This window comes from Sarcophilus harrisii, chromosome 4 (genome assembly GCF_902635505.1).
Source record: "Sarcophilus harrisii chromosome 4, mSarHar1.11, whole genome shotgun sequence".
Classification (NCBI taxonomy): Eukaryota; Metazoa; Chordata; class Mammalia; order Dasyuromorphia; family Dasyuridae; genus Sarcophilus; species Sarcophilus harrisii.
In genome coordinates this window covers 117782607-117852299 of record NC_045429.1, presented here as the reverse complement: position 1 = coordinate 117852299, position 69693 = coordinate 117782607, and the positions used below count along the sequence as shown (strand labels likewise).

General features: G+C 46.1%; 4 protein-coding genes across 9 annotated transcripts; all 4 read right to left on the bottom strand.

Moving 5' to 3' along the window:
- Positions 1-11141: 11141 nt before the first annotated feature.
- On the bottom strand, positions 11142-12738 carry TSTD1 (thiosulfate sulfurtransferase like domain containing 1). The gene is made up of 4 exons (XM_003769627.4): positions 12533-12738; positions 12303-12431; positions 11414-11576; positions 11142-11303 (listed from the first exon to the last, which is right to left on the bottom strand). Exons 1-4 carry the CDS (start codon positions 12627-12629, stop codon positions 11255-11257), a joined length of 438 nt encoding a protein of 145 aa, XP_003769675.1. The 5' UTR covers positions 12630-12738; the 3' UTR covers positions 11142-11254.
- Positions 12739-13160: 422 nt separating this feature from the next.
- On the bottom strand, positions 13161-19885 carry USF1 (upstream transcription factor 1). Of its 2 annotated transcripts, XM_031937433.1 has the most exons (11): positions 19756-19885; positions 16623-16715; positions 16386-16435; positions 16144-16259; positions 15759-15860; positions 15304-15499; positions 14954-15041; positions 14738-14796; positions 14518-14612; positions 14120-14248; positions 13161-13884 (listed from the first exon to the last, which is right to left on the bottom strand). In XM_031937433.1, exons 2-11 carry the CDS (start codon positions 16628-16630, stop codon positions 13795-13797), a joined length of 933 nt encoding a protein of 310 aa, XP_031793293.1. In that variant the 5' UTR covers positions 16631-16715; positions 19756-19885; the 3' UTR covers positions 13161-13794. The 2 variants fall into 2 exon arrangements, with proteins under 2 accessions (XP_031793293.1, XP_031793294.1); XM_031937434.1 differs by lacking the exons at positions 16386-16435; positions 16623-16715; positions 19756-19885 and having other exon boundaries at positions 16175-16261.
- A 1405-nt stretch (positions 19886-21290) lies between these two features.
- On the bottom strand, positions 21291-47553 carry ARHGAP30 (Rho GTPase activating protein 30). Its single transcript, XM_012549505.3, has 12 exons — positions 47184-47553; positions 36482-36584; positions 35829-35973; positions 28764-28846; positions 28549-28656; positions 28155-28282; positions 26641-26812; positions 26337-26440; positions 26181-26258; positions 25213-25593; positions 23995-24266; positions 21291-23879 (listed from the first exon to the last, which is right to left on the bottom strand). Exons 1-12 carry the CDS (start codon positions 47278-47280, stop codon positions 22164-22166), a joined length of 3387 nt encoding a protein of 1128 aa, XP_012404959.1. The 5' UTR covers positions 47281-47553; the 3' UTR covers positions 21291-22163.
- A 563-nt stretch (positions 47554-48116) lies between these two features.
- On the bottom strand, positions 48117-67443 carry NECTIN4 (nectin cell adhesion molecule 4). 5 transcript variants are annotated; one of them, XM_031937430.1, is made up of 10 exons: positions 67100-67442; positions 56406-56529; positions 55847-56206; positions 54326-54616; positions 53894-54014; positions 53095-53243; positions 52356-52512; positions 51076-51151; positions 50307-50381; positions 48117-49886 (listed from the first exon to the last, which is right to left on the bottom strand). In XM_031937430.1, exons 2-10 carry the CDS (start codon positions 56413-56415, stop codon positions 49662-49664), a joined length of 1464 nt encoding a protein of 487 aa, XP_031793290.1. In that variant the 5' UTR covers positions 56416-56529; positions 67100-67442; the 3' UTR covers positions 48117-49661. The 5 variants fall into 5 exon arrangements, with proteins under 5 accessions (XP_031793290.1, XP_031793288.1, XP_031793289.1 ...); XM_031937428.1 differs by lacking the exon at positions 56406-56529; XM_031937429.1 differs by lacking the exon at positions 56406-56529 and having other exon boundaries at positions 52356-52509.
- Between the last annotated feature and the right edge of the window lie 2250 nt (positions 67444-69693).

Below are 69693 nucleotides of genomic sequence, written 5' to 3'. Positions count from 1 at the left end.
TGTAGTATTCACATATTGCTCTCCTACCAGCTTCCAATTATCTAGCCCTATATCTTCTTCCTTTAAGAACCAATGGGACATGCATTTTAATTCTTTTCCCTTGATCAGCTTAAGCATGCTTTCTATAGCACCAGCTGGGGGTGGGGTTGGGTGGGGGGGCTGGGGTTGAGGCTGGGCTGGGGGGGTGGATCTTTTCCCAATATCTGCCCCATTGTACTAGAAAAGGATACTAGTTTAGCCCTTAATTTAACAAAGTTCCCTGTTTGTCTATTTAAATACTCACCCAATTTCCTGGTCACCAGAAACTTCTTCAGTGAAGTTAGGGTCCTCGGTTCCCATGCTTGGGCGCCAAATGTGATGACCGTGTAGTACCCAGGACACCCCAGAATCAGCCGGAGTCAGGATAAGCAAAAGTCCTTAATCTTTATTCTCAGTCCCCAGAGGCAGGATTGAACAGGATGGAAGCAGAATCTCCATGACCACCTTCCCTAGTCTACCGCCAAGAGAGTGTCCCTGGCTAGCTTTTCTCCACCCCCTAGTCCCTCCTACAATCCTCTATACACCAATCATTGAGCCAGTACGGACAGTGGAAAGGACCATTTTCCAAGCATATGCCCAGAGTATTCTCCAATCAGTAATTAGCCTCAAGTGCTCAGCAGTCCCCATCTCAGTGCATTGATTCCATCATTTCAGCCCTGTACACAATTCTTCCTGTGCAACAAGAGAACTATTCGGTTCTGCACACATATATTGTATCTAGGATACACTTTGACATATATAACTTGTATAAGATTGCTTGCCATCTGGGGAAGGGGGTGAAGGGAGGGAGGGGAAAAGTTGGAACAGAAGTGAGTGCAAGGGATAATGTAAAAAAACTACCCAGGCATGGGCTCTGTTAATAAAAAAGTTATAATAAAAAAAAAAAAATAAGAAATGCATGAGTTGAACAAAGAAAGCTTTCCTTTTTTAAAGTCTAAACAATCCTGATTATTAGAGATCTTTTCTTTCTAGGGTAATAATGAATAGTTCTATCATAATGTCATGCAGAGTGGAATATTCCACACACATTCTGAAATTGTACATTACTGTTCACCAATTAGGGGGTTTTCTTCAAGACTGATATACAAAGTCATCATTAAAGATATTCCTAGAGATTAAAAAAAAGAGTTGTCTATCTTGTTTGTGCAGCCCTTTTTGTAGTAGCCAGAAACTGGAAATTGAATGGATGCCCATCAGTTGGAGAATGGCTGAATAAATTGTGGTACATGAATGTTATGGAATGTTATTGTTCTGTAGGAAATGACCAGCAGGATGATTTCAGAAAGGCCTGGAGAGACTTACATGAACTGATGCTGAGTGAAATGAGCAGAACCAGGAGATCATTGTACCCGGCAACAACAAGACTGTATGATGATCAATTCTGATGGACGTGGCCCTCTTCAACAATGAGATGATTTAAACCAATTCCAATTGTTTAGTGATGAAGAGAGCCATCTACACCCAGAGAGAGGACTATGGGAATTGAATGTGGACCACAACATAGCATTCTCACTCTCTCTGTTGTTGTTTGTTTGAATTTTATTTTCATTCTCAGGTTGTTCTTTTTTTTTTTTTTCTAGATCCAATTTTTCTTGTGCAGCAAGATAACTATGAATATGTATACATATATTGGATGTAACATATATTTTTAACATATTTAACATGTATTGGACTACCTGCCATCTAAGGGAGGGAGTAAGGGGAAGGAGGGGGAAATTTGGAACAGAAGGTTTTGCAAGGTTCAGTGTTGAAAAATGAAAAACATGTATATGCTTTGTAAATAAAAAGCTTTAATTTAAAAAAAAATTGCCTATCTTCAAGAGAGTCATCTACATCCAGAAAGAAGACTTTCAGAACTGAATGTGAATCATAACATAATTTTTTCACCTTTTTTTGTTGTTTGCTTTTTTTTCCTTATTTTTTCCTTTTTGATCTGATTTTTCTTGTGTAGCCTGATAAATATGGAAATATATATAGAAGAATTGTAAATGTTCTTATATATATATAGAATTTGTGTCTAAGGGAGGGGTGGGGGAAAGGAAGGAAAAAAATTTGCAACACAAAAGTTTTCAAAAGTGAATGTTGGAAACTTATCATGTATTTTGAAAATAAAAAGCTATCTATTTTTAAAAAAGAGTTGCCCATCTCCATCCTTGGTTTCTTGGGTATTATCTGAAATTTGAGACTTAGTTGGGGAGGTAAATGTTCAAGAAACCCATTGAAGAATCTGGAGTTTCTTGTGGTAGTCCTGTGCCCATTCCATAAAGGAATTATAGTTCCTTAACCCATCCCCATCCTTAACCTCTGGGAAGTTGGAGGAGTGATGGTAACCTCTCAGGTCTCCTGTCTCTGGAAAATCTTCCTTCCTTATAGCCCCATTATAGGAAGGGGAGAGGGGGAGGGAATGGAGTTATTCTGACCATAGGCCCCTTGTTTCCTATCATGAAGAAAAGGTCTCTCCAGTTTGGAGAGACTATGTCTGTGGTTATAGGGGGTGATTTGAAATTAAAAAAATGTAATTTTTTTCATGTACATGAGACTGGAATGATTCCTCTTTACTCAAACAGCTGAGGTAAGAGCTGTTTTGGCCAGCTAATGATTTTCTTGTGCATATTCTCTTGGCTCAGCAGACAATTAAAAGGCAGTAATCAGACCACAAACAGTCTGTGCATGTTCTGAAGTGGAGATTCAGGCTTCTGTGTTCTACCTCATCAGATACTTCCAGAAACAAGCTTAATTAATATCCCCTTGGGTCTCCTGCACATGCTCCAAGGATTGGATCCTCAATGGCCAGTCTCCAAATACATAAGGATATAATTATTTACATATCTCCCTCATCAGAATGTGAGCAACAGGCAGGGGCCATTTTTAAATCTTCTTTGAGTCACTGTTGGCAGGTAGTACAGTACCTGGCATGTAGTAAGTGCTTAATTGGAAAGCAGATCCAAGATGGAGTAAAGGCAGGGACTCGACCTAGCTCTTGCCCACACCCCTCCAAGTAATGACTCAAAGCAAATTTTAGAACATCAGAACCCACAAAAAGAAGAATGAAACAAATTTTCTGTTGCAGACCATTTTTACAGGGGTCAAACTACGGCCCGTGGGCCAGATGCAGCAGCTGAGGACGATTATCCCCCTCACCCAGGACTATGAAGTTTATTTAAAGGCTCACAAAACAAAGTTTTTGTTTTTACTATAGTCTGGCCCTCCGACAGTCTGAGGGACAATGAACTGGCCCCTATTTTAAAAGTTTGAGGACCCCTGAGAAGGTCAGCAGGAAAATTCTGTTGCACTAGGGTGGGAAAACAGCACAGCCACAGCTCCAAGAGCAGATATTGGGGCCTCTTGGAAATTGGAGCAGGTATTGGGGCCTAGGAACGGCATTGGTGATTTCCAGACCTCCAAGCCCACAAACACCAAAAACAACTTGGAAGGTTAATAGAAAAGGTTTGTCTTACTAAAGTGAGAGGGTCTTGGGAAACTAGGAAACCAGGGATGAACTTTGGGAGCCACTGAATTGGTATGGGCGGCAACAGTAGCTTTTGCAGGTCTTGGGGCAGTTGGGGAGTGGGGGGAGAGGGTTGAGCAGCTGGTCAGAAGGAGGTCTCTTTTCTAGCACTGAGGTAGGAGTCCCTTGCTTTGCCCATACTCAAAGCCAGGACATCGTTCTGGCTCACAGTCACAGGGTGAGGGAGAGCACTAACCCATTAGAATTTATAGCCAAGATGATTTCAGAAAGGCCTGGAGAGACTTACATGAACTGATGCTGAGGGAAATGAGCAGGACCAGAAGATCATTATATACTTCAACAACAATACTGTATGATGATCAATTCTGATGGACGTGACCATCCTCAGTAATGAGATCAACCAAATCATTTCCAATGGAACAGTAATGAATTGAACCAGCTACGCCCAGCGAAAGAACTCTGGGAGGTGACTATGAATCACTACATAGAATTCCCAATCCCTATATTTTTGTCCGCCTGCATTTTTGATTTCCTTCACAGGCTAATTGTACACTATTTCAAAGTCTTTCTGTACAGCAAAATAACTATTAAGACATGTATACATATATTGTATTTAACTCACACTTTAACATATTTAACATGTATTGGTCAACCTGCCATCAGAGGGAGGGAATGGGGGGAATAAGGGGGAAAAGTGGAACAAAAGGTTTGGCAATTGTCAATGCTGTAAAATTACCCATGCATATAACTTGTAAATAAAAAGCTATTTAAAAAAAAAAAGAAGAAGAAGAATTTATAGCCAATCATGGACCCTCCACAATTGCAGAGAGGAGTGCTTGAGGTCAGGAGAGTAGTAAACACCCTTCTTGGATCATACCTCCTTGGAAGAACTGAAAACTTAAAGGTCTCTAGAAGGACCTCTGCCTGGGACATTGAACCAACCCTCCACTCTGGAAACAGAGTCCTACTTTAAGAAACAGCTAAAAGCCAAGTAATAGGCTTGGAAAATGGAGCAAACAACAGAAAAATATTCTGCCCATAGAAAATTACTTATTGTTTGTCCTTTATTCTCAAAAAGGACCATGGCATCAGGATACACAAATGAATTGGATTTAAACGAGGGAGGCTGCGTAAGATCACCTGTCTCACTTTCACTGCTAGAGCCATCAGGGTCTGGTGGTCAGATATAGATCAGGATGACTGGATATGGCCTTCCAAGCAGTGGGAGACCTGGGCTTTTTAAACTAAGGTCTTCTACAAGTCTCAATCCACGCCTATCCAGTGATTTCCATGAATAGGCAGCAACTGAGGCAAGGAATGGTCTCTTTCAACCTAGTCAAGGCAGAACAAAATATATACTCAGAAGACAACAAAGACAAAGCTACATTCAAAACTTCCAAGAAAAATAAGAATAGGTCTCAGGTCTTGGAAGAACTCAAAAAAGATTCTGAAAATCAAGTAAGAAAGGGAAAGGAAAAATTGGGAAGAGAAATGAGTGATGCAAAAGGAAATAGAAAAAGCCAATGAGAAGAATGCCTTAAGAAGCAAAATTGGACAAATGGAAAAAGTACAAAAAGCTCAATGAGGAAAATAATTCCTTAAAAATTAGTTTTGAGCAAATGGAAACTAATGATTTTTCATAAAATCAAGAAACAAAAAACCCAAAAGAATGAAAAATAGAAAACAATGTGACATATAGGAGAGGTAATTTTTAAATTGGTCTACCTGAAAGCCATGATCCAAAAAAAAAAAAAAAAAAAAAATACACATCTTTTTTTTTAAGCTTTTTATTTTCAAAACATATGTATAGTTTTCAGCATTCCCCCTTGCAAAACCTTGTGTTCCAAAAATTTTCCTTCTCCCCATTTCCTCCCCTACATGGCAAATAATCCAAAATATGTTAAAAATGTGCAATTCCACAATTATCTTGCTGCACAAGAAAAATCAGATCAAAATGGAAAAAAATGAGAAAGAAAACAAAATGCAAGCAAACAACAACAAAAAGGGTGAAAATGCTATGTTGTGATCCACACTCACTTCCCATAATCCTCTTTTTGGGTACAGTTGGTTCTCTCTTATCATAAGACCATTAAAACTGTTCTGAATCATCTCATTGTTGAAAAGAGCCTCGTCCATCAGAGTTGATCATCATAATAATCTTACTGTTTCCAAACACAATGATTTCTTGGTTCTGCTCATTTCACTTAACATTAGTTCATGTAAGTTTCTCCAGGCCTCTTGGAAATCATACTGCTGATCGTTTCTTACAGAACAATAATATTCCATAACATTCATATACCATAACTTATTCAGCCATTCTCCAACTGCTAGGCTTCTGCTCACTTTCTAGTTCCTTGCCATTATAAAAAAGGTGGTTACAAACATTTTGCACCTGTGGGTCCTTTCCCCTTTTTTATGATTTCTCTGTAATATGGGCCCAGTAGAGACACTGCTAAAACAAAGGGTATGCACAGTTTGATAGCCCTTTGGGCATAATTCCAAATTGCTCTCCAGAATGGTTGGATCAGTTCACAACTCCACCTACGTCCCCTACAGCATTATTATCTTTTCCTGTCATCTTTGCCAATCTGAGAGGTATGTAGTGGTACCTCAGAGTTGTTTTAATTTGCATTTCTCTGATCATTAATAACTTAGAGCATTTTTTCATACGACTAGAAATAGTTTTAATTTCTTCATCTGAAAATTGTCTGTTCATGTCCTTTGACCATTTATCAGTTGAATAATGGCTTGAATTCTTCTCAATTTGAGTCAGTTCTCTATATATTTTAGAAATGAGGTCTTTATCAGAATCCTTAGATGTAATTTTCCCCCTAGTTTACTGCTTCCCTTCTAATTTATCTGCATTGGTTTTGTTTGTACAAAAACTTTTTTTTTTTTTTTAATTTAATAGCCTTTTATTTACAGGATATATACATGGGTAACTTTACAGCATTAACAATTGCCAAACCTCTTGTTCCAATTTTTCACCTCTTACCCCCCCCACCCCCTCCCCTAAATGGCAGGATGACCAGTAGATGTTAAATATATTAAAATATAACTTAGATACACAATAAGTATACATGACCAAAACATTATTTTGCTGTACAAAAACTTTTTAACTTAATATAATCAAAATTATCTATTTTGCCTTTCATAATGTTTTCTAGTTCTTTGGCCACAAATTCCTTCTTTCTCCATAGATCTGAGAGGTAGACTATTCTTTGTTCTTCTAATTTAGTTATAATATAGACAGAACTCTTTTATGTCTAAATCATGAACCCATTTTGTGAGTGTGGATCTATAGCTAGTTTCTTCCATACTAATTTCTAATTTTCCCAGCAATTTTTGTCAGATAGTGAGTTCTTCTCCCAGAAACTGAGGTCTTTGGGTTTATAAAACCCTAGATTACTACTATAGTCATTGACTTATGTTTTTTGAACCTAACCTATTCCACTGATCAATTACTGTTTCTTAGCCAATACCAAATGGTTTTGATGACCACTGCTTTATAATATAGTTTTAGATTTGGTACAGTTAGGCCACCTTCATTTGCACTTTTTCTCATTAATTTCCTTGAAATCCTTGACATTCAAATTCCTGGAGTCAGGAAGACACATGAATTCAAATCTTACTTCAGATACTTATTAGCTATGTGACTAGGCAAATCACTTGATTCTGCTTGCCTCAGTTTACTAAACTATAAAATAAACCAAGGAAAGAAATGGCAAATCATTCTAGTATCTTTGCCAAGAAAGCCCCAAATGGAGTCATTGGACACAACTGAACACTAATAAATCATTTGGTAAATGCTATTTTCATTCCTTCAGTCATTCACACTTTATTATCAAATAGCATAATATTTGTTAGGTACTTAGCACAGTACCTGGCACATCTTAGATTTTTTTTCTTTCTCTTTCCTTCCCTTCATACCTAAGTCAAATTTATCTCATTGCATTGAGGTACAGGTCACTACTGTCTATACTTAATGCATTTGTATGTACACGTCTGAAGCTAGGAGTTTGATTGCTACCATTTTTCTTAGTTGTATTAATTGCTGTTAATTATTGATCTTCATTGACAGTCTTCTTTCTTGGTTGTACAATCACATCTCTGAAATTTAGAATGGAGAAATTATGTGAGCAGTTTTATCCCAGCCCTTCATTTTAAATATCAAGTCTTGTTAAGAATCAAGATCCAATTCCATGATCATTTGCCGAGCTGCAAAGACAACAGAGAATTTGGGGTGCTGGAGGCTGGAAGTATTCCAAAGAAAGGAAACAGTATGTATAAAGACAGAAAGATAAAGTGGGTGGTGAATTGGGAAAGGAAATCTGCAACAATGGCATAGAGAGTTGATGTTGAGGAGTAGTGGGAGATGTTTGAATAAAGAAGTTGGAGCCAAATCATCTATTTGGCTTTGAATAATAGGCTAAGAAATTTAGATGTTGAGAGGCAATGGTATAATACACAGTTTTGGACATGGAACCTGGGATCAAATCCCAGCATGGACATTTACTATTAAGAGTATGACCATGTCAAGTCACTTATTCCTAATGTATCTGTTTTCTCATGTTGTTAAAAAAAAAAAAAAAAAAAGGTTACCAATTCCCATAGCGTCTACCTCATACCTTTATTGTGAAACTCGAATAGTATGTTTGCAAAACATTAAAATGATGTACAAAATCAGCTATTATTTGAAACAATAGGCAATATGGAAGCTGTACTTTTTTTCCTTTTCTGTATACTAGCTGCTACATCAAAGGATTGTTGTTAGGAACAAGTGAGGTATTTGTAAAAAGCATTTGGCACAGTTCCTGGTACATGGTGGGCATTATATAAATGCTATTTCCTTCCCTCACTGTAGTGACAGGAAAGGGATGTTGCAGGAAAATTAGTCTGGCAATGATATCAATGAGAAATGAGATGGGAAGATCCTGAAGACAAAAAAAAAGTTCAGAAGCTGGTACAAAAAATTCAGGAATAAGTTGATATGGTTCTAATCTGGAAAGTATGAAGGAGGGAAATCTCAAGAAACTTTGGGGTGATAAGGCTAGATGGAGAAGTAGAGAGCTAGAGTACATTATATTTGCAAAGCTCAGAGCTGATGTTTTTCATTTTCCCATAAGGGAGGTAAAGCACTAACTGAATAGGTTTAATGTTTTCAACAGCCAAAGGGGCTTGTTTGGCAAGACAGGGAAGAATAACATTATCTACATGGCAAGAATATAATTGTAACTAGGGAATATGAGCATTTTGGCCCAATCACTTGGTTCTTGGACTGTCTCCAACCATGTTCAAAATGCACAGGTAATTAAAAAAGGGATTGCAAGTATTTGCAGGTCATAAATGAAGAAAGTAAGAAAATATGCTAGGATTTAAACAAGAGATGGTATTAAGGATCCAAAAGAACATTACAAGAAATGAAAGAAAACCATGTTTTCATCTCTGGGATTTTCAAGACTAAAATTAGGCTATACTTAGGGCAGGTTAGGAGCTGTCTTTCTTAAGAGTAGGGAATACAGACCAGGCCATCCTCAGCAACGAGATCAACCAAATCATTTCTAATGGAGCAGTAATGAACTGAACTATATATGCCCAGAAAAAAGAACTCTGGGAGATGACTAAAAACCATTACATTGAATTCCCAATCCCTATATTTATGCACACCTGCATTTTTGATTTCCTTCACAAGCTAATTGTACAATATTTCAGAGTCTGATTCTTTTTGTACAGCAAAATAACGTTTTGGTCATGTATACTTATTGTGTATCTAATTTATATTTTAATATATTTAACATCTACTGGTCATCCTGCCATCTAGGGAGGGTGGGGGTAAGAGGTGAAAAATTGGAACAAGAGGTTTGGCAATTGTTAATGCTGTAAAGTTACCCATGCATATATCCTGTAAATAAAAGGCTATTAAATTAAAAAAAAGAAAAAAAAAAAAAGAGTAGGGAATACAGAGCAAAGTGTGTTGGATGGTGAGTTAGAAAATTTGGGCTCAAATTATCCCTTAAGGTTATGACTATATAAGTCAATTATCCTGAAACTCTTATCTTTAAAATGAGGGTGCTGGACACAAGCCTCTAAAGTCTCTTTCAGTTTTAAATTTGTAATCTTATGATATAATGTAATTAGTCAGAGGCAAGAGAGTTATGTGACAAGGAGAATGAGGTCCACAGAAGTAGAATTCCCTTCTTCCTTAGTATAGGAAAGCTTCTAAAAGACAGTGGATTTTAAAATGAATCAAGGAAAAAGAAGATGACCCAGAATAAAGGAGTCTGGTGTGGTGAAAAAGGCATCAGATTATATTGTAATTTTGAGATCTACATTCAGGTCCCAGACTTGCACTTAATTACCCGTGTTATCTTGAGCAAAGCACTCCAACTCTCTGGAATCTGTTTTATCACTCATAAAATGGGGACAATGATACTTAAAATCTTTCACAGGGTTTTTGTGAGGAGAACACTGTATAAATCTTAAAATTCCACATACATGTGATTATTATGCAAGGGAGAAGAGATAAAAGGGGCACAAGACTAAGGAGGGGCTTAGGAAATCAATGATTAGATCTCACTAGTCATCCAGCCTTCACTTTTACAAGGAAAAGGAGGAAATGTTTAGACAAAATAAAAACAAACAAATCTCAATGAGAGTTTGGGGATTGGGTTATATATGAGATACCTAATTACTAGGGCCCCAAGGCCGATTTTGGTACCACAGGAATCCAGTTCTAAGAATAGAACCTGTTGCCTATGAGACATGTATACATACATACACACATGTATAAAACTTTGTTGTTATTCATTCATGTCCAACTCTGTGACGCATTTGGGGTTATTTTGGCAAAGACATTCAAGTAGCTTGCCATTTTATTCTCCAGCTCTTTTTACAGATAAAGAATCTATTAAGTGACATGCTCAGGATTACACAGCTGATATGACTAAGGCTGGACTTGAACTCAGGAAGAGGAATTTTCCTGACTGCTGGTTTAGCACTCTATTCACTATGTCATCTAATTATCTTAGACATACATATGTGTGTGTGTTGTGGAGGGAAGGGGTTTAAAGGGAGGCAAGTAGGTCACACAGTGGCTGGAGCACTGAACCTGAAATCAGGAAACATTCCAGTATTTTAACAAGAAAATCCTAAAATGGGACTACAAAGAGCTGACACAACTGACACACCTGAAACAACTCCATCTCTACACACACACACACACACACACACACACTCTCCTACCTGCCATACATAAGTAGCAGGGATGGGGATCACTATACCCCAAGCATACACACAGCAGAGAGGTATGAGTATACACAGGCATACACACTAGCATGTCGGCACTGCATTCACATGTGCACATATGTGCAGGCGTGTTCCAATTTCTACCTCTTGTGTATCTGTCAAGAGCCATTGCTTTTTCAGCAACAGAGACGCATCTAAATTGCAGAGGCAGTGCCTGGGGAAGAATCATCATACTTCTCAAAGAACTTTATTTGTATGGATGGATTTGAAGGGAATGGAGGAAGGAGGAAGAGACAAACAGCCAAGAGCTGGACTGCGACAAACGTGTCTATTCTATCATTATTACTACTGGGGGTGGAACAAGGACCAAGGAACAGACAAAACGTTTGCAGGTTTGTCCATTAAATACTCTTTATTAGTTACCTTGGGACACAGCATTGTACCCATATACAGCAAGGTTACTGAGGGAAGAAGGAAGGTATCGGGGTTCCCTCGTTTTAGCTAACCCTCCTTTGCTTGCCATGCCCTATAGTTATCTTCATAGTTAGCCCTGTGGAAAGAAGAACGACACAGGCGTGAGTGATGGGAGGCAGTCTGGAAACGCCATCTCCGAACACAGACTGGGGCTCCCGGCTCCTTCCCCTGGACCCCTTCCCATACCCCAGATACTCAAGTTCCCTGGCAGTCTGCATGGCGTGGCACTCGTTGCTGCCGATCTGGCAGAAGAAGACCAGGTTCTCTTCTTCTGGTCTCGGCTTCTCCGCAAAGTAGGTAGCCTGGAAATCGGCAGGTTCCATGCGAAGGGCGTTCTCCAGTTCGGACACTAGGAAGGAAGAAGAGGTGGGGGGAGAATGGGGAAGAGTCAAGAAGGGACCAGACTGGTCTGCCTCCATGTCAATCCACGGCCTCAAAAACCAAATAAATGAATGACGCAGAGCTCATTCCCTCTCTGCACAAATACTTACCAACGTATGCACCCACTCATACATAACGAAAAGCCAGCTCCTGCTCCAGATGGGCACGGAACCTGCCTCCCCACCCACAGATTCTAAGCTCCCCACGGAGAAGCAAACAGGCAGGCATTCAGCTCTGCAGCCCCTTCCCTTTCTAAAATTGTCTCGAGAACAAGATTCCCCCACCCCTAAGCGCCGCAGGGAGGATTCTCTCTCCCCTCCCCCACGCTACCTTCCCTCGGTTTCCCGGCCGAAGGCTGCGGCTGGCACGCTCCCCCTCCCCCACTCCCGCCCCCATACCGCACCGCACCAGCGGGCACCCACCCCCGGACCCAGGCCAGCCGATGCAGGCGCCGTCTCCCCTCCCCCCCCTTGCGTAGCCATTGCGGTCCGTCTCCCATACCCCGGCCCCGCAAAGCCGGTCCCCGCCGGTGCCGTGCCCTACCCCCGCCCCCGTTCCCCGCCCCGCACTGCCCCGGCCCCGCAAGCCAGCGGCTGCAGGGCACCATTTCGGCCCCGCCCCCTCCACCCCCACCCCACCCCGGACGCCGCAGGAGCTTTTCCCGGCCCGCACTGCGGACACCGGCCCCTCGTACCCGGGATGTTGAGCGCGCCGGGGATGGTCCCCGCTGCGGACTCCTCCCGAGAGCGCACATCGATGAGGCGGACCCGGTCCCGGTCGGTGGCCAGGATGGAGCGGAGCTCCGGGAGCGACATGGCCGGGGCTGAAGCGGAGAGGGGGAAGGGGCTGAGCGTTTTCCTTACCCTGCTCCCTCATCTCCCTCTCCCCACAACAGCCGGGCTCGGACCCCTCGTCCCCACTTACCTCGGCTCATGTTGCGGACCTCCATGGCGTAGCGGCCCCCCTCGGGGAGGGCGAAGGGCCCAGCCTCGATGCCCACACCATTACCGTTCGGCAGCATCTTTGCTCCGGACTGCTACCGATGGAACCGGAAGAGCCCTCAGTGCCCGGCTAAGCTCCGCCCCCGTCCCCATGGTAACAGGAGCCAAGACACTGCAGCCTCCTCACTGGGCAAACTCCCTGCCCAGGGCGGGGGTCATTGCCGCAGAATTCTTGGTTTAACAAAAAGCCTTAGGAGCTATCCACTCCCCCTCCCATTCTGCAGATAAGAATACTGAGGTCCAGGATTAAAGGAGCCACCCAAGGTCCCCTGGAGCTGCAGTTTCCCTAGAACAAGCCCAGTCCTTCGGTCCCAGAGTCCGAGGTCTCCATCACAGCAGACCTCTGGCCCCACAAGACAGGTTCTCCCTATTCTCGAGGGCTGCACAGCTCCACGTTTCTACGAGTTTGCACTTCTCAACACAGGAAGGGCCCATTGGCTCCCCAACCCCATCAATTTTCTCCCCACTCCTAGCCCTCCCCCTCCCACCCTGTCACCCCACAGAACACCAGAGACAACTGTGGCTCTGAACAATTTTATCTTTCTCTTAAAAAAAAAAAAAAAACCAAGGGGAAAAAAAGGGGAGGGGATGCGAAGCCCCAAGAGGGAGAGCAAAGAACAGCACCTCTGCCCGTTCTTGCTCCCATCCCAGAGATTTCTGGGCCCTAATTCCTTTTCCAGCTCTAACATTCAGTACCTCAGTTCCCCCACCCTTGCTAAAGTCTATCCCCTTAGGGGACTTAATCTCAGGAACCTTAGAGCTTCCAATTGTGCCTCCCCTATTGGTTAGAGAATGGAGGCTCCAGTTCTCAAATGCAACAGAGAGTTTCCACCTGTCCGTCTCTCTAGCTACATGCTCAGAGTAGTCACATAATAGGCCATGAGTGTGATATCCAGAGTAGAAATAGCACATGCATGTGCAAGACAAGCACAAGGGCCCAGGGAGAAGGGAGAAAAGGAAGGCTGTTTTCAGGTATGTGCCTGTCCTTTTGTGCCACACTCAAAGCTGAAGGCCAAGGGCGTCACGGGGCCACAGTTCCTTCAGGTGCTTCAGCAACTCTCACAGCCCCACTCCTCATGAGGGCAGTGGGAGGAGAAAGTACAGGTCAAGTCCGGTGCTCCCGGCTGCCTGCAGTCCTAGGGAAGGGGCTCTGGTGCCCAAGCCTGATGTAAAATTCCTCAGGGTTTAATTGGCATCGTTCTTGATGACAACTTCCACTCCATGGTGTCGCAACTGAGCTCGTAGCAAGAGATTTTTATTCTTCAGATCCTCCACCTGGCCAGAAGAGAGGGAGGTTAAAGGGGGTCTCCAGGTAGAATTAGGAAGTGTTTTACTTGTTCAAGGGAAGAAGGCCTGGACAGACAAAATGAAGGTGAGAACAACCAAGTCCCTCCAGGGCCAATACCAGATTGTCCTGAACATCAATATACCTGCCTCTGGGAATCTGGGCCAGATGGGGATAAAGGAAAGGGAGAGGATATTGTTCAAAGAAGACTTGGGGATGTCTGACCTGTTGTCGAAGGACTTTGTTGTCCAGCTGCAGCTGATCCAGCCCCTGCAATTCCTCTGACAAACGATGGTTGCTCTGTCGAAGCTCCTGGATATAATCACAGGCTTTGGACAGGATGCCACCTTTACTCTGCAGAAGACAAAGGATGAGTTCTAGGATGCTGGGTTTCAAGGTGACTTAGTGAGATCCTGTCTTCTGAGAGCCACTCCTTACTTTGGAACTCTGGCTGGAGTACAAAGGGGAGTACTACCCTAGGTGAAGGAATACAATCTCCCTTCTTAACTCTATGCTTTAGAAGGAAATGAGGGACATCTCTCAAAGTGGCCCTGGACCCCTACCACCTCCATTACAACCACCAAGAGAAAGGCACAGAACATTCAGCAGGATCTTCCCCTAACCTGGCCAGACTTGGTGTTCTCCATGGAACAGTCTGGGATGATCTTTGACAGCTGCACAATCCAGTTATTGATTTTGTCTCTGCGGCGACGCTCCACTGAAATTTGGAGAAGGCAGGATGATTTAGGGAGCACCTGCAAGGTAAAACTATCTACTCCGCCCCCAAGAGAACTCTTGACAGCCAAGTCCTAGCCTCAGCCCCAAGTCACCCACTCCAAGTACCTTCATTGTGCTGAGCTCTTCGCTTCTCGTCTCGAGTTGTCCGAGGAGCTTCTGATTTCCTGAAATTAAAACGTGGGGTGACCACCATGAGAGGGGAATAACAACACACGGGATGGGAAAGACATTTTGGGGTGAGGGTTTTACTCATGGAAATTGGGAGGGTGCATGGGGATAAGGGTAACTCACGAGAAATGAAGAGAGGCAAGGGTCACTCACGGGGAGTAGGGGTGTGTCCTAGGAGCAATGGAGCGCTGGGTTCCCCCTTGAAGCACTTCTTGGGGTGACATCATCACAAAGAACTGACCTGAAAAAGAAACATAGAAAGGGGTTACATTAGGTCAAGGGACATGAAACCCTATCAAGTTCTCTATCAAAAAGATAAAACCTCCTTTCCTCACATGGCTATATCAATATGCTCTAATACCTCAGCATATGCCCTAAACCCACATTCATTTCATCAATATTAGGAAGAAGGAACATCCAACTCTGCCAGGTCTCCGATATCCCATTCCTTATAGCTTATGCTAGCCCCTCTTTTACTCACCCACCATTAAGATATATCTCACCAGTTCCAGGAGGAGTAGCTTGTCCCAATAGTGCCTCAGAGCCTTGTGTGGTAACAACAGTAGCTGTGCTCCCAGCACCAGCCCCACCAGCCCCTTCCCCAACTGCTGTACTGGGAAAGTAGGTATAGTGTGTTTCTGTGGCTGCCCCCTCCGTCTCCACTGCATCTTCACTGGTGAATGCCCCCTGGATGACTGCCTAGGAAAAGGTTAAAAGGATGAGTTTCAATCACATCTTTCCTTCTGCCACTAAATTCTTATGATTCTAACATCTCAGAGCTGTACCTTTAAGGAGGGAGTACCCTTCTTACTTAAGGACTACAGCAACCCTAGCCCCTCCCTCACTACTCTGTGAATACAAAGACCCTCCCCTGGACTCCTATTCCATCTTACTGGTCAATCCCCATCTCACCTTTCTCAAAGTCAAGCCTGCTCCCCAAGCTCATATTCCTTCATACCTGGGTCATAGACTGGGCGGCAGGGTAGCCGCTGATGGCACCAGTGCCTTCAGTCTGGCCATCCAGCTGCCCCTCAGCCACCTGGATCACTCTGTACATCACCTGAGAGAAGGAGAAAAGTAGAAGAAAAAAAAGTAACTACTGGGAACCTTAGGGAACTCTTGAAAGAGGAGCAGGGGATCCTCAGAGAAACAAATCTCCTTCACTATTTCTACACAAACTAGACACAGAGAGTTCAAGAAGTTAGGTTTTCTCCAAATCAGAATTTCCTTAATTTCAATAGTCACATTCCCCACTCAGATAAGGTCTCCCCAATCCATATTAACTGCCTCCCTCAACCCAGACCCCATAGCATTTCTGTGGCTCCCTGGGGGCCCCCCCTTACCTGGCCCCCATTCTCAGTGCGGAAGACGTACTTGACGTTGGGGTCAGGAAAGGTGGCAGCTGACTGAATGCTGGCGATGGCCACACTGGTTGGATCTTCACCAGTTGCCACTGCACCTGAGATATTGGATTAGCAGAGAAAGGTTTCATTTGAGTCTCTCCTACACCATTCATGTCACACATAGAATAATGGGCTTGATGGCAATGTTGATCCCATTTCTGATCCTTCGATTCCCAACTTACCTTCCTGGATCTGCACAGTGCCCTCCTCTGTTTCAGCTGCTTTTTGCTGCCTATTGAGGGGAACAAGATGGAAAAACAAGGGGAGAAGCAGTGAGCAGCAAGTTCAGGCCCTGGCACCTCCTGGCACCCACATTCAATGGCATTTTCAATACAGCACAACTGAAATTAAGATTCAGGAGACTACAATTCAGGTTACACTTTACAGGGACCTTATCTCCTATCCCACCCTTAACTCACCCCTTCATCTCTCTGCCAGGGGGGACATCCGAAGGGTTGTTCTTTTTCTTAAAGTCTTTGTATCTTCTGCCTCACAATGCCTTGTTGTAAATCCTGGCATGGAACGGGGGCGAAGGAAAGAGAACAAGATAACTTATTATGAGGTTATGAACTTAAGTAGGCCCTCTTTTGCTGAGACCCAAATAAACTACTCATATGGCAGACCATTTTCAATAAATCTCCCTTTCCTAATCCCAAGAGTTGAGGAGGTAGGTGAGAAGAATATTTTGTGCACAAAGTTGTATCCTCTTCCTGCTTCTAACCCAAGTAATAAAAGTTATCTGGAGTGCCGGGCACAAAGGTTTGTAAACAGTGGTTTTCCTGAATGTATTATTAATATTATTTTGCTATGCAAGGACAGCAGTTTCATGGAGCTCAATTATATTCAAGCATAGTCATGCTGGCAACACATCACCATCAATGTAAAGAAATAATGATTTACTCTATTCGGTAATGTTTCCTCAGGCTACTTAAGCGATCCATACTGATTTAGATTTTGGCTCTACTTGGGCACACTTAGAGAAATCTTTTTCTCTAGAATAGGAAAATTGGGTTGCAGCAGCAGAAAACAAGACCAGGCTAGGTTTTCTTTCAGTTCTACCCCCAAAGACTTTAAGTTAAAGAGTTTCAAGGATCAAACCCTTTGAGAAACAATCTTGTGCCTGGGAATCGGCATCCTGAAATTTCCTTCTCCCTTAATTCACCAAGGACTTCTTGCCTGACAGGTTTGGCAAATTATGATGTCTTTATGGTAATACCATAATAAATGTTTTATTTCTCAGAAAACGAATTTTAGTACACCATTGGGCTCAAGATTCTACTGCTCTAAAACAGAAGGGGAATAAAGTGAAAATATACCCACAAGCTATCCTGGTACTCTCAAAACTTCTATTTCCCAGCTTGGGAAGAGAAATAGTCAGAGACAGATGGCACTGCCAAATCTTGGCATCTAACAGCTTCTACTAGGAAGATTATGATTTATAAATTCTGTTTTTTTTTTTTAATTTAATAGCCTTTTATTTACAGGATATATACATGGGTAACTTTACAGCATTAACAATTGCCAAACCTCTTGTTCCAATTTTTCACCTCTTACCCCGCCCCACCCCCTCCCCTAGATGGCAGGATGACCAGTAGATGTTAAATATATTAAAATATAACTTAGATACACAATAAGTATACATGACCAAAACATTATTTTGCTGTACAAAAAGAATCAGACTCTGAATTATTGTACAATTAGCTTGTGAAGGAAATCAAAAATGCATGTGGGCAAAAATATAGGGATTGGGAATTCAATGTAATGGTTTTTAGTCATCTCCCAGAGTTCTTTTTCTGGGCATAGCTAGTTCAGTTCATTACTGCTCCATTAGAAATGATTTGGTTGATCTTGTTGCTGAGGATGGCCTGATCCATCAGAACTGGTCATATGATTTATAAATTCAACCCCCTTTAATAAAACAAGGCACCTAACCCAAAGAAGAAATACAAAAACACACCTTCCTCCCTTCTTTGCACACATAGGGGCTTGTGAGTGTGGAATATTATGGATAACATCATACTTTTTTCCCAATGTGTTGTTTAGTTTTGATGAACTGTTTTCCTTCCTCCCTTTTAGACTATGTTTACAAGGAAAGGCTTTTTGAGAAAGATAGAAGGTAGGAATACATTAGGAAATATAGGCCGGAGGACGAGTCCCAGAGCCAAGAGAAAGTGGCTGAAAAGGGGAACTGAGAAGTAAAAGTGAAACTTTAAAAGGAAGTAAAGGGGGGGAAGGAGGGGAAAAGGAAGGGAATGGGAAGAGGGGAGGAAATGGGAAGAAGGCAGGGAGCTCTTCTAACCAAAGAAAGTTCCCGCAAAAGCTTTCAAGTTCTCTCTCTAAAGCACACTGTCCTAACTTCTGGGGGAGACAGTAGGACTGGGGCACAGCAACATCTTACCTAGTCTCTCTGCCGCCCATATCCACCAATGGCAACTGAGGGCGCCAGAGGAGGGTCAGCACCCAGTTGGAGAGACATTAATTACAAGAGAGAAAGAGTCATGGCTGGACACCAGGAAGTGCTCTCTACCAGGATTGCAAGGGGCACAGGTTGGGGGGACTCGGGGACAGAACTGGACTCGTCAACCTATTCACGTTTAATAAGAAAACTCAGGAGTCTGGGAAAGGAAAGTCTAAAAGGCTGCCACTCGGAGTCAAGGCTTCCAGCCCGACAACCTGAGCTCCCTTTCGCTTCCTCCCCCTCCTTCTGTTTGTTTGTTGTTATCTCCTTTCTGTTTCTCTGCCTTTCTCCCTCCCCCTCTCTCCTTTTTCTTTCTTCCCTCCTGTCTCCCTCCCTCTCCCTCCCCCACCGGAGCGACCACTAGGGTGAATGGCGTCCTCATTGCACGTCTACACTCCACTGTGACTCTTCTTGACCAATCCCCTATTCACTCCTGTTCCCTCAACAATTTCGAAAGCGGCTTGCGAGGCAGGAGAGAGCCAGGAGAGTGAGGGAGATGGGGCGGAGGAGGCGAAAAGCGAAGGGGGCGAGGAGGGGGTGGGAGCCAGGGAGAAGGGGCGCTCCGACGGCCGGGACCCCCACCCCCGCCAGGATGCTGCAGCCCCGGGCAGGGGTCGGAGGGGCAGCGTCGTCTAGGCAGAGGGGGGGTCCCGGGTCCTCAGGCTCCCTAGGAGTGGGGAGGGAGCGGAGAGGTCGGAGTAGCCCCAAACAGATGCTGCCCCCGGGGAGCCGGGGAAGGGGATGGGGGCGGGGAGGAGGGGTGGGGGTGGGGGAAGGAATCTAGAAGGGGGGAAAAAGGCGGGGGTGGGGGAGGAAGGGGTGGGAGAAAGGATCCCGGAGAGGGGGCCGGGGGCTGAGGGAGGAGGGGTTGGGGTAGGGCCCGGCGAAGCTGGGGAGTGGGCGAGGACAGGGAAGGGGCAGGCTAAGACCGGGACGCGGCCCCTCCCCCACTTCCCAAAAAAACAAAGGCTCGCTCGCACCCTCTCCCTTCCGCAAACCTCCCCCGTCCGAAAGGAAACGAACTACCCAAAGCAGCTCCCCCGCCTCTCCTTCATCACTTCGCCCCTCGGTCCGTCCCCTCGCCCCGCACTCACCAGCCCACAGCGCCCCGGTAGCCGCCGACTTGCCTCGACCGCGTTCTCCCCCTATGGCCCCAGGTCTCTCCATGGGCAGCCGCTCATGCGCACTGACCAGCTGTCGCCATGTCGGTGCGGGGCGGAAGTGTTTCCCCCAGATCCGCCTACTTCACCAGGAGCGGCGGGGGGGGGGCGCCGCCTACTTCCGGTTACCGCCATCTTGGTGAGGACCGCTGCGCGGAGGCGCCCTTCCTCCTAGCCGAGGGGCAGCAGCGACGGGGACCAGCCAAGCCGCCTCCCGATTGGGAACGGGCCCGCCGCCATCCGGCGTCAAGGGACAGCGACTGGTCCCTGATTCCGGACAGATGACAATCCCGGCGGCTCGCAGTGGGTCGGAGGCTCGATGGAGACCATCTTAAGTCTGGGAGGGATGCTCGACGTGGCCGCCATTTTTGACGAGGGCTGCTCCGGGCGCCATGTTGGGTCTGGGCGCCCTCGAGAGGAGAATTTGCAGGCACCTGGCGGAGCGCTGGCGCCTCGTGTATCAGGCGCTGGGATTTTAGGCGCGGCCGGGACGCGAGCTCTCCAGCTCCTGCGGGGATTGGCTCTCCGGGCGCTTGAGCCGTCCCTGTCGGTAGTCTCCCGAGCACTGCTATAGGGCGGGGCTCTCAGCGAGCAAACCTTCCCACGCTGGCCAAATTCAGGCCCTCGATTTAGGCCTAGAGGGGTCAAGGCACGAGATCGCGGCGGCTTTAGGGTTCAAGCCAGCCCTAGCCCAGCCTTCCGGTTCCCAGGCGGGCTTTCTATGCCCTGCCATGTGACATCGCCCTTCCCCCCCCAGCCCTTAAAGGCGTCCTGGTACTGGGGCCCCCAGGCTAAGCCCCTTCACCCCGTTTGCCTAGAAAAGCCGAAACGTGGCCACACAAAGGCAGGCGCCACATTCAGGAAGAGGCTTATCCCGCTTGGGAGGAATATAAGGATCTGGACTGAGTTCCCATCCTTTAAAAAAAAATTAAAACCATCTCAGTGTCTTGTCAACCAACATACTCTTACCGGCATTAATTATAGAAGTAAAAAAAATTATAGAAGTAAAAATCATTAGGAGTTTATGATGTGTGACAGCAAAAGAATATTATTGCACTGAAGAAATGATAAATGTATACAAAAAAAAAGATTAAGGAGTGGTGTGGAGGATGCTAAATTTTCCTTATTTGTAAAATAACATTAATCAATACCATATCAGTGTCCTTTCAACTCTAAATTCATGAACCTAAAGGATGTTGGGTGAAAAAAAGAGAACAAAATGAATATTGATCACACTGTAAATAGCAACAAAATGGAGATATTCAGAAAATAATGTGGATAGAGGAACTCCTTGTTACTATTTTGTTAAAAGTTATACATTCCTTTTCCACCCCTAACTCTAAATGGAAATTTACTGTCTTTGGTACAGTTATTTGCATTTTTTTAAAATTGCGTATTTGAACATAAGCGCTTATTGATGAATGTTACCTCTCACCCAAGGTCCTTAAAACAGGAATCATTTCAGCATGTACATTAAAAAGGACATCTTTTATTTCAAACCACCTACAACCACAGACCTAGTCTCTCCAAACTGGATCATATGACCTTTTCCCATCTAGGAAACAATAGCACTGTGATTAAACTCCATTCTTTTCCCACCCCATTATGGGGCTATAAGGAAGGGAGTCTTTCCAGGACTCTGGAGACCTGAAAAGTCATCAGAGGACACTACCATTCCCCCAGCTCCCTGGAAGTTGAGTGGGAATAGGTTAAAGAACTATGACACTCCTATATGGAAGGGGCACAGGACTACCTGATGCTAATTCTTCAATGGGTTTCTTGGACATTTATAAAGGACTGGTTTGGAGTCAGAGGATGCAAAAGTTTCCTTATTTGTAAAATGAATTTAGGCAATACCATATATGGTGTCCTTTTGCCTCTAAATCCATGAACCAATTTTCATGCGGTACCCAATTTTTAGGCAATACCCAAGAGAACAAGAATAAAGATGGGTAGCTCTTTAAGACATTCTAGTGTAAGGGATATCCCTAGTGGAATATGGTGGGCTTTAGGAAGAGGGAGCTCCAGCTTCAAAGGAGCACAGGAATTCGGACTGAGTTCCCATCTATTTTTTCAGTTAAAACCTGGTGTTTTGTCTGCCTGCTTCCCTCTGCTGATAGGCCTGTCTACTGGGGCAGGACCTTGATGCTAGGAGTATCCCAAGCGCTAGTTCTGTCTGAACAAGCTTCAGGTGATCCACGGTCCTGGCATTGTACAGAATGAAAACAGAAGCTAGGGGGTCAGAGCCCATGAAATAGGAATCACTCCACTGATGAAAGAACTGCTAGGGAGATAGCTGGACAAAAGATGGAGCCTGTTGAGTCCAAATACTCCAGTTCTACTCAGAGTCCTTCCTCTTCCCCAAGGCCAGCATGTGCCTCAAATGCATAGGTTCTGCGTTGGGGGGAAATGACAGTGCTAAGAGTCTGGGATTCTCCAGGTGGCAGGCTGTGTCGGCTCCGGGCTCCAGCCCCTTCCCGACCTGGGAGTAAGGGCTCCAAGTAACTGAGAGGCCGAGAAGAAGAGGCTGGGGACAGGATGGAAGGAGAGGTACTGGGAAGGAGGTTTCCATCCCCACCCCCAATACAGGTCTGGGTCCTCCTGATAACTTGAGCCTCTGTCCTCTGCCTTTCTCGAGCTAATGCAACAGCAGCATCAAAGGAAAGGCTCCCTCCATTCCTCCAGGAGGATCGGGAGGCACGGGTCCTTTGGACTCCCTCTCCAGGTGTTCCATCAAGCCTGCCAGGCCGTGGGCACGGGTTTGCTGGGGCTACATGGATCTTGCTACCTAGTGTGCTAGGCATCTTGGCAAACTGTGGTTTTGGGGGTACTACAGGTACAGATCTGACCTGTTGAACTTGGACCAAGGTGGAGGCCAGGCGCATGCTCACACTGCCTGCTGAGTCAGGGAGCAACACAAAGGAAGATGGGGTACAAGGGTAGATGACACAGTTCTCAAGGGTAGTCTGCCCTTCAGGTTCCCTGTTTTCTGGCCTAAGAGAATGTGATTCTATTCCTTCTACCCCAGAAGGGTTGGTCGCATGATCTTTGCCATTACTAGACCTCCAAGGCCCTCCTGGGTCCAGATCCCCTGACAGACTGTCCCCTTCAGCTTCCTGATCCTCTGCCTCCCCATCACCACATTCCCTGTCACCACTGAGGGTATCACTAATATCCTCAGCATCCCACTCAATGCTTCCTCTATCTTCCTTCTCCTGTCTTCCTCCAGATTCTGTGTTCCTGCACCCACTTTCCTCTCCAGACTCAGTCTCTCTGTTTTCATCAACTTTGTGGCTGTCTAGAGTCTTCCAGTTGCCCTCGATGCCTTGGTGGGTCTGACTTTTAGATTCCTCACTCCCTACATAGTTTCCAACCTCAACCTGGTCCTCTTCTCCCCCAGTCTCCTCTTTCCTTCTTGCTTGCTCTTGTCCCTCAGGATTCTCTCCATCAGCCTTCTGCTCTTCCCCTGACTTCTCATTTTCACCTTGTGTCTCTATTCCACTCTTGTCTTGGTCCTTTGTCTGCAATTCTTTACCTGTATTTCCCTCGTGTTTAACTTCTACCATTCCCCCAGGTCTCTCTTCACTCTCAGTCTTCTCTCCCCTAACTGCCTCCCCATGCTCTACTTCCTCCCTGCTCTCAACTTCCCTTAGCCCTTTGGTCTTCATTTCTTCAACCTCCTCTTCTTCACTTTTCTTTCCTCCATCAACTTTAACCTCAGGTTCCAGACTACCCTGAACCTCCACATTAGTTTTGAAAACTCTTTGAGATTCCTCCCTCTTGTTTTCTCCAACTTCCTTGTAAGCCCTTTCCCCTCCTTCCTCTGAAAAGGTTTGACCTCTATCAACTTCATCTTCCCTTCTCCCTAGATCCTCCCCTTCTTGGGATCTAGGAACCAAGAGGGGGCTCAGGTCATCATAGGCACTGAGGAAAACATCCTCTCCAAAGTCTTCTTCAGGGGTCCCAGGATCCGGGGAGCAACAACTAGGAGCCAGGACAAACAGTGCCTCATCCAAAGACAAGTCATCCAGGGGGGGTTCCACAGAGAATTCTTCCACCTGTAAACAAGAGCAACCACGGCTCAGGGATTCGTATGCAATCAGATCTCCCCCGATTGATATCAGCTTGTATTCTTAGCCACCTCCCAGTTGTATCCCTCTTCTTCCTCCTTACCTGAGGTCCAGCACCCAGGAGCTCTTCAAGGTAACCGATGTTAGGGTCATCTTCCCCAAGAGAGCAGGCTCCTCCTGCCACCACTGCCTCCCTGGTTTCCCCACCAGCCCACTCTGGTTCTGAGCCACTTCCAGAATCTTCCAGAAAGGAGAAGGAGTCCTGTACCTCCTGGGAAAGAGAATCCTCTTGGACTGGGGGCAAAGAGGCCCCTGGCTTAGGGGATTCAGGGCTGGTGACCGGAACTAGAGCTGGGCTTGTCTCCATCTTCTCATCTGTAGGGAAAGAAGTATTCATTTGTCACCAGAGGTACTAATTACCCTTGATCCTTACTTGTACTCTCTGTGCTAGTCTTTCCAATGCCAAGTCTTAGCATCAATAATAATAGCTTACATTTATGTAATAGTTTATGATTTGCAAAGCATTTTACAAATGTTATCTGATTTTTTTTTTCCTCACTACAACCCTTGAAGGTAGATGTTATTATTATTTCCATTTTATAGTTAAGGAAACTGAATCAGACAGGTGAAGTGATTTGCCCAAGATCACATGGCCAGTAAATGAGGCAGAATTTGAACTCGGGTCCTCCTGACTCTAGATCCAGCTCTCTATTATTGACTGTACCATCTAGCTAGCTTACTCCTGTCACTAATAATCCTCATCAAAGATAACTCACCAGTGATACTTCCCATCACCAATACTCCCTTCATCACAAATAATTCTGACCCCAATATGCCCCATCACAGATATACCTGATACTCTGGTCATCACTGATATACCCTACTCTACTTAATCAATAATTCTACCATTGGATCTACTGGTCCTTCAGCCAACAACACTTCCTGGATCTACCTGTCACAAACCCTCTTTCTTACTCCTTTAGAATTCCCCAGTACTCTGCCCATTCTCAATTCTTACTCACAGTTCCAGGATTGTGGCTGAGGGGAATGGGGAAAAGAGGGAAAGGGAGAAAGAAGGGCAGTGGTTAACAAAGAAGAAAAAAACAAGGTAGAAATGTATAGAAGAGAATATTGAGGGGGTCTTTCCTCCATAGATGTCAAAGGCAAATCCTTGGCTTATGCTATTTCCACTTCTTTCTCATCCCTAAATTTGGAGAAATGACCTCTAAACTTTCTCAGCTTCATCCTAGTATCTAGTCTCTCAATTCCTCCAACTCTAGTCCCTTTGATCTTTTCTTCTCCCAATGCTAGAATTGCTCACCTCGGGCTCCAGAGCCAAAGCTTGGGCCAGAACTAGGTCGGGCTTGCAAGGCCGGACACTCAAGTCCTCGAGTGAGCCGAGCCACTGCTGTATTAGAGATGATGTTGGGGGGAACGTTGAGGATGGAGGTAATGTGCAGAGGCAGGTTGACATTGTAGGGGTCAGAGATATGCACTCCAGCACAGCGCTCTGCCCGATTGCAAGCTGCTGCCCGACCTCCGGCTCGACCTGTTCTCGGGGTGCCTGGCTCAGAGCTTGTCCCACTCTTTGGTTCCAACTCTGCCTCCCTCTCTCCATCTGCTGCTAGTGAGACATCTTCGAGACTCTCCAACTGAAGGGTGTTTGGATGAGAACTGCTGGGCTTCCCCAGTCCCTCTGGCTCTGTGGAAAGAGAAAAGGATGATGTGGAAAGACATGTCCTTGAACTCTCCAACACTGCCCTATCCAGGAATACTGTCCTCCTTCCCTGCCCCAACCACACAAGAGAATTAATGCCATGAAGATGTGGCATTCACTTGTCACTGAAGGGCAATTCCCACTTCCCGGGAGACTGGGGTTCAAGATGCCACTAAAGCTACCAAAACAGCAGCATCAACATTCTTTCTTCTTATTTTAACATGAGAAGGAACACCCCCATACCCAGAGAGCACCCTCACACACAGAGAGCACACACACACCCAGGGAGCACCCATTTACCTATGCCAGCCCCTTGTTCTTACCTTTAGCCTCACAACTTATACTCTCCCTACTCTGCACCTCGGCCAAACACATGTACATATGTACTTACTAACCTCTTTGTATACTGTGGCTGCACGTGCACATATACGCGCGCACACACACATACACACACACACACACACTCCGTTCCCACAGACATATACCTCTGTAGGCACCCTCCCACTGCACTCAGAGCACACCCAAGGAAACACAGTCACTGATTCCTCCTCCTCCTCCTCACCCATACCCACCATCACTAGCTCCTGCTGCAGCACTCAGTGAATCCATGCTCTTAGCTGGCCGCAGGGACACTTTGTCGGCTTTTTCCTCTGTAAAACAGAGCTGTGAGAAGGGGCAAGGGCTCAGGAGGTACCCAGAGAGTCCCGCCCCATCAAACACCTACTTACCCCTGTCCTCACCCACTCTGGGTGGCTTGCGCTTGGTATCATGGCCAGAACGACCCAGATTGAAGATGGATTTCCACTTCCTGACCTTAAGAGACCCCTTCCTCCTTTGTGAGGAGGAGAATAGAGAAAAAGACAAAAGTCAATAGCTGGAACTCAGGGGGGAAAGAGTAGAGATCTGGGATAAAGAGTTAAAATCATGAAATCTTAGGAAGTGAGGTCTATTATACTCTCCCTAATTTAAAAAACTAATTTAAAAAAAGAAAGAAAATAGAAGGCATGGCAGAGGTAGAAGTGAAAGGATTACTTGTGGTCCCCAATCTCAATGATGGTGTGATAGGGCCGGATCTGTGGGGGGCCATCACCAGCTTGTAACACACTGGGAAGGTGGTAGGACAAATGTCTGGATAAAGGCTCGTCGGGGCTGACCATGCCCCGTGATGCTGGAAGCATGTGCCAGTTATTCTCTGCCTCGCCACCTAAGAAAGAACAGAAATCAGCTTGAACAATAATAGGAATCTATTCTTTCAAAACACATGCATGGATAATTTTCAACATTCACCCTTGCATTCCAAATTTTTTCCTTCCCTTCCCCCTATCCCTTTCCTTCCCCTTATCCTTTTCCATAGACAGCAAGTGATCCAACATATGTTAAACATGTGTAATTCTTCTATACATATTTCTACAATTAACATGCAGTACAAGAATCAAATAAATGGTTAAAGAAAAGGAACAGCCAATTTTCAGATGAAGAAATTAAAACCATTTCTAGTCATATGAAAAGGTTCTCTAAATCACTCTTGATCAAAGAAAAGCAAATTAAAACAATTCTTAGGTACCACCACACACCTCTCAGATTGGCTAAAATGACAGGAAAAGATAATGATGAATGTTGGAGGGGACGTGGGAAAACTGGGTCACTAATACATTGTTGGTAGTTGTGAAATGATCCAACCATTCTGAAGAGCAATTTGGAACTATACCCAAAGGGCTATCAAACTCTGCATCCCTTTAGATCCAGCAGTATTTCCACTGGGTTTATATCCCAGAGAGATCTTAAAGGAGGGAAAAGGACCCATATGTGCAAAAAATGTTTGTAGAAGCCCTTTTTGTAGTGGCCAGAAACTGGAAACTGGGTGGATGCCTATCAGTTGGAGAATGACTGAATATGTTATGGTAACTGAATGTTATGAAATATTATTGTTCTATAAGAAACGATCAGCAGATGATTTTAGAGAGGCCTGGAGAGACTTATAGGAACTGATAGTGAAATGAGCAGAACCAGGAGATCATTATACATGGCAACAGCAAGATTTTACACTGGTCATTGATGATGGACGTGGCTCTTTTCAACAGTGAGATGATTCAGACTAGTTTCAAGTCTGTTCAGTGATGAAGAGAGCCATCTACACTCAGAGAGAGGATTGTGGTAACTGAGTGTGGATCACAACATAATATTTTCACTTTTTGGTGTTTGCTTGCATTTTGTTTTCTTTCTCATTTTTTTCTTTTGGATTTGATTTTTCTTGTGCAGCAAGATTATTGTATAAATATGCTTACATATATTGGATTTAACATATATTTTAACAAAGAGAGAGAGAAGGAGGGAGGGAAGAAGGGATAGAAAAGTATCGATAGGAGGTAAGGAGCAATGAATTGGAAGTCGGGGGATCTGAGTTTTAATTCTGACTAATATCAACTAGAGACATGATATTAGAAATGATATTTCTCTTGCCTGGCCTCATTTCCCTTTTATTAAATGAGAGGGATATACTAAGTCATCTCTAAGATTCATTCTAATTCCATATAGGAGGAACTTACCCATTAGAGCAGCACCCCCAAAGAGCTGGTCAACGTGTGTGAGGATGAACTCAACCACAATGGACTGCACTCTCACCTCCATGAAGGCTGCTGTCCCATTGAATCCAGAAGCTTCTATGTCCTTAGATCTGGAAGGGGAAAAGGCAGGGGAGTGTACCTCCCCTCTTCCCCCATTTCACTTCACAAATGCTTCTTTTCTTTCCTCCCCTCCCCTCCTGTAGAAGCTGCCCCGATCCCAAACAGGGTGCCCACAATTATCTGACTGCCTGAGTCCTGTCACCTGCCTGAGTTATCTAAGCCTCCAAAACCCTCCCTCCCATCTCCACAAGTCTTCCTGAAAAAACCAAACATCTACAACTCCCAATGCCCCTCCCCCCCCACCCCCCACACCTACCTAAGCAGATTGGGGGCCCACACAATGGCGAGGTTTCTAGCGTGCATATTGGTCTGCGAGCTGAATGAAGCCATATGCACCAGGTGACGCATGAGGTATTCCAAGGTCCTGGAAACCAAAGGAGCGGGAAGGGGGTGTGAAATGCTTCAGGGAACCCAGGCAGGCCCAGGACTGGGAGAGAGGTCCGGATTTATGGGAGGCAGGTGCACAAATACCTGTAGTGTGGCCCAGGCAGCTCCCCCAGGACGTCCCGGATCTTGATGAGCCGCTGAGGTTCTAACTGTACAGCTACCGCCTCCTGGGGAGGGGAGGGAGGGTGGTGTGAAAGCCTTGGAGAAAACTATCATTCTGCCCCCAACTCAGGACCTGCTCCCTCCCCTTCCCCCAGGCTCCTGACCCACAACTGTAGATGGCTACACTGAATTTTAACGGAAGAATTCAACAGGCATGTGGCTGCAAGGCAATCCTAAAAGCCAGCCATTATTGCTGGCTGTGTAATCTGGGCTAAGCTCTCTAGGTTTCAACATCCTGAACATGCAGAGAGTGAACCTGATGACTTCATAGACCTTCTGTCCAGCTCTGAGATCTCAGGAATGTGGGAACTTCCTCCAGTAATAGAAACTGCAACACCATCCAGTTATATCCTGTGAATCTTCAGCAGGAAATCCCTCTAATACGGTAAAGGCCTTCTAATTCTCTTCTTATTGTACAGATAGTGTCTGTCTATTAGTTATTCCTACACTCTCAGCACACTAGCCCAAATGACATCTTTGAAGACAGCTAGGTGGTCTGGTGGATAGAGTGCTGAGCCCAGAGTTCCTGATTCAAATCCAGCCTCAGACACTAGCTCAGTGATTCTGGATGAGTCACTTAACTGTTTGCTTCAGTTTCCTCATCTATAAAATAAGCTGGAGAAAGAAATGGCAAACCACTCTAGTGTCTTTGCCAGGAAAACCCCAAATCAGACACAACTGAGGAAAAAAAAAAAGACTAGACAATAAAAATGACATCCATTGCATAATTTTTGGTGATGGGTTGCATTCAATTCATGTCCACCTGTACCTCTCTGTTGCCATTTGGATGATCTAGAGCTTTTAATTTCTTTGTAGATGAAATATTGAATAAATCACAATCGTTGGAATGATATATTTTTTTTAAAAAAGATATACCTTTATTTCAGAGCAAAGCTTGAAGTCATTTAAAGAATGCTGCAATTCAATCTATTTAGCCATTATTCTCCTTTCCAAATCTGGTCCCAATTCATTGTCCATCTGTGGTACATCTAAAATATGTATACTGATGGACCAACTCTTTGAATTGTCCATTCAATTGTATATGGTAGGCTAGACAATAGACATTCTCCATTCACTTGATTTTTCTAGTGTATGTAGTTAGGCTAATTTCTTTTAAGGTATTGGGAATCTAGTTTGGGAAGATCTGCAATATCCCAAGGCTTGGGTTGATCAACAACATGACATCTGATAATATGTATAGAAGAATTGCACATGTATATGTTTAACATAGATTAGATTACTTGCTGTCTAGGGAAGGGAGGTGGCGGGAGGGAGGGAGAAAAATTTAGAATACAAAGTTTTGCAAGGGTAGATATTGAAAATGATCTTTGCATGTATTTTGAAAATAAAAGGCTATTATTTTTTAAATGACAGCAATTTTAATTTTCTAGTTAATAAATGATCACCACAGGATTTAGTATTCTGTTTATCTTTTAGTCAGCTATGAAACTGTAAAAATATGATCTGCTGTAGGTTATTGTTTGAAAAACATCTGCACTCAATGTAGGTATGGATTATTCCATAGAATAATAGAATTCTATTTTGTAGAATGTTCCACTTACGAAGGCTTGAGCTCAAACTCTACCTCAGATACTTAAAAGCTGTGTGATCCCGGCCATATCATTCCTCTCTCAGCCTCTGTTTCCTTATCTGTAAAATGAGATGATAATAACATCTACCTCCCAGAATTGTTGTGAGTATCCAAAGAAAATAGTAGATGAAAAGTGCTTTGCAAATCTTAAAGCACTAAATAAGTACTAGCTATTATTGTACTAATATGTTATACAGATGGAAAAGTAGCCATACAGGCTAGTAATTGTTCATATTCTTCTAGTCACCTTATCTAGAAAACAATAAGTTATTGTCAAAGATTTTTCCTAGCATTTAGAACCATCTTCTCCAGATAACCTTGAGAATTAAATCCCCAAACCCACAAAATTGTATCCCTTACAGCACAAACCATCTCCTTCTATTTTCTTTGGTGTTATTTCTACTTCCTCATAGAGTATATTCTGTACTGTGATGTTGGACTCTGAATGTTAAGGCTTCAATTGTAATTAATAATGAAAAGAGTTTGTTACAAAAACATTTACAGAGCTTTACCATTTTCATCTATTTGTTGTGTTCCTGCTAATTTCATCCTTAAGTGCCCTCAGAATGACTTTGTTTAGTTTGTTCTCTTATCAAAATTCTTAAAAATTAGTTTTAAATTCTACTTCTCCTTAATATTTTTCTATTCAATATTACTCATAATGTCCTGCTATTCTCCATAAGATTTTCCAAATGAGTTTATTCTCTCAGGCAATGTTGCCCTTGGTAACTGTATCTCCCTTTGATAATGAGATGAAACATTTGCTGGCTCAGGCAATTTCTAGGTTCTTTTGGTTTCTTTCTAGTGGTGACTGATTTATATCAGTTAAACTTCCTTAGGAAATGATGACAGACTATCTCAGTCTATTATGTTATCAATTTCCCAATTTGTCCAATTTAAACAGGTTGGAGCTGCCACAGTTGCTTGTCATATCTTCGGTTCATTTGTTTCTTTCCTTTTGATATTGTTTCGATATCTTTGCTGTTGCAAGTTGATCTGACTATATGCCACATCAATAACTAGTTTTGTCTTAGAATATAATTAGTTTCATTTTGTGATATTATTTGAGGTTCATCATGCTTAGTACCTTCAGTAGTGTTTTGTTTTTCCAAATACATATATAGTTTTCAACATCCATTTTTGTAAGATTTTATGTTCCAAATTTTTTCTTCCTTTCTCCCTTATCTCCCCCATCCCCAAGATAGCAAGCAATCTGATACAGTTTATATATGTATAATTCTCTCTAGTGCCTTCAGATTCTCTTATCCAAATAAGTATTAATGTCATAAAGGTGTGTTTTTGTGTAGCCTATAAGCTTTGATCTCTCTTGGTTTTTTTTTTTTTTTAACTTCTGAACCATGTTTTACAGCATTTCTTTTGCTCTCATTCTCTATGCTCATTTTTGCACTGGTTGCTAAATGTTAAAGTACATGCTGATTTAATCTGAAGAGTTTTAGATAGTTTTTGTACAATTTCTCTACTCCCCCACTCTCTCCAACAAATGCTGACTAATAAACTGTGATTATTTGCTTTGTAACCTTTTTAAAATGTCAATGATGCATACGATAATGAGAGAGAATCTAATATTCCATAAAATAATGTTTCTTGTTGACCTTGAATGTGTGGCTGGAGTGAACTAGAATCCAGTTTTTTAAACTGTGGGTTGTAACCCCATATGGGATCTCATAACTAAATGTGGGGGTTGAGAAATTTTGATTTATTATCAGCAAATGTACGATTTGTTATATATCTAAATATCTAGGGTCACATAAAATTTGGGGGGATGAAAAAATGTCACAAGGAGAATAAAACGCCCTGAACCAGAACATCTAATAAGCCCAATTCTACCAACTCCTTAAATTTTTCTCTTCAAGGGGAACCTGGAAGCTATCTTCCATTTCTGTGTAATTAAGAACATGGCATCATGATCATAGATCACAGAGATCCTAGATCTGAGAGGAAAACTACAGGTCATCTAATCTAACTTTCTTATTTTACAAATGAGAAACTGAGGCCCAGAGAGATGAAATAAATTGGCTAATATAAGGGGCTAATAAGGGGCAGTAGTCAAGAAATGAGCTTAGATTCCTTGATTCCATGGGTCAGCATTATTTCCATTATAATAGACTATTATGTATGATTCAGATTCATTCTTATTACATGTCCACTCATTGTTCAAAGGAAAATGATCATATACTTATAGTACAAACAACTAAGTAAACTTTTATAGACAGTCTAAAAACTGTGTAAATCTTAGCACAATTAGCTCTTTTCCTACAGGCTACTTTGCCACTAGAGAAGTAGTAGGATAAATAAGGCTTGAGTCATTTTGTATTTTTCTCTGTACCATAGGTTCATATAGCCAAAAAGTTTGTCACCAGTAGTCAGCCTCTTCATATTTGGCTTGGCTGATCCTCTGCAAATATTTACAAGGAGAACTGAGAAGTTTTTAACTTGGCAATAATGCTAAAGATCAGTGATTTTATTGCTGGCAGATAAGCATACAAAAGAATGGAATTCAAAACATTCTGCCTTCGGCTTTATCTAGCTTTTTGGATCCTAGCCCTTAGGTTATTCAAGTGCCAACCAGGAACATTAAGAAGAAACTTCATCCCCAAGTCAGTCAACTAGCATTTATTAAGTACCTGTTATGTACCAGGCACTGTACCAAGTAAGCACTGGGAAATTTTTTTTAAAATGGAAAAAAAAAACCCAGCTCCTGTTTTCAAAAAGCTCACAGTCATTAGACTGCAAGATGAGGGAGACAACATTCAAATAACTGCAGAAGGAAGATACATACAAGATAAATTGAAATTAGTCCCCGAGGGAAGGCACTAAAATTATCAATTACTGTTATGGAAAGGTATCTTGCAGAAGACAGGACTTATATTGAAACTTGAAGGAAGCCAAAAATGCTAGCAGGTGGAGATAAGGAAGGAGAACTTTTTAGATACGGAGTATGATCAGAGAAAATGCCAACACTCAAGAGACTGAGTGTCCTGTTTGAGGAACAGCAAGGAAACCAGTGTCACTAAATTACGGAGTACATGGAGATGAAAAAAGATTGGGAAGGTAGGAAGAGGCCTAGTTATGAAAGACTAAAAGTCAAACAGATTTGGTGCTGGAGGTGTGATAGGAAATCTTTGGAGTTTATTGAACAGGAAGGTCATGTTGTCAGACCTGTGTTATTAGGAAGATCACTTTGATAGTGGAATGGAATGGGGAAGAAAACTGATGCAGGGAGACCAACAGACTACACCTATAGTCCAGGTATAAAGTGATAAGGGCTTGCACTAGTGTGATTATATAGTAATTATAGAGAAGCTGTTAGGTCATGGGGAGGTAGGGGTGCAGAGAGAGTGAGGAGTCAAGGATGATATCTTTCTCCAATCCCTCTTAATTTTAGTACCTTTTCTTTATTGATTATTTCTTCTTTATCCTGTATTTAATTTGTACATAGTTGTTTGCATGTTCTCTCTCTCTCTCTTTAGATTGTGAGTTGCCTGAGATCAGGAACTGTCTTGCCTTTCTATGTATCCCAGGGTTTAACATAGTGCCTGGCACACAGCTTATTGATTGATTGATACCTAGGTTGTGAGTCTGAGTGACTTGGAGGATGATGTTACCGTCAGTAGTAATCAGGAAGTTAAGAGGGAGGTTTGGAGAGAGAGATAATGAGTTGCATTCTGATTGTATTAAATGTAACAGGTCTATGAAAATCTAGTACCAGATGTCTGAAAGAGTGTTGGAGATTTGAGACTGGAGGTCATCAGAGAGATTAGGGAAGGATAAGTAGATTTGGAACTGTCAGCATTCAGCATTGAAATGATAAGTAAATCCATGGGAACTAATGAGATGACCAAGTGAAATAGTTTATAAAGAGAAGAGGGCCAAAAATAGAGCCCTAGGGAACTCTATGATTACTAGGTGAATTGTGGATTAAAATCCAGCAAAGAACACATTAAAGAAATAGTTCTACAGGTGAGAGGAGAACTTGGAGAGAGAAGGGTCATGAAAACCTAGAAAGAAGAGAGTATGTATTATGGAGAGTAATTGGCAGTGTAATAGGCTGCTCAGAGGTCAAGAAGAAAGAGGATTGAGAAAATACTATTGCATCTGACAATTAAGAGGTCATTAGCAATTTTGGAGAGAGTAGATTCAGTTGAATGATGAAGTTGGAAGTCACACAAAACTCTTTGGTGGCTTTGTTAGTTTGAAATGGGTTGAGGAGACTCGGACTGACAAGGCTTCATCTGGAGAAAAAAACCAAAAATACTTTTTCTAATCCCAATTTAGATAGTGGGGTAGAACCAGAGATCTCTGGGGAGAAGAACAGAGAAGTAATCAGAAAGACAGACTTCATATTAACTTGGAAATGCTCACTAGTTTTTGCTGGACATCTGGCTGAGTCCTGCTATCATGGCCTTAGATTGTAGAGACCCTGAGAGCTTCAGCCCTTCCTGACCTGGACAGACTTCTATTAGCTGCAGCACCCCAGCAGATGGTAGCAGAGGGAAACTAAGTAATTATAGCTGGAGACCAGTGCGAACAGTGGAGAGCAGAAATGCAGTGCTTACAGAATTGAGCAGAAGGCAACATGACCTCATCAGGAAACAATGGAGACTCTGAAGGTGTAAATTGCCCAGGTAAGCACATGTGCTGTCTATACATGTCACCTTGTACCCTGGTCATATGTATTATGTGTATATGTGCACTCCCCCGAACTGGTGGGAGAGCATTTCTCCCTGGGAACAAGGGGATCTTTGAAGGTCACTAAGTTTGCTTCACTATTTGATGAAATGTCTTGGCTTGGATCTCACCTGTTTTTTCTGGTTAACTTCATGAAATAAATAAACAAATAGGGGAGGGCTCTGGTGAATCATGGTCTGGGGGGCTGCTAACTCATGCCTATCTGCTGTGTGCTTCAGACCTGGGGCAATGTTCTGGGGCAGGTGTATAAGTGTATGGGGGGGGGCGCAGTAGGGGGGGATGCTCTGGGTTCCACAAATAGCCATAGTCTGTTCCTGTGACCACTCTTTACAAACACCCCCCCCCCCCCGCCCTCAAACCCACCTTCTCAGTTTCATTCAAAGAAGTAAGGAAAGAGAGCGAATCTGGAAAGGAAGAATGATGGAGGGAGTGAAGAGAAAGTGTTGGGGACAAGACGCGGCACAAACTACATCTGTGTCTGGTGTTTGTTTCCCTTATCATACTGTCATGGTCAATTCTGGAAACCGCCAGAGGTTCCTGGTACTCTGGGTTAAAAAATCCCTTCTCCGGGGATTCCCGGGGTCGGGGAACCGCACGTCCCCGATGCTGGATTTTGGAGGGAGACTCCTTGAAGCGTGGAGGTTTTAGCAAGCATCTATCCCTGTCCCTTTCCAGCTGTCACTCACCGCGAATTTGTCGTAGAGCCGGTAGGTGAGCAGGGGGTCCGGCAATTCCCGAAAATAGGCTTTGCAGAGGGAGGAGACACAGTGAATGTCCTGCAGGTAGATGTCCTTGCGAAGTTCCGGCCGGCGCTCTGCTTCAAACTCCTGCCTGCAGACAGGGGGAGAGTAAACAGACCTAGTGGGCCGACATCCGGGGCAATCAAGGAATGTGGATTGAGGAGGCAAACAGATAAGGAGAAAGAATTCCGGGGAGACGCTGTTGGTGAGCGTCCTGGACGAGTTGTCACAAGCCCTGGGTTGTAATTCTAATTCTAACACTTAGCAGTGTAACCTGGACCAAATTACTTAAAAACTCTTTTAGGATCAGTTTTCTTATCTGCAAAATGGTGATGATAAGCGCTATCTACATTACTGGCTTATTTTAAAGATCAGATGAAATTGTATCCGTAAAAATGCTTTATTATCAGATTAGGGAGTTAGTAATGGTAGTAAGTGGTATTTTTTTTGTGTACTTGGGCTTAACATTTTCAGGGGAAATCTCAGAGTCTTCCTTGAGACAACACCTTTATGTGCTCTCTACCTTCCTGAGTTACTCCTCTCCCCAACTTCTTTTTCTCCTCTTAGCTGAAGTCCCGACCCCTTTCTGCTTGACTCACCGGAGTTTCTGAATGTTGGAAGACACCCCTGAGAGGCGATAGATCCCATCCACCACTCCGTGCTCCTCCACGAATTCTGCACAGCTGCGTAGAACCTGGGGCACTGGAAACATAGAAGGGTCAGAGCAATTGAGGTAAGTAGAAGTGCAGGAGTCAGGCGGATGAAGAGAGGATACAGGCTGTGTAACAGAGGCAGGGGTCAGGAAGGTGGCCAGAGAAACGGAATGTGGGAGAAACGGGGAGGCTCAGAGGTGGGAGTCTGGAAATTCAGAGGGATGAGAGGTTGGAGAGAAAAGGTAGAAATTGGAAGTATGAGAGTCAGAGATCAGAGAGATAGGAAATGAGATGTGAACTGGACACAGATCAGAGGTTTAAGAAATAAAAGATAAGAAAAGCTGGGGTGTCAGGGAGACAGACATCATAAATATTGATCAGGAAGATGAGTCAGAAATAAGGATTGAAGAGTGTTCAGAGTGAAAGGGCCCAGAAAGATAAGGATTAAGAGATGAGAAAGCTTGTGGCTTACAAAGATTGAGGAAAGTCAGGAGGAAGAGACAAGATAGAGAGGGGTCAGGGACTTGCCCAAAGTCCCATAGGTAATAAGCAACAAGGGCACCAGGTTTTCTGACCATAATTTCTACTAGATTACACTGCTTCCTATCCCTACAGAAGAGAGATGAAGGATCAGGATCAGGATCAGACAGAAGATCAGATATAGAGAATCACTTCCTTTCAACTCAACAAAAGAAAAGAGGATCGTTGAGGCTTTTTTTTTTTTTTTTTAATGCATAGAAGAGAATAGAAAGTAAGTCAGAAAGAAACACAGATAAGCAGGACAGCTTTGAAAGTTATGGGTGAATTTACTGTATACTTAAAAAGAAAAACAAACTGTATAACCAGATCTACAGTTTCTTAAATAGTGCCTGTACTAATTCTGCTGAAAGGAAACATGTACAAAGAGAAGAAAATAGAAAATAATAACATCTCAATAGAAGGGGCAGGGAAGAGGAGAGCTCAATCTTTGACTTCAGAGAAAAAAATCTGGGAAATCAAAAAAATGAAAGGTTAGAGTTAGGGAAATTCTCAGAACAATAGAATTAGAGATGTGGTTTGAAGGGATTCTAAGATCTCAGGATTCAGAGCTCAAAAGGTTTAGAGACTAATCTCCTCATTGTACAGATGAGATAAGCACATCTACATTGTGCTTCAGTAACCTACAGAGATGGTTACTCCTTTGTCCCATGACTCTGAACTGTTAAATTCTCCTCTCTAGTCACAAACTCCATTGGCTTACTCCTCTGAAACCTTTTTAGCGCTTATCTCCAATGCCTCCATTTCTGCCCATCCTCTCAAGCCATCACTTCATCCATTTCCTAATCTGTGTTTAGTCAATTTGAGGAGCACTCTCCTGTCCCCCTACCCCTCAACCCTTTCTTCCTCTCCTTGCCCATGTTCTCTTCCCTGTTTTATTGTTCTTTATATCCCCAGCATTTAGCACAGTTCCTGGTATGTTGTTGTCCACTTCAGCCATGTCCCCTTCTTCATGACCCCACTTGGTGTTTTCTTGGCAGAGATACTGGAGTGGTTTGCCATCGCCTTTTTCAGATCCTTCTTTCAGGGGAAACTGAGGCAAACAGGGTCATACAGCTAGTTTCTGAGGTCTCCAGGACTCCAGGACCTGCACTACTATCCACTATCTAATCTGATGTGTAGTGGGTGTTTAATAGATGTTTGCGGACTGATTGACTCTTCTCCTAGTTGCTTACTGGTGCTGAAGCAAGCCATGAAACTGTCACTGAAATCCAATGCAAATTTCATGCTGTTTTCAACTGAGTCTTCCCAGATAAGTGACAATCCTTCTCTTCGTTTTTATTTGATTATTATCTTCCCACCCCCGAACTTTACTATGAAAATTGAAGCTGATCATTTGCCCTATACCATACCTCACAAGCTATTTCAGCATAATTCTTTTTTTTTTTTGAAATAACCTGGAATTTATTCATTTTTCATCCAACTGACCATCATTATTCCTTTTTTTTCTTTTTTTTTTTTTTATTTAATAGCCTTTTATTTACAGCATATATGCATGGGTAACTTTACAGCATTAACAATTGCCAAACCTCTTGTTCCAATTTTTCACCTCTTACCCCACCACCCCCTCCCCTAGATGGCAGGATGACCAGTAGATGTTAAATATATTAAAATATAAATTAGATACACAATAAATATACATGACCAAAACGTTATTTTGCTGTACAAAAAGAATCAGACTTATTTCAGCATAATTCATTCTTTTCCTTATCCTTCAGCCTCAGAGAATAAAGGGTCCTTTTATCTTCCAAGGCTGACTCCTGTATTTCTAGACTTGATTCCATTTCCTAGATAGTCTACATTGTCTATTATTTCCTCTCTCCTTCTCATTTTCAGTTTCTCCCTATCTACAGCTTCTTGTATAACTGCTTACAATTTTAATTCTTCCCTAATCGAAACAAACATACAAAGAACTTTCACCCTAGCTGGATTTTTGTACACTCCCTGATGATTCTCTTTCGATCTAACTGCTCCTTCTCAGTCTCCTTTGCTATCTAATCCAGGTCCCACCCCCTCACCTTGGTATGCCCCTAGGTTCTGCTGTTGTCCTCTTCTTTTATCTCCTTATATCATCTCTGTGTTGATCTCATAATCTCCCAGGGATTCAATTAATGTCTTTACACAGATGACTCCCAGATCTATGTATCTTGCTCCAGTCTTACTCTTGAGACCTAGTCCTGAATCAGCTTCCTATGGAACATTTCCCACCGGGTATCCTACAGACACCTCAATTTTAACAAGTCCAAAACAGAATTTATTAACTTTCCTACAAATCCAAATCCTCTTTCTACTCTTGCTATTTCTATAAAAAGCAACCTCATCTTTTCATTCACTCTAGTTCCTAACATAAGAGACATCTTTTTCCTCTTCTCTCTCCTTCCCAATCCAATCAACTAATTGACAATTCTGCTTCATTCAAGTCTATACAAAAGGTCTCATTTTCTTCTTCTTCATTATTGTGGCGCCTACTCTAGGTCAGAATGTCCATTACCTCTCATCTAGATTGTTGTAATAGCCTCCTGATGAGGTTCCTTCATTGTGTCTCCCCCTTCCAAATCTTTCTACCACTTAGCTACCAAAGGGATATTTCTTTTTTTTTTAAATAACTTTTTATTGACAATACATATACATGGGTAATTTTTTACACATTATCCCTTGCGCTCACTTCTGTTCTGACTTTTCCCTTCCCTACTTCCACCCCTTCCTCAAAGGGATATTTCTAAAGAATAAGTCTGACCATATCAAGATCTCTTCCCTCTCCATGCTCCAGTGACTTCCTCCTGCCTCTAGGACAGGGGTGAGCAAACTATGGCCAAAGGACCATAGCCAGACCTGCAATATATATCTTTGTGTGTGTGTGTGTGTGTATGTTGAGGCATTTGGGGTTAAGTGACTTGTCCAGGGTCACACAGCTAGGAAGTGTTAAGTGTCTGAGGTCAGATTTGAATTCAGGTCCTCCTGACTTAAGGGCTGGTGCTCTATCCACTGCACTACCTGGCTGCCCCATTATACAGCCTGCAATATTACAAATAGGTAAAATACAAAAACAGGTGGCAGGACATAGTTTGTTAACTCCTCCCTTAGAACAAAGTAAGTATAAGCCCCTCTGCCTGATGTTCAAAGCCTGATTTCTGTCCTTTCTCTGACATATTCTCTGTGACTTTAGGAAAGTAATTAACCTCCCTAAACCTCATTTGTAAAATGATGGATATGGACTAACTTCCAACTCTACAGCTATGATCTCATGTTCTTAAGATGCCTTCCCGGGAAAATATTTTTACAGTCAAAGGTTCTGATAAAGGCCTCATTTCCAAAATATATAGAGAATTAACTCTAATTTATAAAAAATCAAGCCATTTTCCAGTTGAAAAATGGTCAATGGATATGAACAGACAATTCTCAGATGAAGAAATTGAAACTATTTCTAGTCATATGAAAAGATGCTCCAAGTCATTATTAATCAGAGAAATGCAAATTAAGACAACTCTAAGATACCACTACACACCTGTCAGATTGGCTAAGATGACAGGAAAAAATAACGATGATTGTTGGAGGGGATGCGGGAAAACTGGGACATTGATGCATTGTTGGTGGAGTTGTGAACGAATCCAACCATTTTGGAGAGTAGTTTGGAACTATGCTCAAAAAGTTATCAAACTGTGCATACCCTTTGATCCAGCAGTGTTACTACTGGGATTATATCCCAAAGAGATTATAAAGAAGGGAAAGGGACCTGTATGTGCACGAATGTTTGTGGCAGCCCTTTTTGTAGTGGCTAGAAACTGGAAACTGAATGGATGTCCATCAGTTGGAGAATGGCTGAATAAATTGTGGTATATGAAAATTATGGAATATTACTGTTCTGTAAGAAATGACCAACAGGATGATTTCAGAAAGGCCTGGAGAGACTTACACGAACTGATGCTGAGTGAAATGAGCAGGACCAGGAGATCATTATATACTTCAACAACAATACTAGATGATGACCAGTTCTGATGGATCAGGCCATCCTCAGCAACGAGATCAACCAAATCATTTCTAATGGAGCAGTAATGAACTGAGCTAGCTATGCCCAGAAAAATAACTCTGGGAGATGACTAAGAACCATTACATTAAATTCCCAATCCCTATATTTATGCACACATGCATTTTTGATTTCCTTCACAAGCTAATTGTACAATAATTCAGAGTCTGATTCTTTTTGTACAGCAAAATAATGTTTTGGTCATGTATACTTATTGTGTATCTAAGTTATATTTTAATATATTTAACATCTACTGGTCATCCTGCCATCTAGGGGAGGGGGTGGGGGGGGTAAGAGGTGAAAAATTGGAACAAGAGGTTTGGCAATTGTTAATGCTGTAAAGTTACCCATGTATAAATCCTGTAAATAAAAGGCTATTAAAAAAAAAAAAAAAAAAAAAAAAAAAAAAAAAAAGATGCCTTCCCGGGCTAATTACCTACTCTCACACACTCCATGTTTTAACCAAATTGGCCTACTTACTGTTCCATTTATAAAATATTTCATTTTCCATCTCTCTGCCTTCATATAGAATGAAACCAATGCCCAGAACACACTCCTTCCTTACCTTAATAATCTCTTAGTGTCCCTAATTCCCTTTAAATCTCAGTTCAATTGTCACCTCCAACAGGAAGCCTTTCCAGATTCACCCTGCTGCTACTGCCATCCCTCAATTTACTTTGTGTCCCCTTTGCATATACTTTATAATTACTTATATGTGTACTATTGTTTCTCCTTATAGAATGAAAGTTCCTTAAAGGCAAAAATGAATGTCTGTTTGGCAATTTTTTGGTCTATGTATCTCCTCACAGAGTAGATGACTAATAAATTTGTTAATTGATTATTTGATCTCAGGGTAACATACTAATCTCCTCCATTTTACTGATAGAGTCCTAGGAAGAGTTGCAAACATTTGATAACTTTGCTTCCTTACCACTCAATTATACTTCTAAAATTACAATTAATTTTTCAATTAATAGGCATTATATTCTTTCCTTCACACATCTAATTATTCCTGTAACTTGGAGCTCAGGCACAAGATTATTTTTTATTGGTAGAAAATGATTATTAGTGTTTTGCTCCTGTGGGGCAGATTTGGCAAGAGCCTGGGAAAAAAGCCTACTTTTTTCTGGCTTCTAGTTTCCAGTAAGAGTTCCTAAATTCACTTTTTGGGAAACTCCCTGAAGTGTCTAGTGAGGTAAGCTGGGGATAGAAACATGATCAAAGTACTCATTGCTCTGCATGTTTCTTCCTGGAGTCTTTCTCTCCCTGAGGCCCTTTCCTTGAAGAAAAGTCTGAAAGTTGGGGTGTTCTCTTTCAAGTTTACACCAGAAGATTCAGGAGCTCTTTTCTCTCAAACTCTTACCAAATCCAATCCTTACTCTCTCAACTGAGAGAGAATTCTTTCCACCTCTCATTCTTTGCACCAATAAGAAAATGCTAAAATCTGGCTTCTGACATCACAATTCTACTGCCCTTATAGATTACCCATGGTCTTTTCATTGCTAAGTCTAATAGACTTTTTATGATGCTCATTCTCCTTGACTTTTTTTCCTCCTGAGGCAATTGGGATTAAGTGACTTGCCCAGGGTCATATAGCCAGTAAGTTTTAAGTGTCTAAGGCCAGATCTGAACTCAGGTCCTTCTGATTTCAGGGCTGGTGCTCTCTACCCACTGCACCACCTAGCTACCCCTCTCCTTGACTTTTTTTTTGTAGCTTTTAAGTATTATTATTATTAACTGCCTACTTCCTCAAGAGCTCCCTTCTTCCTTAGGGTCTGTACCATCATTCTCTCAAGACAGTGCCTGGCACATAGTAGGGAGCCATAATCCTTCCTGACTGTTTCTTTTAAGTTTCCTTTGCTGATTCATCATATTCCTTCCATCTCTTCCATCTATTTTACACCCTTTCAGTTTCTCCCCAGGTCAGCCCCTTTGTTCTTTTATTTTCTTTACAGATTCTTTTACAGATTATTTTCTTCCCAGATTCAGTTATCATTTTAAATGCATTTAGGTTCAAATCATTATTCTGTTATGTGACCTTTGGAAATTTCTTTCACATCTCCAAGTCTTAGTTCCTCATTTTAAAAATGAAGCATTTTGGACTAGGGGATTTTTAAAGTCTCTTCCAACTTTGAATCCTGAAATCTCCTATTATTATTCTCTACAATCTCTCACTTAGTGATCCCATCCATTCCAAAAGGTTGAATAACATCTGTATTCAAATGACACTAAAGTTTGTACACAGAGCCTAATTTGTATATCTTTCTTCTCCAAGTCTTCATGTTCATGCCTAATGGACATCTCCAAATGGATGTCCAAAAAGCATCTCCAATTCAACACATTCAACAAAGAGCTCATCATTTCTGTCTTCAAACCTCTTTTTTCCTGCTCCTTTTCCCAATTTCTAGACCACCTTCCTCCTGGGCAAGTAGGTTTGAATCTCAGGGTTATCCTTGACTCTTTCCTCTCATTCAGTCCCTCCCTCCATGTATCAGTTGACAAGTCCAATTAATTCAACTACCACTTCATATCTGTTCCCTGTTCTCTAGTCACACAACCCCTCTAGTTCATCCTCATGATTACTCTCTTCTAATAGACTCCTAATTGATTTCTCCACTTTCAGATCTCTCCCTTCAAAAACCTTCAGTGACTAGGATAAAGTCTGAATTCCTCAGACTAACATTTAAAGCCCTTCATAATTTAGCCTCAGGCCTTCCTTCTCATTTTATTTCATGTTACTTCCCTTTATGGATTATACATTCCAGTTTAAATGATCTCTTAGCTACTCCCCAAACTTGACATTCTATTAGTCACCCCTGTGCATCACACAGGCTATACCCCCCATGCCTAGAATGTACTGCCTCATCTCTACCTCTCAGAAGCCTTCTCTTTCTTTAAAAATCTATTGGGGTGAGACTTTCCCCATGATCCTTTTTAATCCAATTGTTATCACCGATTCCCACCCCCACCCCCAACTTAAAATGTTGTCTCCTTTCTCAAATATTCCTACAGGCTTTTTTCTAGATCTCTCCTTTGCTTCTATTACTCCCTGTCTTTTGTGATACTTCTCTGAGTACAAGTTGGATTACTGCCTTTGCTGTTCCTGCTCCCTCCAAACCCAGGAGAATTTAAACTTCCTTCAAGCAAGAAGTGTTTCTTTATATTTCCATCACCTACCACAGTCCCTTATAGATAATATATGCTTAATAAAATTGCATTTTAACCAAGATCACACAGAATTAGCTAAAAATTGTAAAGCTAGGAGGTCAGAGAGATAGGAGACCAAAACAACAACAACAACTCTAGACCAGTGAAATACAGTCAGGAATATGGAATTCAGATATAGTGATAAGGGATTAAAGAAAGGGTAAAAATAGAAGTGAAGTTGGAAATCCTAGAGTTGAGGGACACCAGATCTGAGACTCCAAAAAATTTATGGGTTAGAAAGAAAAGGCAGAGAGGATAATAGCAGTTGTGAATAAAGATATCCAAGTAAATCAATGAAGAGATAAAAAGTAAATTAAGGTAGGGAGGAGAAGGTCAAGGACATATCTTAGATACTTGAAGTCCAGACCTTTTTCTATACCATAATCCTCTCTCTTCTAGGCCAAACAGTTCTCACCTAATTTTTTTTTCTTTTGGGGGGGGGGGTAGGAGAAGAAAAGAAAAAAAGTCACAAAGGGCTGTACGAACTTAGCCTTAGTCACAGAATATTAGAATCCCAGAATCTCAGCTTTGAAAGGGACTTCAGAAGCAATCAACTCCAACCCCATAGATACCAGAACAGGAAATCCTCTCTGCAACATAACTTATAAGTGGCTTGTTAATCTCTGTTTGAAGGCTACCAGTAACAGAGAGCTCACTACCTTCCAACTCACGATTGACCCATTTTAGTTTCTTATAGCTCTGTGACGAAGATTTCCCTTATCTTCTCTGTAGCATCTCTCTCTTGCTACCTGTTTAGCCTTTGGAGTCCAAGTAGAAAGTCTAATCCTTTTATATGACAGGCTTTCAAACACACAAATCAATAACTACTATAATGCTGCTAAGTCTTCTCCAGGATAAACAATTTCAGTTTTTTTTAAACTGACAATAATAACAGCTGACATTTGTATATCTCTTTAAAGTTTGCAAAGCATTTGAGATAGTATCTCAGTCCTCCCAGAGAAAAATACCAGTATTAACATCTTACTTTATAGATGATGAAACTGAGGATTAAGTGACTCACCTATAGTCCCACAGTTAGTGATTATCAGAGGCTTTTAGAAACTGGATTTGATAATGGATCTTCCTGACCCTCAGCCCTTCATTCTCTCTCCAATGTCATTAAAATAGCATGATCTCTAGGTCCATTTTTGTTCTGGTTGCCCTTATCTGAATACATCCAGCTTTCCAAAGTCCTTTGGTACTCCAAATTTAACAATTGTGTTAAATTTAACTCTGGATATGATCTGACCGGGTTAGTGGACAGGGTAACTGTTACCTCTCAGCTTGGACACTAGATCTCTCCTAATAGACCTGTTAGTGGACAGGGTAAATGTTATTTCTCTCAGCTTGGACACTAGACTTCTAATAGACCTGTTAGTGGACAGGATAACTGTTACCTCTCTCAGCTTGGACACTAGACTTCTAATAGACCTGTTAGTGGACAGGATAACTGTTACCTCTCTCAGCTTGGACACTAGACTTCTAATAGACCTGTTAGTGGACAGGGTAACTGTTACCTCTCAGCTTGGATACTAGATCTCTCCTAATAGACCTACAATGGCATCCACTCTTTTGGCTGACATCTTATATTGCTTATTTATATTGAGCCTTGCCATTAAGACCCCAGATCATTCACACAAATGTTACTATTGCCAACTACTCTGCATCCTGCCCAATATCTTCCCTTCTTCACTCCCCTCTGAAGGACCCCTAAACATTCTGATTCAACAAACTAAGTGAGTGCTCTGTGTTGACTGTAGAGGATAAGTAGCAGCATCAGAAAATAGAAAGCAGATGGAAAAGCTGAGAAAGAGGATAAGAGCAAAAACTGGAAAGCAGGTTTCAGTTCTGGAGCTTTTTCTCCTCTTAGTCACAAATAATTAATGTGCAAATTGAATCTTCTCTACAGGAACAAATCTGGAGTCAGATTGTCAAGGTAATCTCAAACCTATTAGCAGAGGAAGATCTAGATAGAGACTCAAAGGTTGGGGTATGGCCTCTCTTACTTTGAGCCTTGGGATAAGAGGCTTCCCTCTGAGGGAGGAGAAAAGGGGAACAAGGTAGTTTGGGAACTTGAGGTAGTAGGGCTAAGAACCGGAAATGAGCTGGGAAACCCCACTACAACCACCACCCCTTCGCAGGCAGTCACAGGGGATTGAAGGGGAGAAGAGGAAATGACAGATTGGGGGGGGGGAGAAATACAACTGTGCCTCTTTCTGGGAGGAGCCCCAAGTGTCTTGGACAGGGGAGAAGTCAGCTAAGCAGCCAGGATGTCTTGATCTGGTCCTGTATGATGGCTTATCTGCTCCATCTGACTTTGACCCCACTAAGAGCCTGGATATAATAGGGACGGAGAGGTGGTATATGAGGAATTCAAATTAGTCCCACCTGCCCGGGTCTCCAGTGCCATCCTCAGTCCCTCTCTGCAGTACCACCTCCCCACAACTGGAGCCCCTTCTTATCTTCCTGTGGGTCCCATTTACTGTTGAGAAGGGAAGGGTCCAGAATCCTGGATCCTCAGAGTAGCCTCTCATGTGCTTCAAAGGCCGACCCCACTGTCTCCATGGCTTCTTGGTCCCGCTGTTACAAGTCACCCTTCTCCAAGCCACCACAAGCCTAACTCTTCGGCCTTCCTTGCAGCCCCCTCCCCCAAGCCCTGAAGCTCTCCTGTGTCGCTTCTCCCTCTCCTGTCAGCGTCCCCTCTCCCCTCAGCAGCCTCCTTGTGCCCTTGACATCCAGCCTGAAGGATGTGCCGGGCACTCCCTCTGGGGGATCCACGGCCTCTCCCCCCCGTCTCCAGAGGATCAGAGACCCTCCAGAACCCCTAGCCTGGCTAGCCCCGGACCTGACTCTCCCCTTCCCCCCGAGCCGAGCCCTTACCCTCCTGGCCCGAGTGCTGCAGATGCTCCAGAAGGTCACACCCAAACACCCGCTCCTTGGATCCGCCTTTCTTCTTGCCCCTCTGCCGGGACTTCATGGCCGGAGCTGAGGGGTCCCAGCCTCCCCTCCCAAGCCGCTCGCCTCACACCTGCCCCATGGGGCGCCCCTGTCCCCCGAGCCCGCTCCGGCCGTCCCCGGGCTTGGCCCAGGCAGGGGGGCTGGGCCCTGGGCTGAGCTCCTCGAGCTCCTCGGCCCCTGGCCTCACGGAAGTGGCTGTGGAGGAGGAAGCTGGCGGGGCCCTAGTGAGAAGTGTCGTCTCGTGGCTGGGCCTGGTGCTCACCCTGCTCGCCCCGCTCAGCCCCTGGGTGGCAGTGGGGGTGGGGAAGCAGGAAGCTGAGCAGCTCCCCAAACCCGCTTCCTGTTAGAGCATCACTTGCAACCACAGGACCTGGGGTGGGGCAGCTGGGGGTAGGGGGTGGGGCAGGGACTGATGGACGCACATCCTAAAATCATAGAATCAAAGCGGGCCAGATCCGGAGGGCATCCTCAGGATCACCCAGGCCAACCCTATCAGTTTACAGACAGTAGCCCAGACTGAGCCCCGGCCTCCTGCTCTCTGGCAGGGGTTGGGGGAGGAGGGCTCTGGGGTATTCCTGACCGAGCACTCTGAGGGGGGAGAAGACACTCCGGTTATCACTGGAGGCCTCGGTGATACAGACCCCATGATGGGAGTCTCCAGGCCCCGCTGCCTCAGCTCAGAAACTCCCAAGGCCAAAGTCTTTGGGGCTCCCCTTTGAGAAGGGGGCAAGTTTTCTTTCCCTGAGACAGGGCCAGAGGCCTCAGAAGTGATGCTTCGAGACTGAGAGAAGGCCGGGGTGGCAGAGGTCAGCGGAGGCCCAGTACCTGAAGGGAACTGTAAAAAAGAGGCAGGCCTAGTTTGAGAGAGCTTTATTTATGAAGGGGGTTGAGGGCTGGGAAGGACTGGACTGTAAACTATTTACACTACTTCTACAGTACTATTCACACGACATTTACAGATCCGACCTATGTTCCGCCAGGTCACTCCCTCAAACTCCAGGCTGTCCAAGAGGGCCAGGAAAATGAGCAGGCATCCGTGTCTGTTCACACACACGCCATCTCCCCGAGTCCCCTGAGGTAGCATGAGGAAACAACACAGGGATCTCTTCCTCCAGATAGCATTTGGCACATTCCCCCAAACCAGGGTTTGTCCTGCTTAATCAGGACATCCATGACTGAGGACACTGTGTGAGTGTCAGGAGGGCTTGAGCCTTGGGGACCACCTTCTAGCCCTAGCTGCCTCCGGGAACCCGTCTGCCCCTTAGAGATTCAGTGGCAGAGGAGCCCAGGAAAAGAGGGCTGTTCCTGTCTGAAGTACCCCTATTTACCCAAATGGTGCCCCTCCTCTGGCCTCCCCTGGCTCTAAATTCTCTTACCAACAATGCAAATTACAACCCTGGACCCTGGATTCCGATGCTCCCCCAAGCTAGTACTTTGGTCATAGCTAGAGAAATAGAGGAAGATACAGAAAGGGCTGGGTGGAGCAGGGGGGAGAGATGGGACCAAACCTTATACAGTCATGAGTTTTTCTCAGAGAAATGTTTTTTGCTTAGGAAAAAGGATTTGTTGCAGCAATCCCTCAAATAGCAAGCTTCCCTAAAACATTTAACATGGAATTAAACATACAAAAAAATCCTATTTACAAGCAAGGGAGGCAGTGTGGTACAGTGGGAAGAGCGCCCATCCCAGGTTCAAGGTCTGTTGCTGCTGTTTACTGCCTCTGTAACTTTGGGTGGATCAGTTAAGTGTCCTGGTTTCGGTTTCTTTATCTGCGAAATGGGATGGGAAGGTGGAAGTCCCTCCTGGCTCTTAAATCTGTGATCCAACCTTTCAGACATGTCATCCTGGCGCCAGCCTCGAGAGGGCGGACTCTACAAGCAGCACTGCCAGCCCCCAAGCCAAACACGGTGCCCCTTTCCACACCAGCCGAGGGGAGCCCCGCTCCCGCAGTCAGGAGGAGTCCAGCTCCCTTGATCGGACTGTCCCTGCATTTCCCTCAGCCCCTGTCCGGGACGGTCCCCTGGGAGGGGTCCACTTCCCCTGGAGCAGCCCCCCCACCTCTCCTGTTTCAATAATACTGCTCTAGGGTCTGAAGGTGTAGCCAGCGTACATCTGCAGGGATCCAGAGTGATGGGCCGCACTCGCTCACACACACTTACCTGTACACTGACATGCACACACGACATGCAGGCCGCAGGGTCCTTGCGCCCTCGGTCTCTCTCACACACACATACACACACACACATGCACAGTGACTAGCACATGGAGAGGCCCCTCTGGATAGAAGCTGGGGAAGGGCCTGGGAACAGGCAAGAAGTCAGCAAGGTCACAGGTCTTTCTTTGGGGGCGCTGGGGGCAAAGTCTCCCAGCGAAGGTCCACAGGGTCCCTGGAGCGTTGGGTCAGACCAGGTGTCCCCGCCCGTTGATGTAGATGCCGTTGCCCGTGGGCTTGGCTCGAAGAGTCCCGTTCTCCTGCACAAAGTGGTTCATGGCTTGCTTGATCCCAACGTCTCGGTCTTCTTCCTCCTCTGTCCGTCCGGAGCCCGGTGACAGCAGCTCCGTCTGGGTCTCGATCTCCCTCACCGTGGTCAGAGTGGAGTAGCTTCGGCCCTCGGGCTCTTCGCTCTGTGGGTTGGTACCAGAACTTGGTCACGGGTCGGGAGCATGGGAAGGTTCAAAGTCGGGGTCGGGATGTGGGGCCAGAGGGGGGATGTGAAAGGGTCAGTGGCCAGGAACATGGGCAGGTGGGAGGGGCCGGGGAAAATGAGGGCTCATGGGTCAGGTGGGCCGGGGCAGGAGGCATTTGGCTGGGGTCCAAGGTCATGGGGTGCCCTTCCTCTACTTCCTTTCATTTAGCATTGGTCAGTTGGGAATTAGGACAGTCAAGGGGACTGGAAGCAGACTAGAATACGAGTCTGGGTTACAGCCAAGGATGGGATTGAGGTGCATGGAGTGCAGTGGGGAGAGGTGGAGGGCACCCATGCTGACCTGGAGGAGGGATGGGGCAGGGGGCTTAGGGGGACACAGGTGGGGCCGGGGCCTCACCATCACAGAGCAGCTACTGTTGTCCTTGAGACTATCAGGGTGGCCCTCAGCTTGAAGCCCTACATTCTCCTCAGGCTGCAGGGCCCGGACAAGGGGGAGGGGTCAGAATAAGGCCTCCAGCTCCTCCCTGGACCCCACCTCCTCCCCACCTCCTGCTCCCCTACAGCCTGGGCCCTTCAGCTCTTTGCCCCTCTGGCCTCCTCCCCTCCCCTATCCTTCCAGCCAGCCTCCTCCCTATCCTGCCCTCCTTCCCCCAGTCCATCCTAGCCTTCTCCTACCCCTGCTCACCCCCTCCTCTTTCAATCAGGTATTGGCTAAATGGAAGCCGCCTGCTGTGGTTAAAGTGCCATGGGGCTTCAGTAGTTGAATAAGGTTCTAGAATGGTCTAGTCAGAGGGAGCTCAATTTGCTGCCCCCATCCCAGGGTCTTGACCAGCCTTGGACCCGCCAATCCACTAGAGACAGGGTTTGTGTTCCCCAAGGGTGGGTCTGTTTCTACCTTGGCCTGCCCTCTCCAAGGAATTCCAAATCCCCCGGATTCTCAGCATCTAAGTCCCTTATAATAGAACCTCGGTCTTTCCTGAGACCCCTGCTGACAGAGAGGGGCCCACAGAGCTCCGGACCACTCCCCTCCGCTCTACCCCTTTCACTTTTATATCCCGACCATTCCTAAGACTCTGGCTCAGAGAGAAAGACCTTTCCCCTGTCCCTATCACTCATGCACATAAACGTGATATCTAAACCCATGTGCAAGTGGACCAGCTACCCACCTGGGTCCTGGGCTCCGCGTGGTGGGAGTGGAGTCTTCGGATGGAATTCTCCCGGGTCAAGGTCAGCTCCTCCTCACTGTCCAAAAGAGACACCACCCTCCCTTAAGGGCAGGACTCTCCCCTGCCCCCCCCAGGGGAGGGGGAAGCCCAGCCTGTCTCTGGGGGGGTGGGAGTCCTGGGACACAGAGCACAGGCCTGTGTGGGACTGTGGGACTAGTCTGGGAAGGCAGGAGAGGCCCAGCTGGGCGTGTGAGCCTGTGAGCAGTCATTCATTCACTCATTCCACAAATACTTAAGTGCTTGTTGGGTGGGAAGGAATCCCCAGGAGTCTCGTTCTCAGGGATAACTAACAGGGGAGAGACCAGCTTTCCTCTCAGGTAGTCATTATTCGAGGTGGGATGGGTGAGTGCCTCAGACAAATACAGACAAAACACTTGGGAGAGTGTGTCCAACCCCTTTGTTCTCCAGGAGGACCAAGATGACACACTGTGTAACAGTGTGCCCGCCTGGCTGACCAGCCCAACGGGCTTGGTGCGCTCTGCCACCAATGGGCCTGTGAACATGCGGAGTGGATGCTGACTGCACATCCAGCCTTTCTCTGGGGCTCATTCAGCTCTGCCTTGCTCACAGGGCACAGCCCTTCTCTGGCGAGGGCCCCTGCCATTGTCTCCCATGTCACACAATCCATTCTAAAGTTTTTAAGAGAGACCTGCAGAGTGTCCTCATATCGCTTTTTCTGAGCATCTTGTGAGGGCTTGCCCTGTGTGAGTTCTCCATAAAATGATTTTTGGATTTCAATAGAGATGGAAGTTGGTGATTGAGGGTAATGGAGGAAGAAGCAGCGTTCTAGGGAGAGGAAACTGCTGCAAGGCTTAGGAGAAAGCCCAGGGGACAGTGCTTGCATACACGTGTCTTAGTTCCATTGCATGTGATTGTACTTTTTGGACAGGGTCACTTCCCCCCTGGATCCAAACTACTCTTCTCAGGGAGTCATTTTAAATTCCTCCAAACTTTTGCATATCCAGCTTTCCCTCTATACCTTCTCCCAGCCCAGCTTCGGTCCCTTAAATTCCTTACCCTTCCCTTCCCTCTCCTCTTGCCCTCTCTCCCCTCCCTTCCTCTGCTCTCCTCCCTTCTCCTCTCCTCTCCTCTCCTCTCCTCTCCTCCTTTCTCCTCTCCTCTCCTTTCCTCTCTTTATTTCTCCTCTTCCCTCCCCTCTTCCCCTCTCCCTCCCTCTGCTCCCCGTCCCTTCCCCAATAACCCCCCCCCCCAGTACTCACTATTTCTGGGTCATCTGCCGGGCCTTGCGTCGGTGGTACCTGGACATGAGCACCACCACCACCACCAGAAGGCATAGCAGCAGGGCAGCGATCACTCCCACCGCCACCACGGAGGCCGAGACCACGTCCACATCAACAGGTGGGGCTTCATCTTCTGCTGAGAGCCAGAGGGGGCCCAAACAGGGGGTCAGAGGGGCTCAGCCCCTCCCCCAGTGCAACAATTCTTCCCCATCCCCACCTGAACCTCCCCCTGGCCTAGGCTCCCACCCCAATTTGGGGGGACGGGAAAGGAAGGACTGGGGAGGGGCGAGTGAGTGACTCCCCCACAATCCCCCTGGGATCCTCTGAATGTAAACTCCTTGAAAACAGGTATTTAATTGGTTTTGTTGTTTTTTGGAGACAATAGGATTAAGTGACTTGCCCAGGATCACCCAGTAAGTGTCTGAGGCTGGATTAGAACTCGGGCCACTGACTCCAGGGCCAGGGCTCCCCGGTTTCATTTGTTGTTGAAGCCTCAGGGCCCAGCGCAGAGCTGGGACAGTTAGGAGCATCACACTGGCCAGCAGGCCTGGGCGCGCTGGGAATGGGCTCCGTGGCCAAGCCCCCATGCTTGTGGGCCTAGGGTCCTTGTCCCCGGCCGGCCCCTCCCCTCCCCCCGGTTTCCATCTGCTGCAGCCCCTCCCCCGCTCCGGCATTTGCCCCATAACCCCCCGGTGCTCTCCCCCGGGTCCCAGCTCACCTAGGACAGTCACAGTGACCTGGCTGCTGCGGGAAGAGACTGCGTTGCTGACATGGCAGACGTAGGTGCCACTGTGCTCCGCAACCAGCGCCGGGAAGCCCAGGGTGCCTCCGTCCACCCGCACCCCGCTGGGCAGGGGCCGATCTAGCCTGAGAGGGCAGGGGAGGCTGATGGGTGCCGGCCAGACCGGGCCAAGGCTGCGCCGCTGCTGCCTGACGTGCCCGGGCAGCTCCCGCCTCCCCCCCACGGTGACGTCAACCAGAGCCGCCGGCTGGTTCCCACGGTGCCCCTCCCTCCCCCGGGCAGGTCTGGGCACGGGCCTGGGCAGAGGCCCCTCCCCCCCGCTGCCCAGCCTGACCCGGGCACCCCCCACCCTGCACAGGGAGACCGGCACACGTGCCGTCCCACAGGCTCCCACACTCATCCCAGCTCCCAGGAGCCAGCAGGCCCACAACAGGCCACACGCAGGCCCCGCAAAGCCGGGCTCGCCGCCCCGCTGGGGAAGGACGCGCTCTGACGGGGGACGCCACGCGGGGGCACGGCCCCCGGGTCAGCCGGACCCCTCTCAGCCCCAGGGACCGGCCCTGGAAACCAGCCATGAGGGCCCCACCTCCCGAGCCCAGGCCAGCTCTGCGCCGCGCGGGGCCTCCCCTCCTCGGGCTGGCTGGGAGGGGGAAGGGGGGGACGCGGCCCTCGGGTCACCCGGACCCCTCTCAGCCCGGTCCCTGGAAACCTGCCGCGCGCCCAACCCAGGCCGGCTCTAAGCCGGGAGGGGGCCCGGCGCGGGGGCTGTACTCACCGGGTCCAGTTGTAGGAGGGGGGCGGCTGCCCCTCACTCACACACTTGAGCATCACGCCTTCCCTGCCCACGTGCCATAACTCTGGGTCTTCGTGGCCCCATACCGAGGCCTCGGCAAGAACTGCGGAGGCAGGGGGGGGGGGGAGTTGGGAAGGAGGGGAGAGAGAAGGCGGGAAATGCGCCCTTTCCCCGGGTGCCCCCTCAGGCGCACTCTTGTCCTCCCTTCTTAGGGCATGTGTCCTGTTTGCGGAGGAAACCACTGGTCCAGCCTCGGGTCCTGGGTCAGGCTGGTCCTTCCCTGAGCACAGGGACTCACTTCAAACTACTATTGAGCTCAGGGAATGCTGACTGATGGGGGCCCCCAGGCCTGGTCCCGGGCCCCTCCTCACCCTCCCTTTGTGCCTCTCCCCCGCTCGGTGCCCAGGGACTCACAGGCGACCTGGAGCATGTGCGTGATCCTTTTGTCCTCCGGCAGGCCCGGGTGGGACACCACACAGGTGAGGGGCTGCCCGTTCATCGTCCGGCTGGGCACCAGGTGGAACTCCGAGGTGACCGAAGCCGATCGTGGGTGATTGGACAAGCGGCTAGTGATCACCCCCTTGACTGCCGTGTCCCAGGTCACGCTGGGCACAGGACTGCCCTCGGCTGTGCAGGAGGCGGCCAGGGTTCTCCCCTGGCCTTCTTCCAGGCTAGGGCCCAGGTTCAGTGTGGGCAATGGGGGCACTGCAGGGAGTGGGGGGAAGGAAAAGACCTCATCAAGGAAAAACCTGACTCTGTTGCCAGCCCCCCACCCCCAGTCTCTCAGTCTCTCTCTCCTCCCCTAGATACACACCTCCCACTGCCACCCCCCACAGAAAGGTCACCTGCCCACTCATACTCTGTCTCTTCCCTGCTCTGCCCAGGACACGTGTTCTAGGCTCCCTTGGAGCAATCACTCCATATTCCTGGCTCTGTTTTCACCTTTCCTGGGAAATACAGCCTGCCTTAACACCTTCCTCATCTTTGCCTTGCTCTCCATCCCTCCCTTTGGATGCTAAACTATGTTTTTGATTGTTTTACTTTCCAGCTAAATGACTCCTAAAGAAGTGTGGTTTTCCTACACACACCTTCCTTCCTGAGCAATCCAGAGCTCAGCACTTTTATGATCTCACCTACTCCTGAAACATCCCTATAAAGCAGGGAGGAGGCAGGAAATAGAGTACTTTATAGGGGAGGGGACTGATAGTGACCAGACAAGTCCAAATGAGAAATGTCCATTAGGGTATTCCCTCCAGGACTACTTGTGTGAATGGCTGTTTAGGACACAAATTCATTTCATTCAGTTGTCAAATGGAAATTGTACCATTCCAACAAATTGGTTTTGAAATTTCATTCGGTTTTCAGATTGAAATTGTACCATTCCCACAAATTGGGTGAAATTTTCATAATTTAATTTTTCTACTGGAAAAATAATTCAGATTTATGTTGATATTATCTTAATTTTATAGCTCAAGAAACTAAGATTTGAGGTGTTATAGACCTTAAGATAGCTCAAAACAAAACAAAAACCTGACATTATCTAATCTAGTTAGCTCATTTGACAGTTAAGCAAACTAAGACCCATAGAAAAGTGATTTGCCTGCTGTCACACAGGAACAGAATTTGGCATTTTACCTGGGACATGTTTTCTAACACTCAATCCATTACTTTTCTTAGTAATCAAATTAATCTTAATAACTTTTTTTTTTTTTTCAGTAATCAAGCTATCTCTAGGAGAAGCATTGGACTTGGATTCAAAGTTCTAGTTATGGTTCTTTTTGGAGAAGTCATTTCTTTCTACAATACATTTCCTTTTGACAAATAAGAGACTGGTAGATCTTTAAGGTTCCTACTTTTCTGTCTGTTGCCCAATCCCCAGTTCCTGGACTGCCTATCTTCCATCTTCCTTTTCCCTAGACCTCTTCACCCACTCACCAAGCACCCGGAGATGGAGCCCCGCCTGGAAACTGCCTGAAGGGAAAGTGCTGACTCGGCACTCATAGTCCCCCTCATCGGCCTGCACGGCGTTCCGCAAGAGCACGGCTCCGTCGTTGGGATCCCGGGGAGGCGACGGCCTCTCCACTCGTCCCTCGTAGGCAGGGCTCACGTGCAGACCGTATGTGTCGTGGAGCAGCGCCAGTTCGGTCATTCCCTCTCCTTCCCCAACTCGGGCCCAAGCCACCTGCTTCACCTGCTCCCCAGGCTCTCCCCTGTAGAAACAGGGCAGCTCTGCATCTTGACCCAGGACCACAGTAACCAGGGCTGATGTCTCCAGCTCACCAGCCAGGCACAGACCTGAGGGGAAGTGAAAGAAAGAGCCATGGTTAGAGCTGCTACCCGTAAGCCAGGTAATTGCTGTGTTCCTAATAATTATAAATATGCAGCCTCATGTGGACAAACAGAGCCTTCATGGGCAATGCAAACATACTCTGTAAAAATAATCACAATAACTGGCATGTGTAGGGTTTATATGAGGCAAAACACTTTCACCTACTTGATCTCATCTGATCAGCAGGTCAGATCTGAGAATTCCCCATTTCACAGATGAGGAAATACGTTTTTAGAGAAGGAAAGGAATTTATTGGAGATCACAGAGCTGGTTAATGACTGAAGTAATCCTGGAAGAAAGCGAATATAATACAAAGAATTGTAGTTAAGAGTTGAAAGACCTGAAGTCTCAATTCTAGCTCTGTTATTTACTGCCTGGGTGAGCATTGGGCAACTACTCAGCTCCTCCAGATGGGTTCAAATCCTAGCTCTCATGCTTTTCAATTCTACGACCCTGGACAACCTACTTAAATTCTCTGTACCTCACAGAAAATGAGAAAACAATCGGATGGGAGGGAGGTGGAAATGGAAATTTCCTGGAGAAGGGTGGATGAAAATCAGATTCAACTTTCTGGGGTTCTGAAAGGAAGGTTATTCTTCTCTAGGGTCACGAATGCCAGTATGAGTTAATGGGAAACTAATGAGACTTAGGGTTGTAAGTCCTGAATTCTAATCTCCAGCTTGTCTGCTAACCACCCCTGTAACCTTCAGCAAGACAGTTCACTTTTCTGGACCTCAGTTATCTCAAATATGTAAAATAAGGGAATTGGGCTAGATTCCCTGCAAAGGACCTTCTGGATCAAAAGCACAAGGAGGAGCTGAATTTCAAGATCCAGAAAGAAGTGAAGAACTATAGTTTTTAGAACTAATAAGAGCTCTTAGAAATAATCTAGTTCATCTAGAAAGCCAAGTTCTAGAGTTCCATGATTTGTCCAAAGTATAAGATTAAAATCAAAGATCTAGACCTGAGAGAGCCTCTAGTCTAATCTCCTAACTTTGCAGGTAAGGAAACTGAGGTCTAGACTTGTTAAGTAACTTGTTTAAGGTTAAGAAGTGGGAATTGAACCCGGGGTCTCTGATTCCAAAGACAGGGCTTCCACCACATAAGAAGTACCTAGCTCAACTGGGGTTTAAATCCAGATCAGATTCACAGACTGTCAGAGCTGGAAAGGATTTCAGAAATCATTTAGTCCCATAGATTAGAAGTGAGAATCAGATGTTCCATGTGGGAAAGATAGATTGAACAGAGTCACAGAGGCAGGAATAAGCAAGTTGTCAAATTGGGAGAAAATTGAGTTTTCAGTGAGGCTGGAGATAGATGAGAATGAAATTGGAGACATGAAGAAAAAGTCAAGTCTGATTGAAATGGAAAGGAAAAACGGACCTAAATATTCATTCAATGATCTGGCACTATGGGGATGGACTTAACCTGCCTCTCTGATGACCTGGTCATTCCATTTTGGATTCCAAAGCGAAGCAGGCAATGAATGGTTTCCAAGCTGTGATCTCACAGCAGTGTTACAGATAGATATTATGGATCATAGAGTCACAGAAGTATAGAGAAATCATTTATCTAGTTCAACTCCCTAGTTTTACAGATAAGGATACTGAAGACCAGAAATGTATATGACTTAATCTTTGCCCTCAAGACACTTGAGATCTTATTGAGAAGACACAGATACATATGAAGTAATTATGTGAATAGAATATTACATATAAATGTTAAGCCTTCAAGAGTCAATAAAAGGGGAATCATTTTGTACTAGAGCAATTAAGGAAGACTTCATGGAATAGGCAGGATTTTAGTTAGGGTATCTAGAATTTGGCCAGGTAAGCTTAAAGGAAGATTTCATCTCAGTGTAGAAGAACAATATAAAAAAAGACCAGACTAAGAATACTGTATCTGTGGGACAATGAGACCAACCTGACTAGAGTATAGGGTGTGGGATAGGGAGTAGTAGGAAATAGTTTGATGGAAAGGGTGGAGATAGATTATATATGGAAGGCAGGTTCTGAAACTAGACAAAAGCGTTCACATGATATGAAATGAAAGAGACCCAGAATAGGCTTTTGATCAGGAAAGAAATAAAATAATTTTGTTGTTCAGTTGTTTCAATTGCATCCAACTCTTCATGACCCATTTGAGGTTTTCTTGGCAAAGATACTGGAGTACTTTGCCATTTCCTTCTCCAGCTCATTTTACAGATGAAGAAATTGAGATAAACAGGGTTAAATGACTTGCCCAGAGTCACACGACCAGTAAGTGTCTGTGGCCAAATTTGAAGTCAGGAAGATGACTCTTCCTAACTCCAGGCTCAGCATTCTATTTACTGCTCCACCTATAATAATAACTATCATTTATTTATTATTTTCAGCATTTGCAAAGCGTTTTCTTTACAACCACCAGATGAGGTAAGTAACAATAACAATAACTCACCTTTATGTAGCATTTTAAGGTTTGCAAAATGCTTCCCTCACAACAAGCCTGTGAGATTGGAAGTACTGGGTGTTAACGATGGAGAAAGTACTAGAGACAAGAAGACCTGAGTTCAAATCCTACCTTCGATGCAAGTCACTTGCCTCAGTTTCCTCTGCAAAATGGGGATAATAGCATTATGTAACCCCTAGGGTTGTTGTGAGGATTAAATAAGATACTATTTGAAAAACTTTATAAACTTTAAGGCAATATATAAATGCTATTATTATTATGCCCATGTATAAATTGGGGAAACTAAGGCAAGTGGCTACACAAGCAAGGATACACAATTCAACACATATTTGAACTTGGGTCTTTTGATGCTGTATACCTTTCTATTGTACCATACTACCTTTCCTACAAAACACTGGATTCTAGAAAGATTAACTTGACAACAAGCATTATATAAAATGGGTTGAAGGGGGGAAAACAGAGACAGGAATATCAGCCAGGCAGCAGTTAAGATAATCCAAGCATGTGATTATGGGGATAAAGATGCTGGTGGTAATGGGAATAAAAAGGAAGGGATAGATGTGAAACATTTCATAGGGAGGAAAATTGACAGGGATGATGATTGATTGAGTACTGGGATTAAAGGAGAGGAAATACAACTTCAAAGTTTTCAAGATTAAGGGGAAGAAGAATTTAGGGCTTCAGACAGAGCATGGTTTGAAAGAAAATTTAGGGGCATCAGGAATCAGAAAAGTATAAGAGGATTACCCAAGAAAGAAAGAAAAAAGGAGCCTGTAGTAGAGATACTATCTCTAGAGATAGAGATAGGTAAAGATTAGAGGGAAGAGATAGGATGGGGGAAAGGAAGACTATTAGATTTTAAGCAATTCCTTGTGTCTTTTCAAAAAATTCCCAACTAGCAAATGATGCTTTATATATAAAAAGCCTTCTAAAAATGTTGGTTAAAGACTTGAATTGAATTGAAGAAAGACAAATAACCCAAGGAAGAAACTGGGCAGAAAGAGAGAAGGTGGTCATAGTAATAATATCAGGGGATGCTCACTGTGTGGGACAGGCTGGAAACAGCCATTTCTACTTCACTTTATTCCTCCAGAAAGGGAGCTCTCCAGGGTCCAGAGGCAAGGAAAGAGGGCAGTCACCTAAAAGGGGAGATCAGGATTGACATGTGCACCTATCCCCTGACAGGGAAGAAGGGAAAGCTGCAGACTTCCCCCTGGGGTGGACCCTGCTTAGAGAGAGCCTGGATTAGAACCAGGGGGTCCTATGGCCCCAGATGGGAGGAGCAAAGGGAGGGAGGATGCTGCTGAGAGCAGGGAGGGACAGAACAGGACGGGACAGACCTGCAGGGCCAGATGCCAGGGCCCTGAGCCGCCTGCACCTATGTTGGACCCACCCAGCTCACCTTGGGAGTCCAGCTAATCACCCTTCCCCCTCTGCTTCTTCTCACTCCCACCCAATTACCTCAGTCCCTCACTATGGAGGGGGGGAGAGAATTTGGAGGAGGGATGACATAGACCCAGGGGGATGCCTAAACCTCCCTTTCAGCTTCTCAAAAGACTGGGCTTCATACAGACACAAAGGGAATCTTGAAGCTCTCTCCACAGGGTGCCCTCAAAGTAAAACCTAAATCCTTCTCGTAACTTTATTAGAGAGTCTCACACCAATGCTCTTGGGGACTGATTCATACTCTGAAGAAAGGGAAACTACCCCTACCCCCAAAGAGTCAAGACAAGGGTAAGAATCCCATGAGGAAGCTAGGAGGAGAATGACTTCAGCTACCCTGAGGATAATAACATTTATTCTGTGGGCGAGACCCTGCCTCTCAGCAACCCAGGGAGGATCCCCTAACTGCTCTCATTGATCAAGGGAATATGTTTCCCTCTTTTTACCCACCCCCACCCTCATCTCCCAGCCCAATGGGCCATCGGCTAAGGCAGGATTTCTTCCCAAGTTGATTCCCTGAGCCCTGCTCAAGACCCTTCTGTGAATCCCTGGCTCCCAAATGAGAAGGACCAGGAATGTGGGCTTCCGTGACCTTTGTGCAGGTCAGGAAACTGAGACCCGAGTCCCACCAGCACTGAAACGTGGGATTCCTTCCGTCCACTGTTCCAGGGACAGCGATGGACAAAGGGAAATGTCCCTGCCCTCAAGGAGCGTATGGTGTGCAGGGAAATTCAGTCATTGATAATTAACCGCCACACAAAGTCACGGGAGGTGGGGGGGAGGGGAGCAGGGAACTAACACCTTGGGGGTGCAGGAAGGCTTTCAAGCCAGCCTGGTGTTTGTGCCGGGCTTGGAAGGAAGGTCTGAATTACAAGAAGAGAGGAGGGAGTGAATTCCAAATTGGGGAGGATGGGGAAAGGAATGAGGTGCAGCCTGTGCAAAAGCAGGGAAATAACAAGGTGGAATCCGGAGGGCAAACAGTCTGCTCTGGTGAGGATGTAGGTGCTTCCTGGCCAGCGGGAGGGGACCTCTGCTTTGTGGATGGGGTTCCGATTAGAGAGCCCCAGAATCCACTACCCCAGTGCAGTGTGAACCAGGAGTGAGAGGAGGGTGTGGTGTCTACTCCATCTCCTCCTCCTCCTCCTCCTCCTCCTCCACCTCTCCCCAACTCAGTGCACTGGCCGGCGTTGGGGGATGACATCATTACCCAAAGGGAGACAGGGAGGCGTTCTGCGAGGTCACCCTGAGGGCATGGGGGAATGGCCGTGAGGGCCAAACTGGGCCCCAGCCCCTCGCTTCCTGGCCCCCCATTCCGGGTTTAATCGGGCTGATGGGTCCTTACTCCTGCTCTCCCCTCCCCTGAATGGGGATCACCAGGTCGTCAGGACTGGGGAGCACCAGTGACTCAGAGGCCTCTCCTGAAGCTTAGCCACCACCGCAGCAGCCACCTTGCGCAAGGGATAGAACAGGCCCAACTGGTCAAACGGGATCTCCGTCCCCCTCCCCCCAGGGCTCAGCCTGGCCCCCAAGGGCCTCTGCAGGGCCCTGCCCTCCAAGTACCCCACCCATTCCTCGTCTGCATCCCCCCAGAGCCACAGTCTCTGCTACAGCTGCTTAGCCCCGGCTGTCCTCCTTGGGAGAAACTTGGGCAATGACCTCAAAGGGAAACCAAGGGGGGGGGGAGGGGGAGATGGTGGTCCTCAGAGCTGGGAGTTTCTCTTTATATTGGACCCTTTTTCTAACGGCATCTTGGGGAAGGGTCCCTGCGCAGACCCTCCCCCTCAAGCCTCTCTTTGTGCAGTTAGAGGAAGGGGAGGGTCTTTTCCAGTGTCTGGGGGCTCAGGGATGTATCCCCATGGGTGTCGGCTCTTGTGCTCATGAGCACTTCTGAGTGCGGGCCAGGCTTGCAGAACATACCTCACACATAGTCAATGTTTTGATTTTGTATTACTCTTTTGCTTCCGCGTGTCGCTGTCTCTGTCTCCTTGGTCACTGGCTTTGACTCTGAAGGCCGGTGCTAAAGTGAGCAGCCAGAACACCTTCCCCACCCACTGGCTACTCGGTTCTCAATCCTTCCCCTCCCCGATGAACCCAAAGTGTGGGTTGTCATAAGTGGAATATGGGGGGGGCTATAAACCAGACCCTGTCTCCCTCTTAAGCTCCAGGAACTTTCACTAGGATCCCAAGACAACAACAAAAGCACCTGTAGGGATGTTATCCTATTTTCTGGTCTCCTCAGCCATTTCTGGAGCTCCTCCAGTTCCTCACAAGTGGGCCCCTCAAAGGGGGTCGGACCTGGGGCCTCAGCCCCCGACACCATCACTAGAAAAACCTGCTCCTGTCCCAGGGAGAGAGGGGGAATCCTGTCTGGGGCAAGAGGGAAGGGTCCACCCTATCTGAGGTCCTTTGTGTTAACCCTTCTCTCCCCTCAATCACCCAGTTCCAGTCTGTGCTAGTGGAGCCACGGTGGCTAGAGAGCTAGACCTGGAGTCAGAAAGGGAACAGACATTTATTAAATATCTGCTGCGTGTCAAGCGTTGCACTAAATTATTTACACATATTTGATCCTCACAACAACTCTGGGAGGCAGGTGCTATTATTATCCCCACTTTACAGTTGAGAAAACTGAGGCAGACAAATTTTAAAAACCTGTCCAAATTCTAGTAAATGAATGTCTGAGTCGACATCTGAACTCAGATCTTCTTGAGTCCAGCCTAGTGCTCTGTCTTACCTGTCTTAAGGACACCTGAGTTTAATTCTGGCCTCAGATAGCGAGCTGTGTGACTGGGCAATGACTTGATGTCTGTTCCTCAACCTTCAAATGGGGATGGTAATAGCATCTACTTCCCGGGGTGGTTTGTGAAGATCAAATGAAATATTTTGAAAGTGCTTACCACAGGGTCTGGCATATAGTAAGAGCTTATTAAATGCTTCTTTGCTTTCCTTCTTCTTCGGTTAACTTGAGTGGGCATGTGTAAGAAGGGTCACTGACCTGGGGGAAGGGGGTGGGGTCCCTGATGAGGTCAAGAACTCATTTCTCCACAATATACCCGATATCCCGTGGGGTCCCAGAGTGAGCAAACCAGGAAAGTCCCATCTCCTGTTTTGCCTTCCCATATTCCCATCTTCATTGCCCTAAACCCCCCAGCTTAGTGAGAGCTTCTCGGGCTGGGCATGCAGCCCACTGCCAGATTAATGATGAGGAGGGGGCCATTCTGAGCTTGTCTGCACAAAAGAAGCTGAGAACAATGAACTGGGGGGGGGGTGTTTGAAGGCAGCCTCAACTCTGGCCCAGACAGAGCTCCCAGCTTAGATAAGTCCCCTAAACCCCCCGGAGCCAGAGTCTGAGCCCGGCTGAGTCACCGAAGCAGCCACACTGTGGGTGGGAGACCCGAGACTCCCAAGCTCCCAACCTCAGCCATCCTCCTCCTTCCCCACAACTGCCAGTCACCTCCTCCCTTCCCTCCCCCCTCTTAGAACTCCCTACAAAGCCAGCCCCACTAGCTGGCAGCCCCATCCCCGGCTCGATCCCAGGGAGGGGACCGCAGGGAGCAGCTACTAGTTTGGAAGGGACTTAGAGATCCTGCAAGCCCAGCCCTTCTCAGTGAAAGAGCAAAGGCTGCCCCCACCCCTGGAGTCCCTACCACCCCACCCTGAGGGCGGATGACAGGCCAGTTCTGGCCTTGGAATTCTTGCTTTAGACTCTAGAGAAGAGGTTCTAGAATCCAAGTTCCAGGTCTGGATTCTAGAGCTTCCTGCCAGCCTGAAATAGTCTCTCCTCTCCTTAGGTTTCAGTGGCCATTGTTGTGGGCAACAAGGGGCTCCTATAGGTCCAGACGCCCAGGTTCCTTGCTCCACTCTCACCTGTAGAGCTGCCAGGGCATGAAAGATAGGGGAAGATTTTGGGTCGGGTGGTTCCTGCTATCCAGGACCCTGATCCAAAGAGGACCTTTAGATGACTCTGAAGGCCACATGAACCCTTTGGGAGCCCCTGTATTTCTTTCCCCTTAATGACCAGTGCCTCTCTAATAATATTGTACAGAGCACTTTCCCCCATAAAAGCCCTGGGGGGAATGCGAGGAGGATTACACTTGAGAGAGTTTAGGTGACTGTCTTGGTTAAAACTACTGCTAAGTAAGTGTTGAGCCCACATTTCTTTTTTTGCTGAGGCAATTGGGGTTAAGTGACTTGCCCAGGGTCACACAGCCAGCATGTGTTAAGTGTCCTCCTGACTTCGGGCCTGTGCTCCATCCACTGTCCCACCTCGCTGCCCTAGAACCCACATTTTTCTTCACTCCAGAGCCAGAACTCTTCCCACTGGGCTATGCTTCTTGCCACTGCATACCCTCCCTTCCATTCCCTCTCGGAAAAAAAAAAAATCTTTGGAAGGAAGGGATAGATTCTCGTAGAACACTTTGGGGGTCCCAGAACTCCCCTGGGGATGCTCCCTTCCAGAGCAGGAGAATCCTCTCTCCATTCTCCTAGTTTGGGTAAATCTTATGGAAAAAGACCGACACCCCCTCCCCTTATGTAAACAGAAGCAAAGAAACGGGGGCCGAGGGCCCCTCCCTTTCTAGGAAACTAGCTTCAGTCAGGGAAACTGAGCTTGAGCCCCAGGGCAGGCTGAGTCTCCCATGGCTCTGGCCTAAGTCCAGCACTTGTACCCCAAGCGCCCCTGCTCTCCTCAGCCTGCTGTCAGCTCTGGGGTCAGGGGCAGGTGCCAGGGACCGACAGCCCTGTCTGTCCAAGAGCACACCCCCAGCCCCAGGGCGGACAGAGGGGAGGCTGGGAGGGGACCTCACCCGGAAACTCATCCCATTAAGGAGAGACAAAGGAGTGTGGTGTTAGTGGCGCCTCTCCTGCCAGGGCTTCTCCTGCCAGGAGGCGGGTGGGGCCGGGGCCCCGGGGCTCCCTGCTCCAAGGGCCCTCACTAGTGGGGAAGGGGCGCCTGCCGGGCCGGGAGGAGGCCCACCAGCACAGAGCTCATCCTGGAAACGGGGAGACCGCCCAGAGGAGCCCACCCCATCGCCCTGCCCCATCATAAGCCCATCTCCCCGTTCGCTCACCTCCCTCAGACTGTCAGAGGGAGACAAAGGAGGAGAGATCCCATGAACTCATGCAGTGTTAGGTCTGGTAGGGACCTTAAAGGTCCCCTAGGCCAGCCCCATCATTTCACAGATGAAGTAACCAGGTCAAAGGGTGAGGGAACTTATCCAGGGTCATCCAGGCAGCGAGTCTCTGAATTAGAAATACAATTCAGATTTTCTTCAGATTTCTAGCCTGATTCACCCTTTACAAAGAGCCTCCTTTGGAGTCTGGCAGTGGGTATGTGACTCAGACATTCTAGGGAAAACTGAGGCCTTACCTTCAGGAAAAGGGGCCAGAGTACAGGTTTCTGCCTGACCCTGTGTTACTAGTGTGGGGTCTGACCTCTAGACAAAAGGGTTGTGGGAAAGTTCTGTCACCTAACTGTGGGTATCTAATTCCTTCCTGTGGCTGCAGGCACCTCTTGGATTGGGGGGAGTTACATTAAGTGACCTCTCCTCTATCCTAACAACCTGCCCAGGGGATCAGTAAGATCAAGGCCAGGAGTTAGAGACCTTCCCATCTCCCCTTCCCCAGGCACCTCGGGCTTGAATAGGCCCCAGATCCCCAGCCACGAGGGCTAGACCCCACCCCCTGGACAAAGCAAGGGGAAGACTTGTCTGGAGGAAGGGATTCAGGAGATTGAGATCGGCTGAGGATGAACCCAGCATCTCTCTCCCCTACCACCAGGACCTGATCTCTCCCAGATAGCTTTAGCCAGGAGCCCATAGAAAAGGGAATAAGCAACTTCCACCTAAAAAGGACCATTGCAGAGCCCGGGGCTGCTGAGCCGAGCATGGGATTGCAGCAGATCCCCAGGGAACTTTCTAGAGGCATCCTCTATTGTACTGGATTGGGAGGATGTTGGATTCACGTTCTAGCTTTGACAACTTAATGCCGGGTATGGTCTCAGGCAAGTCACTGCCTTATCTGGGCCTAGTTTCCTCAAGTACAAAAGGAGGGGGTTAGACCCTATCTTTAGGTCTCTCCCAGAGCCAGTTTGTAATCCTGGAATCCTAGACCACCCCATCCCACACACATCCCATTGTACGCGTCCCCACTCGCCCCCAACCCCGTTTCCCACTTTAGTACTACAGACACAATCCCATCTTCAAGTCGGGATTAAAGGGTCCTGGAGGAGGAGGTGAGGTCAGAGAAGCTGTAGCCCCTGCGGGTCCAACCCAGGAATACCACACCTTGCCCAGAAGGGGCCCCACCCAGGGCTCCCACCCACCTGAACCCCCCTGCAACCACCCAGGCACCTGCTAGTCTGCCCAAATGAGGGGAGGGGCTGAGGTAGAGGAAGCTGCCCTGCTGCTTATGGTAGCCCCTTCCTGTGCATCCTCCTGCCCTGAGGCTCCTGACATTCCTGACCCCAAGACATCCCTATCCCCGTTCCCCTGGGTCTGGCAGAGGGGCAAGGAGGTGTATTAGGATGCCAGGAACTCTGCCCAACTTTGACCAGTCCCACTGGAAATCCTTAGCCCCAGCCCTAAATGAGCTCTAATGGTGTTAGGACAAGGGAGCCTCTCTGAGGCTGGCACTGCCCATCGACTCTCCTGCCTTCTCCACCTTCCCTGAAACAAAACACTTCTCCCCACCTGATTCCAAACCCACCCGAGGCTGGACCACAGGACACAGCTATTAGCCTGGCTTAATAAAGCAGAATCAGGGGCTTGGATCGGGGAGGGGGGAGGTGAGGATGGTCTGACTTTTCTGGGATAGTTATAACAGTGAGGAGCAGACTTGGAATTTTATGCCAGAACCAGACTCAGAGTAAAAAACAGCAGGAGACTGGGGGGGGGGGGTCGGCATTGGAGGGAAGGGGAGAGGGGGCAAGGAGTCAGGAACGGATCAAGAGGTGATTCAGGTAGGTGTCTTACCTGTGAAGGAGATGACAAGGAACAGCACCAGCCATGGCTTCTGCTGCCACATCTTGGCTTCCTGGGACAAGGTTGGTGGGGTGAAAGCAGGTATGTAGGAAGGCCTCAGGAGTCAGCTGGCTTCTCTGCTTCCCCCCCCCCAGAGTGGGGGCCAAAGGAAAAGATCTCCCCCACCCCACTCTCTCTGGTTCCAGAAAGAGAAAGTCAGCGGCTCCCAAAGGCAGCTGTCCAGCCCCACCTGAAAGCCCCTAGGTGCTGGTCTGTGTCCACTTGGAGGGCTGTTTTAGGAGCCGAGGCGGTAGCCTGGGAATCCCCTGCCCCAGCCCCACACCACCCTCCCCCGTCCCCAGCAGTTCCCCCCCAAAAGCCGTGACTAGGAGCTCGGAGCTCCCCCAGAGCCTCTTCCCACGCCGTGGCTGGCTGGCGGACGGCAGCAGAAACTTGGGAACCTGCTTAGCAGGTCAGAACAGGTGCGTCTTAGAGGGGCCGGGCCTGGCACAGGAACCACTGAAGCCGCCGCCCCCACCACCAGGCTGGCTAATAGGAGCTAGTGGGATAGGGAGCCAATTTGGGGTGGGGTTGGTGGTGGTGGGGACTCCTGGGAGGCCTTTCCTGAGCCCCACGTGTGGTGGGGAAGAGTGGGGGTACCCAGTGGCAGGGGCCCCAAGGAGAGGGAGGGGGGCAGAGTCAGGCTGCCCAGAGGCAGGGCTGGGAAGGGTGGAGAGAACTCGAGCAAAGAGTGGAATTCTATTGCCACACACCGCAGGCCGGGGACCTGCTGCTTCTGGAGACATCCCCGGGCTCTCCGGGCTCCCCATCGCTCTTGGAGAATGGGGGGGGGTGTGGGAACCTCACACTTCATAGGCGCAGTCCTGCTTGGGGAGCTATTTGACTCATAGGATTTAGAGCTGGAAGAAGGGACCATAGAGATTATTTAATCCAACCCCTTTATTTTAAAGGGGTCCAAAAGGGTGACAACTTGCCCAGTCACACATATTAAGTCCAACCCCTTTATTTTAAAGGGGTCCATAAGAGTGACGACTTGCCCAAAGTCACACATATTAAGTGACATTTTCTGAGTCAAATCCATTGCTCTTTTAACCGTTCCAGGCTGAGCCAAGCCCAATCCAGGGAAAATGGATGGATTAAAGAGAATGAGAGGATTTAAAGCTGAAAGAACTCATAGAGATGAATATCATGTAGGGGAGAAATGAGTTCAAATCCTGACTAAATCTTACTTACCTTTTAGAGAACCATGAACAAGTCATTTAAGACAGGATCTGGGTTCAAATCCTGATCCTCCATTCACTACCTGTATGAACTTGGACAAGTGACCAGCTCCTCTTTGAGTTGGTCTTATCTGTAAGTTTCCAACTCTAAATCAAAGGGCTTCCCATAAAGCGGCAGTTCCTTTATTTATTAAATGGGTGTGATAATACTTGCAATTCAACCAAGCTAAAGAAAGTATAGTTTGATTTACATAAGGGGAAACAGGCCAGAAAGGGTAAGTGATTTGACCAAAAGTACACAATTCACCCACAGCATCCCAATCTGAAGGAAAAGGACAAGTCCAGCTGGCCAGAGGCTTTTGAGTACAAATGTCCTTCATTCCCACCCCTCAGCCATCATTCCTCCTTGAGAAGTACTGAGCATTAAGTATCTCCGTTAGACTGAGCAACTGAGCACCAAGGGATTCAAGTGCTTCAGTGGTTCCACCTGTAACATGACTGATCATTTTGGAAAGTGATTCCACTCCAAACTCCCACATTCTTTATCCACAAATTGGGCCCTCCCCCACCCAATACACTCTCTCTGACTTTCTGACTCTCTGACTGTGTCTCTCTCTATGTCTCTGTCTCTGTCTGTCTCTGTCTCTGTCTCTGTCTGTCTCTCCTTTCCCTCTCTGTCTCTGTCTCTCTCTCTCTCTCTCTCTGTCTCTCCTCTCCTCTCTATCTCTCCTCTCTCTCTGTCTCCCTGTCTCTGTCTCTCCTTTCTCTCTCTCTGTCTCTGTCTCTCTCTGTCCTCTCTCTGTCTCTGTCTGTCTGTCTCTCTCTGTCTCTGTCTCTCTCTCTGTCTTCTCTCTCTCTGTCTCTCTCTCTGTCTCTGTCTTCTCTCTCTCCTTGGTCACTCTTAAGAGGGGGCAGTCATACTCCAGTTTGGCATCTTGATGAGTGAGCATTAAAGGAGGAGAGAGAAAGATACTAAGAGAGGTACTGAGAAAAGGGAAAAAAGAAATAGAATATTTAAAAAGAAAAATTGTGGTTTCGATCATCTAGGAGAGAGAGGAAGAAGGACCTACAGGTGAGCCAATGATGAACCTTCAAGGTCCATTGAAGGGGTCAGTGAGGAGAGAAAGGTTTAGTGTAATTGAGGGCTAATGAGGACTGAGGGAGGGTCATTGAAGCAGAGTGATCAGCAAAGATCAGTGAGGAAGAAAGGTTTTTCAGGAAGTCAGTGATAAAGAAAGGTCAATGGGGAGTGAAAGTCAGTGAAGGGGAAGGCAAGGATTATGAAGGGGGGCAGTAAGAAGAGTTAAGGAGAGGTGAGTGTCAGTGAGGGGAAGGTTAATGAGGGAGGGTACCCAGAGCTCAGTT

Excerpts from the sequence above, each read along its gene's own strand:
- TSTD1 (XM_003769627.4), bottom strand. The coding sequence starts at position 12,629 with ATGCTGCCGAACGGTAATGGTGTGGGCATCGAGGCTGGGCCCTTCGCC. Across the intron at positions 12,432-12,532 it reads GGTCCGCAACATGAGCCGAG|CCCCGGCCATGTCGCTCCCG; the intron begins GTAAGTGGGGAC and ends TCTCCGCTTCAG. Across the intron at positions 11,304-11,413 it reads AGGGAACTTGAGTATCTGGG|GGCTAACTATGAAGATAACT; the intron begins GTATGGGAAGGG and ends TTCTTTCCACAG.
- NECTIN4 (XM_031937428.1), bottom strand. The coding sequence starts at position 67,151 with ATGTGGCAGCAGAAGCCATGGCTGGTGCTGTTCCTTGTCATCTCCTTC. Across the intron at positions 53,244-53,893 it reads CCCTCCTACAACTGGACCCG|GCTAGATCGGCCCCTGCCCA; the intron begins GTGAGTACAGCC and ends CTGCCCTCTCAG. Across the intron at positions 50,382-51,075 it reads ACGCGGAGCCCAGGACCCAG|CCTGAGGAGAATGTAGGGCT; the intron begins GTGGGTAGCTGG and ends CGGGCCCTGCAG.
- USF1 (XM_031937433.1), bottom strand. Across the intron at positions 14,613-14,737 it reads AAGAGCTCAGCACAATGAAG|TGGAGCGTCGCCGCAGAGAC; the intron begins GTACTTGGAGTG and ends TCCAAATTTCAG. Across the intron at positions 13,885-14,119 it reads ACAAAGTCCTTCGACAACAG|GTGGAGGATCTGAAGAATAA; the intron begins GTCAGACATCCC and ends TCTTCTGGCCAG.
- ARHGAP30 (XM_012549505.3), bottom strand. The coding sequence starts at position 47,280 with ATGAAGTCCCGGCAGAGGGGCAAGAAGAAAGGCGGATCCAAGGAGCGG. Across the intron at positions 28,283-28,548 it reads TGGGCCCCCAATCTGCTTAG|ATCTAAGGACATAGAAGCTT; the intron begins GTAGGTGTGGGG and ends TTCCCCTTCCAG. Across the intron at positions 24,267-25,212 it reads CTTTGGCTCTGGAGCCCGAG|ATGAGAAGATGGAGACAAGC; the intron begins GTGAGCAATTCT and ends CTTTCCCTACAG.